This window comes from Mercenaria mercenaria, chromosome 3, assembly GCF_021730395.1.
Source record: "Mercenaria mercenaria strain notata chromosome 3, MADL_Memer_1, whole genome shotgun sequence".
Lineage (NCBI taxonomy): Eukaryota > Metazoa > Mollusca > Bivalvia > Venerida > Veneridae > Mercenaria > Mercenaria mercenaria.
Window position 1 is genome coordinate 61,492,189 of NC_069363.1, and position 72,089 is coordinate 61,564,277.

The window sequence follows — 72,089 nt, forward strand, 5'->3', positions numbered from 1 at the left end:
ATGGCCATCTTGTTTAAAAACTTAAGACAACGCATTTAATCGCAAGTTTTGGTCAAATTTAAATCAGTGAGTTCAAGACTGTAGTATTTGTAAAGAAACACGTGTAGTGTTTTAAACATGTAGAAAAACGCATGTTTCGTCATAGAAATCAGTGTTAAACAGATCGTATAAACCAATATTGAAAATCATGATTATTACTTTCACACGCTTATGACATGCACATATTTTTCATACCCAAACCAATACTTTTTCAGCTCATTCGATATTAACTTTAATATAATATCTAAAAACTGATACTATTATTTTAAGATTTTATTTTTCTGTAAAAATAGGTACAATCGGCTGAGGATCCGAACAATATAAATGGAAGTTTTCTCGTTTTATGTTTTAAGATACAGACTATGAAGACGAGATATTTACAGATTCGGAACAAAAGGAAAATTATGAATTGGGCAGCGAGCAATTTGTAGATTTACCAAAGAAAGGTAGGTGGTATATTTTGTCTTGTTGAAAGAAAAATGACGGTCAGTAAAATCCACAAGAAGATCTTTGTGAAGCTTAGAAAAGAACCAGTAAATGTTATAGCAGACTTGGTTTGAATGAGAGTTAACGGAAGTGTGACGTAGTCAGTTGAAAATGATAAAAGAGTGTACCACTTGCATACTTGTATAGCACTGTAAGTTATTTATTTCTCAGGTCCCTAAACATAATCGAAATACTGGAGACTCTTAAGTCAGTTCTAACGGCAACTAGTAGTGCTGATATCAGTTCTGTGCATTTCATAATTCATACGTAGTTGCAATGTAACTGCGTAAGAGCATTTTCTGGTCATACTATTTATTTATTTATTTATTATGCCCCTCTTAGAAGAAGGAGGGGTATATTGTTTTGCAGATTTTGGTCGGTCTATCTGTCTGTCGGTCAGTCGGTTGGTAGGTCGGTATGTAGACCAATCCGTTTCCGGATGATAACTGAAGAACGCTTATACCTAGGATCATGAAAGATGATAGGGAGGTTGGTCATAACTAGCAAATAATCCCTATTGATTTTGAGATCAGTAGGTCAAAGGTCAAGGTTACAGTACCCAGAACAGTTAAACGGTTTCCAGACGATAACTCAAGAACGCTTGGGCCTAGGATCATGAACATTGATAGTAAGGTTGGTCATGACCAGCAGATGACCTCTATTGATCTTGAGAATGCTTGGGCCTAGGATCGTGAACGTTGATAGGGAGGATAATCAAGACCAGCAGATACCCCTATTGATTTTGAGGTCAGTAGGTCAAAGGTCAAGGTCACATTGACCCAGAACAATAGAACTTTTATGTACTGTGACCAAATAATTTCTGTTCCTCGTGCAATTAATGAATGCATCAAGGGGGCATTTCGTGTTCTACAAGCTCTTGTTTTGTTGGGTTTAACGTTGCATCGGCACGATTATAGGTCATATGGCAACTTTTCAGCTTTAATGGTGGTGGAATACCCCAAATACCCCTCCGTGCATTATTTCATCTCGAACGGGCACCTGGGTAGAACCACCGACCTTCCGTAATTCTGGTTATACTAAGCTATGAATCAAGTTGTATCATGTCATACAGCTTGTGCCTGACATAATACTTGGAGATGCACCTGGCGTCTTCCTCCATCATCAAGAGCTTGAAAGTCGCAAAATGAACTATTTATAAATGTATCGGTGTGACTTTAAACCAAATAATACAGAAACAAACAAAAAATCAGTCAATGACAAATGTTATTTATAATTACATGCTTAGATCTACATTATCAAGCAAGGATCTTATATAAATACATGTTCAGTCACGACCTATATAATGTGTCAAAAGTGCCATGATATTGCAAATTCCTACGTACTTCTAAGAAAATCTAAAAAAATCGTATTCAGAAGTCATTATATTATGAAATGTGCAAAACTTTTTCATGCCCACAGACGCTGTCTTTGGCTGTCTCCACTTATATACATATATATTTTAAAGAATGCATTCCTCTGTAAGATCTAGTTCTTGTAAAGGAAGCTAAAATAAAGCGATTCAGTGAGTTAAATATGGTAGTTTAAAAGTCATGTAGTATAATAAGAAATAGATTTATATGTAGAAAAATGTAAGTAACGTCGTATTAGAAATTGATTGCAAAAATTTATCTAATATAATTTATTCAAAAAAAGAAAGTGGAAAAGTGTGTCACTGATATTCCTAAAGGAAATGCAGCGAATAGTAAATGACGTCACCATGACATTCACTTCCAAACGGAAACGGTCGTGCATCCATCTAGATTCAACTCAAAGGGGCGGTCTCCATAATGCTGTTTTCCTGGTACAAACAGATTTTGAAATATTTTTGCTAACAGTTAGCCTTATGAATGGCCCTTACATCCCATAAATAGTTAGCCAATCGGAGCTTTAGTTTTGAGAGAATTATGTCTTAAGTGTGGGTGGGGTAATTCCATACTTGTCCTGCCTTACATAACAAATAGGTGAATTTCAATGTTTTATATCAGCTGAACTAAAAGTAAAGGGGTATAATGTGTACACTATAAACACATACTGACATGTTGTAGGACATTTGATTCTGCAGCATACCTTTACAAAAATATGCCACTTCATTTGCACTTTGTAGAATCTTACACATTTTGCATCTATCATCTTTGCGGATATTATATTATCTATTCCATTCGAAAACCTGTGGAATTTGTCACCCACCAATCAAAATCTACAGTTTTAATCAGTTGTTAAATGACCTTCACCCCAGATATAAACAGGAAGTAAAGATTAAATCAATACCGGACTGCGGCCGGAAAAATATCGACAACTTTAGCCATAAAACTCCACGATACTTATCAAACCTATGTTTTCTGTACAAAACCTTAGATAAATACTATTGTTGTTTATACAAAGAAAATCCATGCCCTACAACTAAAAGATCCTGACACAGGTATTTGATTGAGACTTCAACCAAATCAGAAATTTAAAAAAAAATGCTACAGGAACTTTTAAACTCTTTGACATTAGTCATTTGTTCACATCGTAAGTTAAGAGTCTAGGAATTTTGGAATGTTTACTTTAAAATCGTGCACGTAACGGCATGATTAAGTAAACCGAACATTGAAAATTGTGGAAGACCAGGTTTTTGCTAAAATAGTAGAATTTTTTTTTGCTAGACAGTTCCTGAAAATATTTTTGAGGTATATACAGTACAACCTGTCCAGAGTGGCCATCTCTTAAGCAAAAATCTCTATAACCCATCATCAAAATTTCCCTAAGCGGAAATATACTTTCAAATTTACCTCTACGGAACAACAACCTCCACATAACAGTCAATATTTGTATCTCCCAAAGGGTGTTTTGCAACAGAGGTTGTACTGTATGTCTATATTATTGTTTTCTTTCATAAAGCCTCCTTTATGCTGTCTGTGAGAGACTTTGATCTAAAGACAAATGATGCATGTGTCAAACATTATAGAATACAAAGGTTAGAAACTGGAGGATCAGTCAAAACAGAACTTTTGACAACATGCTTGATCTGATCTTTCATTACAGAAGTAAGCCCTACCTTTATTGATCTAAATATGATCTTTGTAGAATTACCAAGAGTTTCTGTTGTTATCTCACTGGAGCGCAACATACTCTGTATAAGCTATAGTGATGACCCGTTGTCTGTCTCTCGTCCATCATCAGTGAGTCTTTTGATTTTTTGTTATTCAAGACAGCCTGTGGCTATCTGTTGTGGAAAAATACAGCGCTGTATGACCTTCTATACGGAAAAATATAATGATTTTAGGGGAAAGTATAGATTTTTGGCTAGGGGAAATGGCCTATATTTGGCTATAAAAATAGGAAAAAAAAATCACCGATCAATTTGTTCAAATTACATCTCTAAAACACATATCAGAAGTCAATGAAACTTGATCTGAAGGGTTTTTTATCATCCTCTTCCAAACTTATTCAAATGTTTTTGTTTGGTTGCACATAGGAGCTGTTAGAACTGAAAATAGATAATTCTTCAGATTACGTATAATCCTAAAATTACATTGTTTTATATAAAAGTAATGTCATACAAATGATCGTATTCTCTTCGAAGATTTACAAAATTATTCTGATTTGTTAAAAACATAGCTGTCCAAGATCTTTTATCACTTTTCTTATACACATATAGTGGTAACTTGTCAGATACTGCTGTCCTAATTTAAATAGAAATTGTAATACGTAATGTTTGGGTGCCCTCTTCCAGCTTGTTCAACAGGAAATTTGACAAAATGGACCTTTCATGATTTTTCCTAATATGTATATGGTTGAAACAGTAAAAATGTTTCCATGTCTTGATGTGCTATAGCCCAATATTAAAATAATTAAACACAAATAATTCTTGGGTGTCCTTGTTCCGGCTTTATTTGATTATTCTATTATTATTATACCAGATTTATATAGCGCCCTTTTCATGATAAATATGTTCAAAGGCGCTTTACATATAGCAAACGCAGCCACACAGGGCGCTAAATTCATCCGCTACTAGTACAGACACAGAGCGATCGGACCAGAGGGACAGATTGAGATAAAGCCCCCAGAACAGAGAGAGAGAAAATCCCTTTTAGATACAGACTTGTCCGGCTAACTTAGCCTGGCTCTTTGTGAATAGACAGTCTGGTTCTTTAACGTGCCCGGTGTATAGCACCGATACACGCGTAGCCGTCTTTCCTGGGTAGAACCAGTACATTAACACTAAGTTAGGCGTGTGTGTGTTCGGGTTTAACGTCTTTTTCAACAATTTTTCAGTCATATAATCGACGGTGTCTACTTGTAGCAGTGAGCACAATGTCCAACTTTATAGTGCTGCCTCACTGGAATATCACGCCGAAGGCGCGTGGCATGATACCCCACCCAGTCACATTATACTGGCACCGGGCTGACCAGTCCTAGCACTATCGTCTAAATGCTGAGCGCCAAGCGAGGAAGCTGCTAGTACCATTGTTAACGTCTTTGGTATGACGCGGCCGGGGATCGAACCCACGACCTCCCACACTCGAACTAAGTTAGGTGGGAAACACTCAAGAGCATCTCAGATTTTTCCAGTGCCTGGACCGGGATTCGAACCCTTGACCTCTGGATTGACAGTCAAGCGTGTTACCACTAGACCACCGGCCCACCTACAATTCAATAAAAGATAAAAATAAAATAGCCACCAGAAGGTGTTGAAACTTTAAAAAATCTTGCCAGAACTCTTTACCGGATCTTAGCATAATTTTCATAATTTTACAGATATTTTGGTAAACCCTGTAGGCAAATTGTTGAAATTATTCTGATGCGTCGATAAACATTGCCACCAGAGCTAAAACTAGACAAAAAAGAATAGCAATCGCCTAAACCAATTGTCTAAATTATTAAAAAATCATATTGATAAAAACACATAACTACTATGGAAGGTAGTGTAGATAGTGTACCTAATGCTGCTCTATGGATAAATTTGAAAACCTTAGGACTCAACTGGCCAGTGACAGACATGTTACGGAACAGTGACACTCTGGTGAGTGATAAAGGGTCTTGTTGGCTGTCTTGTTTGTAGAAATTGATTTAATGTTTTTATCACATGAAAACTTTTTCTGCTGAAACAACAAAATTACGCATTTCTTTACGTAGCATAGACTAAGAAAATTAGAAAACCTTCTCTAAACTTAAAACAACGTCAACGTCAAAGCTTTATTACACTAGCGTATTATCATATAAATGAAATAACTTTATTTTACTCCCGCGACATAATACATGTTATGAAATACAGTATTTAAAATGGAGAATGGGAACTCAAATGAGCACAGTCATGTTGATGTACATTATGACTAGCTGAATAATATTAATTAATTTTTCAAGTGAGTATGCCATCCAGCTAGCTTATCGATATTCAATGGTTCTATCCAGGCGCTGTCCGTGGTGATATAATTGTCAGAATAATTTGTATATTTAATATATTGATAACGTAACACATAAGCACAGATAGTGCTTGACTCTCTTTTCATGCTGCCATTGCTATAATTTTTGTTGAATTGTTGTTATTAATAGAATTTGGGTCATTTATGGTTGATTTGGGTTCATTATATGGATAACTGGGTCCCAGCTTCGCACATTATGTCATATACAAAAATTAAAGGGAACCAGATATTTGATTGAGCAGGTACTCGTTGTAAGACACTATGTATAAATTTTGACCAATCAGAAACAAGTTCTAAAAATAGCACGTCTGCTGGGGTATAAATAGGTAGATGGATGACAGAGAGCTCATTCGGTATCCAGCGGTCAAAGAAGACACATCGAGGATTCAACTAATAATTTATCCCAGTACCTTGAGAAGGAGACTATTGTAGTTACCCTGTCAGGGCGGATTAATTATTAAAAAGAAGACTTTGGAAGTTCTTAGACTAAAGAAGAGTAGCAGAATTTCGATAAGGTTTCGAGCTATAGGGCCAGCGCATAGGAGCTTTACCTTAAAGGTAATTGAATGCTATAGACGATAGAATATATAGGCTGAGCATCGGGAAGCTGAGACAGAGACCCAGAGTTTGGTAATCTACTGAGATAGTAGGAGAGTTCCAGCATATAGACGGTTCAGCGTTATTGGCGAAGTACAGCCAAGGCATCGGGGATAATACCTATATAGTAGTTGAATGCTACATATGATAGCATATAGGCGCTGAGCATCCAGGAGTCAGGGCAATCTTACAGAGTTTGAGAGGACAGAGGTCGAGCATCTATGCGATAGGACTCGTATGTTGTTGATTCAAAGACATTGTCTGACAGGAACTTCAACAAAAAGACCAGTCAAGTATAGAGTCTCCAGCCTATAGGAGTTTGAGCTAAATGGAAATTGTTAGTTTGAAATATTTATTGATTTGCCTGATCCCTGAAATTGACTAGCTCATAATTAAAATCATTTACGAATCATTGGTACACGAATCATTTAGGCAAGGTAGCCAGAGGAAAATTCTATATCTGAGATATTTGGTCTCACCAGCTTTACGTTTTAACAAAGGACATTCTACATAGTTTGTCAGCTAGTCTAAGACATAGTCACCTTAGCGATTGGACCCAAACCATTGTTCAAGATACTAAAGGCGTAGGCACTTCCCTGGCTCGTCCGGGATCTATATCCAAGGAGGTACAGAGACTAGTGGTTTTAACGTTTTATTGGTGTACCAGAAGGCGCTGTGACTGAAGGTAGTCTGAGTCACATATAGTTGAATTTTAGAGTTAGTTCCAGCCTAAAGCTTAAAGATGAACTACGATAAATGGGTTGAGATGGGTGAACGTATGGGTCTCTCAGGTTCAGAGCTCATAGAGTTTGTGGATAGGAAAGAGAAGGAGTATACTGAACGTGAGGAACGTATGTTGAGACGGGAAGACGAGAGACACAGACGAGATGAGGAAAGGCGGCGTCATGATGATGAACAACGGTGGTTTGAGGCTCAAGAAGCAGAAAAGAAACGGATGTTTGAGCTTGAGCAAGCTGTGAAAAAAAGGTTATTTGAGTTGGAGCGTTTAGAAAAGGAAAGAGCTTTAAAAGAGGAAGAACGATCTTTAAGAGAGGAAGAACGAGTTTTGAAACAACAGGAGTTGGAAATGCTTAAAATAAAGGCTGAAGCCGGGGCTTTAGGAACTGATAAAAGTGCTGAGCACTTGAGCAGTAAAACATTGCGGCCAAGGCTGCCGAAGTTTGAGGAAAGTAAAGATGATATGGATGCATACCCCGAGCGATTTGAGCGGTTTGCAAAGAGCCAGGGATGGAAAGAAGAGACATGGGCTGTGAGCCTCAGCTCATTACTTACAGGAAAAGGCCTGGACGTATATACAAGCATGCCTCAAGACCAAGCCAATGACTACCCTGCATTAAAGAAAGCAGTGCTGAAACGTTATCAGTTGACAGAAGAAGGTTTTAGATTGAAGTTCAGGGAATGCAAGACAGAGCGTGGAGAAACTGTTTTTCAGTTTATGGCAAGGCTGGACAGGTATTTCAGTCGATGGACAGAAATGGCAGAAGTTGATAATACGTTTGAAATGCAGAACAATATATTGAAGCTCATGGCGGCTCTATCACATCTAACAGGATGAATCGAAGTAATGTGTCATGCAGCATGGAGCTACAGCCTTCGACCGAGTTTCAGCCAGTGTCTCAGACTATACAAAGAGAAAAACCAGCTTTTAAGAAGCCAATATGTTTCATATGTAATAAGGAAGGTCATATAGCACGAGAATGCAGAAACCTATCCAAGAGAAAGGTAAGCGGTGCAGCTTTAGCTAGTAGGGGATCCTATGAGGAAAGACAAAGAAATAGGCATGGAACGCAAGAGTCTACACCTAAAGATTGGAGAAAGGAAGGTCAAGCGCAGAAAGACAGACAGTCAGATGACAGAAAAGTTGCAGCCTCAGTTATAGCAATATCATTAGATGACGAACGGTTAAAAGATTGCATAGAAGATGGACGACTTATGTTAGCACATGGAAAATCCATTTCGGTTATAGCAAGCACCTGTACCATTGATTCAACAAACGGTGAAAGGAACTTGATATTGAAGAAAGGATATGTTGGTGATAAAGAAGTTCAAGTTTTGAGAGATACAGGGTGTGAATTGGCAGCTGTCATGAAAGATCACGTATCAGAGAATCAAATGTTGGATAAGACGTATCTTATGGTTGCGATTGATGGACGTTCAAGAACTGTCCCTGCAGCAAAGATACAGGTTGATACACCATATTTTACAGGTGAAATTGAGGCAATGGTTGTGCCGAACATGATATGCGATTTGATAATTGGTAATATAAAAGGAGTTTTAGAAAGGCCAGATATAAATTGGAAAACCCGAGATGAAAGTCAATTTTCATCCGGCGAAGATATTGCTGCAACTGGGATGATGGAAACCCAGCATGCAATAAAGGTGGGTATTATGGAACCCTCTGAGGTTTGCGAAGTCAAAGAGCAAACGTTTGATGTTGAGCAAATGAAAATTGCTCAGAAAGATGATGAGACATTAAAGAAACTTTGGATTTATGCTAAGGATAAGGCGAAACTGAAAACAAAAAGAGGTTTCAGGTTTCATTATGAAGTGAGAGAAAATGTTTTATATAGAATCTTCGAGAAGAAGAAAGGCAGAAGTGTTAAACAGATAGTAGTCCCAACACAGTTCAGGAGAAATGTTATGGCATTAGCTCATAAGTCAAAAGTCAAGGAACATTTATCAGCTAAAGAGACAGTGAATGAAATACGCACAAGTTTTCACTGGCCTGATATAACAAATGAAGTAACAAGGTTTTGTGATGTATGCCAGAATATAAAGACTGATCTGGCATCAAAAAGCAGTTACGGTAGACATGGTTTGCAAGAATATAAGCATCATGATAGAACAGAAAGAAACTGGAGACAATCTGATGACAGACCAGAGTCATACAATTTTGATGATCAAGGATTCAGCCTGTATCATGAGAGGTCATCTATTAAGTACGTGAACAGAGGATCACGTTGGCATAACAAAAAGGGTATATATGATAGAGATATTAACCTACGAGATGATAGGGGTTATAAAGACCATGACCCAAATATTTCTAACCATGAGAAGTCATGGAGACAAAATGACATGAGAGATGATCTCGGTAAAGAGTTTATACGTAGGTCTGACGGGAGTTATTATGTAAAAGGAGGTTTTGGTGAAAACAATTATTATGTCAACAGAAAAGATGACAAGTACTCTCACAATCAGAGAAACACATGAATATCATTCATGAAGAATGATGATAGTAAATTAAAAGGTCAGGAGATTAACGCTGTATGATATTCTTGAGATCATATACTTTATGTTGAGTCTTTTAGAGATGTTTGATCTTTGATACTGATTTAATCAGTATATTAGTGAATGTATGTTAATAATAGCAGTGATACATGATTTGTAAAAATCGAGAAATAGTAAAAAGAAAAGGAGATTTTGTTTTGTACACAAATTATTCCTTATTATAATAAGTGTTTGAAAAACTGAAAGTATTTTCTTGAGAAGGGGGCTATTGTCAGAATAATTTGTATATTTAATATATTGATAACGTAACACATAAGCACAGATAGTGCTTGACTGCCTTTTCATGTTGCCATTGCTATAATTTTTGTTGAATTGTTGTTATTAATAGAATTTGGGTCATTTATGGTTGATTTTGGTTCATTATATGGATAACTGGGTCCCAGCTTCGCACATTATGTCATATACAAAAATTAAAGGGAACCAGATATTTGATTGAGCAGGTACTCGTTGTAAGACACTATGTATAAATTTGGACCAATCAGAAACAAGTTCTAAAAATAGCACGTCTGCTGGGGTATAAATAGGTAGATGGATGACAGAGAGTTTCTTCGGTATCCAGCGGTTGAAGAAGTCACATCGAGGATTCAACTAATAATTTATCCCAGTACCTTGAGAAGGAGACTATTGCAGTTATCCTGTCAGGGCGGATAAATTATTAAAAAGAAGACTTTGCAAGTTCTTAGACTAAAGAAGAGTAGCAGAATTTCGATAAGGTTTCGAGCTATAGGGCCAGCGCATAGTAGCTTTACCTTAAAGGTAATAGAAAGCTATAGACGATAGCATATATAGGCTGAGCATCGGGAAGCTGAGACAGAGACCCTGAGTTTGGTAATCTACTGAGATAGTAGAAGAGTTCCAGCATATAGACGGTTCAGCGTTGTTGGCGAAGTACAGCCAAGGCATCGGGGATAATACCTATATAGTAGTTGAATGCTACATATGATAGCATATAGGCGCTGAGCATCCAGGAGTCAGGGCAATCTTATAGTGTTTGAGAGGACAGAGGTCGAGCATCTATGCGATAGGACTCGTATGTTGTTGATTCAAAGACATTGTCTGACAGGAACTTCAACAAAAAGACCAGTCAAGTATAGAGTCTCCAGCCTATAGGAGTTTGAGCTAAATGGAAATTGTTAGTTTGAAATATTTATTGATTTGCCTGATCCCTGAAATTGACTAGCTCATAATTAAAATCATTTACGAATCATTGGTACACGAATCATTTAGGCAAGGTAGCCAGAGGAAGATTCTATATCTGAGATATTTGGTCTCACCAGCTTTACGTTTTAACAAAGGACATTCTACATAGTTTGTCAGCTAGTCTAAGACATAGTCACCTTAGCGATTGGACCCAAACCATTGTTCAAAATACTAAAGGCGTAGGCACTTCCCTGGGTCATATAACCAGTATCCTGACAATAATGCACTGAGGGAAACCTGAGATTTTCTTCCACTTTTAAAAGCTGGAAAGTAGCAAATGATCTGTAATTGTGTAAGACAGTGTGATGTTAAATCTATCAAAAAAAAAAAAAAGGAAAAAGAAAATCAGTGAAACATTAAATAAAAATAGAACCCCAGAAAGAGGTAAATCTGAATGGTTAAGCAAATGATTAACTTGTAAGACATTCTGCTTTTTTAAGTAAAGACCTACACTTATGGTTGATCTTGTATGTGAAGTCTTAGTTTCAAAGTATCGTAACATATCGCACTATCAATATATAGAAGATTTTGTTTTACACCTGAACCAAATGTAACACTTCAGTTTTGAGTTGTTAAGTGTGCTAACAGTTATATGTATTTGTTTGATATTCCCAAGTTGTTCAAAAGGGAGGTATTATTTAGCGTTTGCTTATCAGGCACTATAAAAAAGATTCATAAAGTAAGAACACTGAAACAGATCATCTTATTATCAAGTCTGTCACTGGGTAGATGAACTGGACCTTGACATTGATGTCACATGATTGACAGTTTAAGGAGATAAGATAACAATTACAGACAAACCTGTATTAAGCAGCCGGCTAAGAAATATATACAATCTGGGCTGGCTGCTTATGGCAAGTGGCTCCTTAAGACGAGTTGAAATTAGAACAGAAAGTCAACTGGAAATGTTAGCCGACTGGCTGCTTGAGTGCAAGTGGGACTTAAAAACTTGTATACTCTTCTTAATGGGGTTTTACAAGGTCAGAGTGGGCTGTAATATGTTTTTTTCAATCAATTACTATTGCTTGAACTTGAAATTTAAGACAGTTCCAGACATCAGTAGGTTACTTCCACTGTTTCTTGATCATTGTGTTATAGACCGAGTTCACCGCATGCTAGAGACTGGTAATTACATACCAAATTAACTAAGACGATCCACCATTTGGGTCTTACGTGTTTTGTTTTTCTCACTAGAATTCTTATACAATAGATGCAGCCGATGGACTATGCTGTAAGTTGGAGATTCCATACCCAACAGTTCGACGTCTTGTACAATTCGGGGAGCTAGAAGTATCAAGGGAATCGGTGAAACTTCTCAAGAAACTTGGAAGTGGTTGCTTTGGAGAGGTTTACGCTGGTAAGAACCTTCATGTATAACGATACGAAAATATGCATAGAAATCTCTAATTTTCTGAAGCTCATAAAAGAAGATATTGCTCACAGATTTTGAGATATTTTATGTTTTAAGGTTGTGGCGCCAAATGAAAATCTGCAAATAATATATAACATGTATCTGATTCGGCATTCTGGATTTTACGGAAACTCATGTGCGCCATTAGCTGCTATTACGTCAGAAGAATGCGGAGTTGCCTCAGGTTTAAAATTAGTTCATATGGGGTATCAGGTTGAATTTTATGCATTTTCATATATCAATAATTTCACAGTACAACATCATTGTAACCATAGTTATATATTACTTTCTTATGTGAGGAAGACAACCAGCTGGCTTACGGAAGTTCGGTGGTTCTACCCAGGTGCCCGCTCGTGATGAAATAATGCACGGAGGGGCAACTGGAGTCTTCCTCCACCATTAAAGCTAGAAAGTCGCCATATGACCTATCATGTGTCGGTGCGACGTTAAATCCAAAAGAAAAAACAATACTTTCTTCTACACGACAGAGCCCGCCCGCTTAACTCAATAGAGCATAGGTCTACGGATAACGAGGTCTTGATTTTGATCCTTGGGCGGGGCATATGTTCTCCGTCACGATTTGATAAAAGACATTGTGTCTAAAATCATTCATCCTATACCTCTGATTCATGTGGGGAAGTTGGCAGTTACTTGCGGAGAACAGGTTTGTACTGGTACAGAATTCAGGAACACTGGTTAGGTTAACTGCCCGCCGTTACATAACTAAAATACCGTTAAAAACGGTGTTAAACCCAAAACAAACAAAAGCAAGATCTACACGACAGGTAAATGGCATAATACAGTTGATGTGGCTGTTAAAACTTTGAAGCAAAGCCAGAAAACGGCAGACGATTTCCTGGCTGAGGCGAAGCTGATGCATCATTTAAGACATAATAAACTGGTACAGTTGATGGCAGTGTGTACAAAATCGGAACCTATCTGGATCATAACAGAGCTCATGATTAATGGGACCCTGCTAGATTACTTACGCAAAGATATAGGCAAAACCCTCGGCTTCAATTCATTAGCTGACATGGCTGGCCAGGTAAGATAGTAATTGTAATTATGTGATAATCATTTGTTTAGACACATATTTATATTAGCCATCAGTTTCTTTAAACTGTTTTAACTATGAACTGTAGTCTGTATTAAAGTCGTAGAATTCCTTTATATGAGATGGGCGAAAGTTTTCCCAATAATGGAATTTCTTTAAACTTTTTACAGTCATCTTAGAAACAAAAATATGCAATAAAAGTCATAGGTCACCGGAATTAAAAAATGAGTTATATGCCCTTGAAAACGGCATTTCCCAAAAATATTGAACATTTACTCTTTTCAATTTTATGTTTTTATCTCATCTGCAAAGTGTGCTGCTCTTCTCACACTATTTATTAGTATTATCAGAAGATTCGAGATACGAGATACCCAGTTCCAACTGTTTAAGGTTATTCAGAAGTGGTACATTTGTGTATTCAGATAGCAGATGGTATGGCCTATCTAGAGACAGTGAACTGTGTACATAGAGATCTGAGAGCTGCTAATATTTTGGTAGGTGATCACATCGAAGTAAAGGTGGCAGGTTTTGGTCTAGCTAGATTGATTCATGGAAGTTTTGAAGACGCAGATGAAAGTGTGTATGTTTTATTTTCCCTTCTCCTTTCCTTCACTTCAATAACCTGAATTACTGGCAACGGACCAGAAAGAAACTGCCACTCTACATGTTATACCATACACCTAGATATAAGAACCAGATGTATTAACCCATTTCAATCGCGCATTTCACACCTAAAAAGTCTGTAAATGGCTATCATGCATAATGAACAAGTGGTAATTTATTTTCCATATGGGTTAGTATATTTTCCCGTTCATGACCATAGTTCCTATAGTATTCCTAAGTGTGGGAGATAACGCGTAAAGTGGTTTTGTCTTTCTGGTCTGGTGCCAGTGAACTGCTTCACTAAATCTGTCCCTTGACTTTTCCTGAATTTTGGCTTTATTTTACAAGATACAGATATAAAAACAAACTAAATAAGAAAATTTTATGTCTGAATTTCTGTTAATATTTTATCCTGATGAAGGCTGTAGTAAATAACCGAAATTGGTAGATTAAATTTAGTTAAACTTGACTCGGTGTTTGACGTGTTGTTCCTCACTTTTATTATTTCCCACTTTGTATTAAATAAAAAATGCAGAAGCACAAAAATTACCTCTCTATTATATGTACAACAGCCCTTGCACCTTCTAGCACAGATTCTTGGTAACTTATATTATACAGATACATTGAATTGACTACTTAAATGATAAGATATTGCCACCTTTTCCGATGCTTTACAATAACCAATAGACCCCACAAAAACATTTGAGGAGTATAAATGACAGGAAGTTATAATGGAAACCTCCTGTTAAAATCTTTCATGTACATATAATGTGACATTGTCTAAAGTCTCGTTCTAAAATATAATCAAGTTCTGTGAAAACGCACCAAAATGTTTGGCGTGGTATTTCCAGTTTTGCTTTTTATTGCTTAACATAGTTACAAACTTGCTGACCGCTTTTCAATGTTAACACGGGATAACTTTAGAAGGATATTCGCTGCCTTGTATCCACTTTAGTTTATTCCATGCAAATCGTTATTTTGCTGTTAATCGCGTTCATTATAAACCAGATAAATGTTCAGTAGTATTTTATAATTTAGCGTTTCAAAAAGCCAAAGAATGAATTCAACTTCATTTACTTTATGGAACGTAAATGAGACGTCAGATGGGTAACCGGTTGCGCGGTGGTCATATCATATGGTGTAGCATGAAGCATGCATTGTTCTTACTCCACGATACGTTGTCGAAAACTTGGAATAGTAAGTTGTGCCCTTTCTTCGAGATCACCATGACGTCACGTTTCAGTAGGACAAAGCTAGGCCATATTCATTCAGAATAACGTCCTTGGTCAAAATAACGTTCAAGTTCTATCCTGGTCAGCGTTTTCGGCAGACCTGAGTTGTACTGAACATTTACGGGATAAGCTCAGGAAGCGAGTTTATAACGGACGTTCGTCATAAACACAGGATTCAGTGTCTCATCCGAAGTTAGTTGCGTAAATGCCTGTCTGTTGTTGACACAAACGGCATCCACATTCGTTATTGAGTTTAGTGAACATTCATTTTCACCCTCATCCATATAAGCATTTAAATTAAGCTCAAATGCTCTTTTACAAGACATTTGTTGTAACTTCTATGACATTATTTTATTTCAGTTTTGAATTCCAAAATGTAGAAGAGTCTAAAAATATAATACAGGCAAATACCGTTACCTCGATATTCAAGGGACTGCAAAAATTTCATCGACGTATCCGAAGTTCGACGTAATGATATCGTCTAGCTGGGACTATATTTTGTATCTGTGTAGGACGTCTATATTGTCAGTATATCCCATGCTTCTTTTAGAGGGTTTAAAAGGGGAAAGAAATAATATAAATCGTAAATACATCATTTTAATGTGTTTTAATAACGAAAATTTGTCATTCAAATACGCATATTGTTACTCAATCGAAATACTGTTATATTGGAAAACAGATCGCCCACTTGCACGCTGTTTTAGACTAATTATTGAGAATTAAATGCAAACTTGCTAACATTCAAACTCGATTAAACCTTAGATAAAAAAAAAACACGCACAAACTAACCTGGTTATGATTAATATATCGCCGGACAACAAAAGGTTGATTTTCACACCTTAGAAACAACATCGATATTTTTGACACGCTGTGATATCGACGAAACCAGGTGTAAAATCGTGATTTAAGAACAAAGTTTTTTAAACCTTATTACTGTCACTGGCCCACATTGAATAAATTTGAATCTATGATGTCTGCAACATCAAAAAAGTTATTTGCAACCTGGCTAAATTCATATATTTTGCTAACGAACTTCGTATTTCTTAGGGTTTTCGAAGATAGGTCTTATATAGATTTTGTTGTCTTGTTAAACATTGAAACCTATTGCTATTGTATTACTGGTAATGTTTCACTGAATATATCTCTCCTGAAAATTCTTTTTGTACCATCTATTGTTGTAGATCTATGTTTACACTGTACACATTTTTGTATAGGCTATAAACATTGTAATGAATGTTTTATGCTTGAATAAATTATTCGTATTCGTTCGTATTCGTAAAACAGATCCCATCGAGCTAAGCAAAATATCGAGCTAATGATATCGAGCTAATGATAATAATACCATTAAATTATATGGAGGAGAGTCGGACAGACTAAAACACATCGTGCTAACCGGAATATCGAACTAACTAATATCGAGATAACGATATTCAACTGTAAGTATTTCATGGTGTGTTTAATTGTCCGTCATTATATAAAAAAGAATACAGGTTGATAGTAAAAATTAATCATTTAATGTAATATTGGTAATCTGATTTACAGATACGAACTTCCCTATAAAATGGACAGCACCAGAGGTAGCATTTGACAGAAAATTCAGCATAAAATCAGATGTATGGTCATATGGTGTGTTGTTGTATGAACTGATTACTCATGGATGCGAACCCTATCCTGGTAAGAACCCAAAGTATTGATTAATGATTAATGATTGATTGAAATAGTTGAAAAAAGTTTACTTCAGTTGCAGGTTATGCAGTTTATGCTTTCAGTATATATCGCAATTTATTGCTGTTAAACTGTTTGTAAATAAATTAGATCATTTCTGGAAGAATGACAAACTGTTTTGTGTAGAAACAGTGAATAACTAATTACTTTTGTTGTTATGAAATATTTGTTTACGCCCAAAACAGCTACTACATAGGGACAAGAATTCGTATATTTCAGATTTTTCATGATGAGATACATGAAAACATAAGGACTTTATTTTGTTGATCAACGTGGCGGCGACATCACTCTGACCTAGTCAGTTAATCACAAAATTACAATAAATTGTGTTCTCACTATCTACCTTCGATTACCTTTCCACTCCTCTTTTGGGTATCGTTAATAGACGCGCAGTCAGTGAAAGAGAAAGATTTATTCAAAAGTATTGACAGTGAGAGTTCAAAGTGAGAAAGTGAGACTGAAAACATTTCAAAGCATTACATATACAGACAAAGTAGTAAAATCAGGTTTAAAGCACACGTTGCTGCAATTGATAGCATGTTTGTTGGCATATATACAAATGTTGGCAGGATAGTAATTTCGGGCGGGTGTTGTTCCAAAAGATAAGGGAAAATTTATAATAACTGGAAATTGTATGGATTTCTTAATAGGTTGGTAGGTAGGGGGAATGTGATGAGTCAGTCTTCGGGGCTGAAACAGGAATTACTACTAGTTATTGGATAAGTTTTTGAAACGTTGCTAAATTTGAATCGGTCACAGTTTTCTCTGTTAAAAGTCCAAATATAAATGTTTAGACAAAAACTGATATTTTGTTTAAAGTAGATCTAACTTCTTGCAAGAGTCGGCCAGAAATTAAATCGAAAAATGGTGAACTCAAAATATTGTTGCAATTGCCTTCTTTGTAAAACAGTAAGTTTCTGCCTCTTTTAATGTTACAAAAGTGTTTACAACAGCAAAGGTTTCCTTTCGCGAAGGCCCTGCTCGGCTAAAGGGCTTTGCGGAAACTTGAGAATAATTGCACACATAGTGATGGATTTAGCCACTTTTGCTAGAAGTTAACAAAGCACTCATTTCTTCGCTTGATTTGTCGATACAGGTAATGTTCAAAGGGTAATCAACTCTTTCCTTACACTACAGTCACACATACGGCGCGGATAGCTACGTCTAGCCACGGATAGAAACGTAGTAATCCGTATCGAGCCGTACCGCAAAGTAGTACTCCGTATCAATCCGTACCAACACTTGGTTAAAACGTATTGAAGACTTATACCAAACTTACAAGTTTCTCCAACTTTTGAAAATGCACAAAAGTTTGAGCGATCCGTAGCCATTTGAGCTGAGCCACTTGGTTGAAACTTATTCATCCGTAATTAAACCTGTTAAACGTAGTTATCCGTACTGAAACGTACCTTGCCATACTTAAAAATGATGGCAAAGATAATCGTAATGAAAACGCTGTCTACACGTGGCCTATTTATATGAAACTTACCGACCCGTTACTAAACCTTAATGCGAACGTAGTGATTTGTATTGATCCATAGCTGAACGAAGTTACCTGAGGCTGCCCGTACTTAAGCGTAGTTCAACGTTAATCACCGCAGACCCGTCATCACGCCGGGTAAGTTGCCAGGCGCAGTAAAACGTAGTTCAATGTAGAACGCCGTACCGATCATTATTTATCCGCGCCCTGTATCTTTTTGTTCTCCGTTTCTCATTTTCTTCCCGTACTAAGACGTACTGCTCCGTACTTATCCGTGTCCGCTTATACACAGACCAATCCCACCCGCACCGTACCTCAACGCACGGACATATCCGTATGTGTGACTGTAGCTTTAGGGCTACATTGTAATGTTTTGTGTTATGGCCCTTTACTAACATTTAAACTTTTGATTCTGCCTAACTAGGATGTATGAACTATCTAAGACCAAGAAATATACCTGTTGACCATCACTTTTTGACATTTTTTCACCGGAAACAGGTAACTAACAGTCCGGCAGTGATTATTCATGAAAAAAGCCCCATTGATAACCATGCATATTTCCCACTCAAAATGAATCTTTCAAATTTATTTTGGCCATTAACGATTGTTATAACTTCAATTCATGAAATAGAACAGTTTTCAAAAACATCCAACAGATATTTCTTCAATAGGAGATGACTTTACATTGTAAATATAATCTCTGTATTCCCTATACATTTTCAACCAATCAGAAGCCATGTGAGTTTATTCACTGACTGTATGGAGCCACACAGAAGTTTTGTTTCATATCATAAAAGTATTAGATGCAGAATCGTTTATACCAACACGAACTGTTCAGACCCTGTAAGTCGCCTCATATGGGACAGTACGTGGTTTCAATTGAAAATTCCAATCCGAAAATATGATCAAATCCATATCACTGCTGTATTTCACATATTTTAGGAGTGCTTCAGGATGCATTGAAGCATGTGTTTATGTTGCTGCTATATACGTCCAAATAATAGTACATTTTGCATTGCCGACGGATTATCAGGATGCCGACGGCATACGTCAAAATAAGGCCTCATTACGAAATTTTAACATGTTTTAGTGCTTACTTAATGCTGTTTTCTGCACTGAAACGATGCACTTGAGCCTAGATTTGGTCACGTAAAGTCATTGTTGAAGTCTTTATGAGATACAAAATGAAATTGGTTTTAGCAATTCATGCATTATGTGCCGACGAAAAACGGTAAAATGTGTTAGAAATCGTAATTTTAAGCATTTTTCAGATGTCCGAAAATGGGATAGAATCCTTGTTATTGCTGTATTTCACAGATTTAAGGAGGTCTTGAGGATGTGTTGAAGTATGTGTTTATGTTGCTGTTTATATGTCCAAATTATAGTACATTTTGCATTGCCGACGAAATATCAGGATGTCGACGGCATACTCCAAAAAAGATCTCATTACGAAATTTTAACATGTTTTGGTTCTTAGCTACTGCTGTATTCTGCGTGGAAATGATGCACTTTAGTCAATATCTAGCAACCTAAGGACATTGTTGGAATCTTAATGAGATAAAAATTGAAATAAGTTTTATCAGTTTATTCATTATGTGTCGACGAAGAACGGTGAAATGTGTTGAAAATAGTAATTTTAAGCATTTTTCAGATGTCCGAAAATGAGTTTAAATCCTTGTTACAACTGTATTACACAGGTTTTAGGAAGCATGTTTTATGTTGCTGCTATATATGTCTAAATCATTATCATAGTACATAATTTTATTGCTGGTGGATTATCTTTAGTCAATATCTAGCAACCTAAGGACATTGTTGGAGTCTTAATGAGATACAAATTGAAATTAGTCTTATCAGTTTGTGCATTTTGTGCCGACGAAGAAGGGTGAAATGTGTTGAAAATCGTAATTTTAAGTGTTTTTCAGATGTCCGAAAATGGGTTCAAATCCTTGTTACAACTGTATTTCACTGGTTTAAGGAAGCGTGTTTTATGTTGCTGCTATATATGTCCAAATCATAGTACATTTTTTATTGCCGACGGATTATAAGTATGTCGAAGACATACGTCAAAAGAAGGTCTCATTATGAAATTTTAACATGTTTTGATGCTTAGTTACTGCTGTATTCTGCACCGAAACGATGCATTTGATCCACGATTTGGTCACCTAAATTCATGGTTGAAGTCTTTATGTAATAGCAATGAAATCAGATTTGGTAATTTAAGCATAAGTTGCCGAAGAAGAATGGTTAAATGTGATGAAATCCGTAATTTTAAGCATCTTTCAAATGTCCATAATCTGGACTCGAATCCTTATCACAGCTGGCAGTGTTTCACAGGTTTTAGGAGGGCTTGAGGATGCAATGAAGCATGCGCTTATGTTGATGCTATATATATTCATATATAAGTATATATGACATTGCCTTCGGATATTAGGATGCCGACGGCATATGTCAAAAAAGGCCTCATTATGAAATTTTAACATGTTTTGGCGCTAAGTAACCGCTGTATTCGACGCAGAAACGATGCACTTCAGCCAAAATCTAACAAACTAAGGTCATTGTTGGAATCTTAATAAGAAACAAAATGGAATAAGTTTTTAGCAATTCATGCATTATGTGCCGACAAAGAACAGTGAAATGTGTTGAAAATCATAATTTTAAGCATTTTTTTAGATGTCCGAAAATGGGATCGATTCCTTCTTACTGCTGTATTTCACAGGTTTTTAGAAAGGCTTAAGGATGCATTGAACATTGGAATCTTTATGCGATATGAAATGAAATTAGTTTTAACAGTTAATTCATTATGTGCCGACGAGGAACGGTAAAATGTGTTGAAAATCGTAATTTTAAACATTTTTTCAGATGTCCGGAAATGGGCTTTTATCCTTGTTACTGCTGCATTTCACAGGTTTTATTAGGGCTTGAGTATAAATTGAAGCATGTGTATATGTTGCTGGTATATATGTTGAAATAATAGTTCATTTTGCATTGCCGACGAATTCTCAGGATGCCGACGGCATACGTCAAAATAAGGCTTCATTACGAAATTTTAACATGTTTTAGTGCTTAAATTAGTTTTAGCAAATGTTTGCATTCTGTGCCGACGAAGAACGGTGAAATGTATGTAAAATCGTAATTTTAAGCATTTTTCTGAAACTCGTCTCGAATCCTTGTTACTGCTGTATTTCACAGGTTTTAGTGGGGTTTAAGGATACATTGAAGCATATGTTTATGTTGCTGGTATATATGTCCAAATATTAGTGCGTATTACATTGCCAAGGGATTATCAGGATGTCTACGGCATACGTCAAAAGAAGGTCTCATTATGAAATTTTAACATATTTTGATGCTTAGTTACTGCTGTATTCTGCACCGAAATGATGCACTGTTGTATGTAACATGTTTTAATAGGGCTCGAGGATGCATTGAAGCATGTGTTTATGTTGTTGGTATATTATTTCCAGATAATAGTATGTTTTGCACTGTCGGCGGATTTTAAGGTGCCGATGGCATACGTGCAAAGAAGACCCCTTTAAGAAATTGGAACATGAATGGTGCTACGATACTGTTTTCCTCTCCGAAACGATGCACTTGATCCACGATTTGGTCGCCTAATATCATTGTTGGAGCCTTTGTGGTTTACAAAATAAAATTAGTTTTAGCAGTTTATGTGTTATTTGTCAACAAAGAAAGGTTAAATCTGATGGAAATCGTATTTTTTTTGGTCATTTTTCAGGTACAAATGTATTTTAAAATGGGTTCGAATCCTTCTTACTGCTATAATTCACAGTACCCAGGAGGACTTTAGGATTAATTTAACCATGTGGAAATATTGCTGGTATATCTGTCCAAATTATAATAATAATGGGGTCGGGAATTATTGATTTTGCTGGTATGTTTGTTGTTACAGTACATATTACATTGCTGACGAATTTTCAAGATGCCGGTGGCATACGTCAAAATAAGCCCTTATTACAAATATTTTAAATGTTTTGGTCCTCAGTCCTTCACCGACGAAGGACTCTAGACAAGATTTGGTCCGTTTAGGTCATCGCCGAGTACTTTAAGCAACTAATACATTATGCACCAACGAAGGAGTTTGCCAGTAGAATGAGTTTTGAGAGGGTATGTTTATTTGAAAGTTGAGATTGATATTTGCGCTTTCGCCGACTAGTTGAGCCCCCATGCAGAAAATATTTTGTTTGAGAAATTATTTAGAATATACTTAAAACTGTGTATGAAATACATGACCAGGAACTGTCCTGAATCACGATTTTTAAATGAGTGTACAGTTTCCGGAAAGTGCGCTTGAATACTTGTTTTTAAAAAGCATACAGCTGAGTTCCTTACAGGGGTTTGTAAAAATTGAAGAATACTTTTGACGTTATTGGATTTTTCTGTAAGCGTCTGGTGCCAGCAGAGAAATTTTATTTTGTCCTACATACGACTCCCATGTATCACTTAAACTATGTACAATTAAGCGACTCATCCGTATGACTTACTAATTCACACATAAAAAACTAAGTATCTCATAGGTATGTCTTAATATATCTTATTTATGACTAAGTATCTCATGTGAATAACTTACTAACTTATACGTACATGTAGTATCTCATACGTATGGCTTTCACTTATATCTATCAATGAAAAGATTCGTTTTTTTCTATGTTTAAAATACATTTCAAGTGACCAGAAACAAAATTATTTTATAATCCATTCATCACGAAGAAAACACCACGATCGCGAATTTAATTAATTAATAATAGTAATTAGCTTCTGTACGTAAATTATCTTTTATCATCTGTGTGTTTTTCACGGGATTGAAGGATTAAAATAATAAACTCATGCTTTTCTTTAGTATTTTAGACTGAATTGTGCTCATAAAATGTTGAATTCGTTTTACTGCTAAAGTAACAGAAACTTACGGAAAACGCCAAATTATTATAAAATTTCATATCCAATATATCTCCAACCCGAGTGAGAGCTGTTCATAAAATATTAAAAAAAAAACAACTTAATAAAGACAACTTTCTTGCAACAAATTATATCTTTACCCCGGCAATTATCATATACATTGGTAACACAGTACATAACAGAACAAGCACCTCCGGGTCCGGTTACCGGACATATGACGGCGTGTTAAGTGGTTTTCGTCCAATACATCTTTTTTATGGTGGCATATTTCTGCATTCAGTTAAGAAGATAGTTTTAGCGAAAATTCGTACAGTTTTCGTGAAAATTTACAAACTTTTCACGAAAAGAATCTCTTGTTCTAAGTGGAAAAAAATCACGATAGTGCCAACTACTGCATACGATAACAAATACGGAATGAACAAAAATAATAAAGGGAGTTAAAAAAATACGTTGATTTTGAAACCCGTCTGAATGTTATAATTAAATATCTGTAAGTTCAAGACACTCTTAGGGGTGGTGGTAGGGGATTGAGTGGATATAACACACTTCATTCCGTAGCGGAATCTTTATGCAATTCAGGGCACTACTTTGACATATTGTCTCGTTAACCAGAAAAAATTTTCACGAAAACTTTCTCCTACTTTCACGAAAGTTTGTTCAGTTTTTCGCGAAAAGTATTGTTTTTTCGCGAAAGTTCATAAACTTTTCATGAAAACTTTATGATTATCGTATGCAAAAATATGCCACCATATTTTTTAGAAAATATTTTTGCTTTTGTTTCCTTCTTTTGAGAAGGAACACTTATGGTTGACATTTCACACTTGACTGAGCAGGTAACGGATAAAGGATACTGTCACAGGCATTGGATTACCAGCAGGGTGCCACCATCTTGGACTCATGCGTATTCATTATGAATAGCCTCTATGTCAGTATGTGTCTTTATGTCAATCTATTGTGAAATGCAAGCTATTAACAGCAGGCCGACAAGGAACAATAATTCGTATGGTGTATTAACCCGTGCATTGAATATTTGATAATGTAGAGTTGAGATAAATATAAACAATATGCATAATCTTAAAATAGATTCCCGCTAAATAATTTGCAAATGCTTTCTTACATTTATTTTTTATTTGCCAAGTTCTTTTTCCTACGTTTCATAAATGCATGTGTAATTTTTTGTGCCTATAAAATATATGCAGGTGCTTGCGTGTGTTAATCACGTGACAAAAGATCCGCTACTTTAATATTGCGGTCTAAACATACCTGCAGCATGATACTAAAGTAAGATTTTTTTAAAGACAGAATATTGCATATCCGCTAGAAGGAACGTTTGTTAAGCCACATCTTGTAAGATTATTTTGATATAATCGTATCACTCAATCCTACTGAGTACAATTCACAGAAAATTCGAGCATTTAACGTGAAAATCAATCATATTTCAATTTATTTTTAAACTCGTAAAAAGAACGGAACGGCGGATAACAGTAAAATCCGTTTCCTGCTATTTTTTTTCTGGTACCATTTCGTTTTAGCTGATTAGTGGAATAAACATCTAAATTTATTGATGGAATTCTATTGATTTGAAATTGATTAAAAAAGAAGGTATTGTGTGAGGTACTGTTGACATGTTTTCAAGGATGAAAACACTAAAAAGCCAGCTTTCTTTATTTCACGTACATGAAATTGGCAAAATTTAAGTTCACACCAGAACACTTTTTAAATGTCAGTGCTTTACAGATTCTTGAAGAACATATGTCAGAGCTAAATAAAAATCAAAGAAAAGCAGAGATCGTGTTTTTTTTTTTATTTCCATGAAAATATTTTTAACCACACAAACACATTTATGTTAAATCAATCAAAAATGAGACATCACATTATAATGGTGGTATATGTCCCAAGTTTCAATTACAAATTCTATATATCAATTAAATATTCTATAAACAAGAGTGTTTAATCAGATATCGATTTTATATTAAATGAACGAACAAGTTACCTTGCATGGTAAAACATTTATGGCATTTTCAGTAATATATTTCAACGCGTATATTTTCTTCTAAAATTGGTTTTGACCCTGCATATTAACGTTACAATTTAAAAAAAACAAAACATCTCGATTTTTTATGTCTTAGAAGATGTCTTCATCAAAGCTGCAATATATATATATCGTAATGAAAATAGTGGATTTTCCCAACATTGGGCCAAATTTCAAATTTACCAATGCTTCCTAACTATGATGATAATTTTTCTATGATATTGTGAATCATCATCATCATCATTATCATCATCATCATCATCATTTATAGTGATGTCAAACGTTCAACACTGATACATTATGGGCGTGCATGTGGGGTTAGAAAAAGTAAAAGACTGTCAGATTTCCTAGGCTACTCAATTCACCTAGTACTTCCTAACAGTTGTGATAAACTTTAATTCCCTTAACTGCAAAGTATGTATACAAAAAAAAAAAACTGTTGTGCAGAAAGGAAGACTGTAGTCGGGTTAAAAACAGGATAAAAGCAAAAATCATTTATACTGAAATTATGGTGTAAACATTTGTAGGGAAGAACGAATTTTTATAATAATCAGCTGTAGCAGATGGTATCTGAAATGCCAGATGATTGTAGTGTCTGGACTGTCTTGTGTAAGGTGTAACATATTGTTTAGGATCAACATCTACATGGTAATACACCATTTTGATGAATAAAACTAGTCTACTATATTGTCATCTAGATTGTAAAGTATTCCGATTTAAGTCTTTTATGATATTTGAGACTGTGCCCGGGGTCCTGCTATTATTGTTTGTTACAAATGTTGCAGTCTGTCTTTGAATGTTTTCTAATTTATCTATATCCTCCTGATAGTAAAAATCCCATACACTAGAACAGTATTCTAAAGTCGGTCTGCTATAAGCAGCTGCCTTGGTGGAACTTTGGGAAGAATAAATGTTCCGTGTTAAGAAGCCTTTAGAAACTCTGACTAGCGTTTTTTGAAATTTTTTTTACATGAGGAGACCAGGATAAATTTGATGTTACATCCACGCCTAAATAGGTGGCTTGACTGACAACAGACAGAGCTAATTGTGCAAGGTGTAGACTGTATTTAAAGGCTTTCTAGACCTAGAGACATGCAATATGTGACATTTGTTTACATTGAAAGACATATTCCACTTCTGCTCCCACAATGCTAATTATCAAGGTCCCTTGCAGCTGAGCTGGTTCGGTCTGTGAATTTATAGTCCTATAGATTACACAGTCATCTGCAAAAAGACGTACAACGGAGGACACAGACGCAGGTAGATCATTTATATAAAGCGGAAACAGGAGAGGCCCTAGGACTGACCCTTGAGGGACGCCTGAAAAAACAGGAGCCGAGCTAGATGTTGCCTCATCGAACACGCCTTTTTTGTTCAATTTCCTAGAATTGTTTGAGTAGAACTTCTGATGCCATAATGGGCTAATTTTAAGAGCAGTCTGTCATGATAAACTACATCAAAGGCTTTGGAAATAGACATGATGGCAACATCCTTCGCTATATTGACTGAGCTAAATCATGAATAAAACCCACTAGCTTGGTTTCGCAAGACTGCCGGGCTCAAAAACCATGCTGGTTGTCCACCAGGATATTGAACTTGTCTAAGTGATCTGGAACATTTAATTAATTTACTTACTACTACGTGCTCTAAGTTTTTACAAGCTATACATGTGAAAGACACTGGCCTATAATATTAAGCTTGATATTTTTCACCTTTTTTAAAATGCCATATTAAATGTTCAAATTACCATTAGGAAACCAAATAAACCATTTTAAGCTTCATACCAACAGTTTTCAAGAGTTTATAGCATTCCCGGTAATACATTTGAACGTTTATTTCTTAATATTGTAATTGCTATCGCGGCATAATTTTCAAACGGTTTTCCTATATTGTGTTTGATTTATTTAAATTTATTTCATTTTTAACTTCCTTCGAGTTTGCAAAAAAAACAACAAAAAAAACAAACAAAAACTGGCTCGTAAATGAGCAATTTGAAGTTCCGCCGACAATGTAAAATGAGCTATTTATTGAACAAACATCCAAGCAATATATCAACGTGGTTCAATGCATTTATTCCATTTTCAGTAACAAGAAAATGTGCAGAATTAAGCTTTTGTTTTGCTTAGAGACTGATTTCTGTCGGCATATAATATGCCTAATTTGCTAAAACTGACTTCACATTGGGTCCCGAATACATTTACGATTACATAAGGTGACAAAATCTTAGCTCGAGTCCATAGTTCAGGTGAACAATAGAAAACTAATTAGGCATTGAATACGTATGCCGTCGGTATCCTGAAAATCTGTCGGCAACGTAACATGTATTACTGTTTGGACATATTTACCAGTATTATATCTATATGATTCAGTGCATCCTCAGGCCCTCCAAAAACCTATTAAATACAGCAGTAACAAGGATTCCAGCCCTTTTACGAACATCTGTAAAATGCTTAAAATTACGATTTTCAACACATTTCATCGTTCTTCGTCGGCACATAATACATATATTGCTAAAACTAGTTTCATTTTGTATATTATTTAGATTCCAACAATGACCTTAGGTGGCTATAGGTATCGTTCGCGCGCAGACTACAACAGTAACTAAGCACCAAAACATGTTTAATTTCGTAATGAGACCTTCTTTTCACGTACGCCGTCGGTATCCTGGTAATCCGCCGGCAATGCAAAATGTACTATTTTTTGGACGTATATAGCAGCAACATAAACACATGCTTCAATGCATCCTGAAACACTCCTAAAATATGTAAAATACAGCAGTAATATGGATTCGATCCTATTTTCGGACAACTGTAAAATGCTTAAAGTTACGTTTTTCAACACATTTTACCGTTCTTCGTCGGTACATATGCATAAATTGCTAAACCTAATTTCAATTCGTATCGCATAAAACCTCCAACAATGACCTTAGATGACCAAATTGTGGCTCAAGAGGAGAGGAGGAGCCAGCACTGTAGATATGACACTAAGAACCAGAGTGAGAGCAAATGCACAGTTAACTTCAGGAACTTGAGTGATTTTAATTTATCAGCAAATTTACTGTTTACCTTAAATTGTACTGGGAGGTATTTGCAGTTCTTTTCCATATTGTATCATGTCTCACCACCACCGTTAGTTGTATATACATGTATTTTAATGAAAGAGGAATTTCCAGTTCGGCAACAAATTGAATGGCCAACAAATTTAAAATAAACGTAGCAGGGTAAAGTAAGTGGCAATCGAAATGATTACAAATTATATTTAATTTTGAAATTACTCTTTCTTTTAAAATATTTTGTTGAGTGTTTGAGGAAGGTTATTTGAAAAGTCTTTTTGATGGACTTGTAAATCGCCTAGTTTGTGCAAAGAAATATGGAAATAGATGGCTAAAGTCAAAATAATTCTTTCACATGTTCTAACGATAATAAAATCTGTAAAACGATGATTTTGGAAGCAAAGAATGCAACCAAGAAGAATAATATTAGACTCGGTTTGATTGAGTCTGTTGATGACAAGAAATGAAATGTGCAACACCTCTCACGCCCCCTAGCACCGGCTTAAGCGGAACTCTATTACACATATGTTGAATGGACTCCATGATCCCAAAGGACCAGAAAACATAACCACACTGAATATAACAAACAAACTGAAAATTTTCGAGATATTTATTTCTTGTTAAAGTCGGAGGGATATAGTTGTGTCAATGTCCGTGTTTGTCTGTCAGTCGCTCTGCAGACATAGCTATGTATACAAATGTCTTATTGAATTAATATTTAGTACGTCTGTGCATAGAATCATGGCTGCTACCCTGCTAATTTGTTTTAACAACTCATTAGAATTAGAGTTATTGGCCTTCGTTAAAAATGGTAATTTTTATTGCCATTGTTATTAAAATCAACTTTGTTTTATCAGTATATGAGTGTAAGGTTCGTACTATATACAACTATTGACAGAAGTGTGCATTCGTCTTATCTAATCATTTATAAAGGTTTTAACACAATAGTAATTGTCCTGAATTAATCATAAATTACAAGTTTTGTCACGGCCCATGAATTTTTGTGTGAAATATCAATTCATTTAACACTCTTCTAATGATTTGCAATTATGAGTCAATACAAATATTACTAAATTTCAACTTAATATGACACTTGTATACACAGCTGTGGCTGCAGAACTACTAACAACACACATATACGGACAATGACAACTATATCTCTCAGATTTTGATAAGGAATATATATATATCCAAAGTATGATATTTTCAATATGATTATTATCTTTAAAACATATAGGATAATTATTATAGCCATCTATTTCTATATTTTGTTTTACTCAATGGAGGAACTTTACATTAAAATCTATGAAAAAGGTTTACGTAATTTAGGCGCAAAGAACGCAACCAAGCAACATATTAGCAGACTTGGTTTGATCGAGTTTGTTCAAGAGAGGTTATGAAATGTGCAACACCTCCCACGCTCCGTAGCACCGGCTTAAGCGGAGTTCTATTATAGTAAGAAGTGAATGTACTCCATGATCCAAAAGGATAAGAAAATATAACAACACTGAGTTTAGGTAAGTGGAGACAATCGCCAAACGACACTGAGGTAGCTAATAAGATCTATAAAAAGAAGTCCATCAATAAGACTTATAGTAAAACTTAAGCCTGACATAATACCCAACAACGCAACAAAGCAATTATTGAGAACAGATTACTTTCAAAAATAGATAAAACGTGTAATGATCTCGATTGCAACATGGTTAACACTGCTCAATCTAATTCCCAATTTTGTTCGGCATCAAAACTGTTCTCGATTGAGAACTTCCCCTTACATTGAAATATCATACACAACTAATGGCTTTATGTTCGAGCGACATTAGAAATGTTATAAAAGCAAATATCTGTAGAAAATTAATACAGTTTAGGAAAAGGGGATATTTTATTGACAACTTTTTGGCAGCGTTAAACACCCTGAAATTAATTTTGCACTGGCTGCCTTTATGGTTCTTAGCGACACCTCTGCAGCGCTGGCTCCTCCACTTGGACACAAATGCTCACAGAAGGATGAAACCCGTTTACAAATCACAAATGCCATATAATATTTAGATATTTTATTCATCATGATCTGCATAATGTCTAAAATCTTTAAATTGTGTAATTTAATTTAATTTAGGGCGAAATGTGTAGACAGATGTCCACTTTTGGTTTGAGTCGGTCCTGTTTCACACTTTTAAAAAGCCCTCACGTCGAGATAGGATTTCACTCAAAAATGTACTGCATGCATAAAAATTATGACCATTTCTGAGTGGAACTTCGTCGCCCGTTTGTTAAAATAAGGTCTTAAATTTGTTACAGAATTTAAAAAATACAAACTCATCCTTTGTTTACAGTTCTCTTACGAGGATCATTCATTTAATTTTGCAACTCTATCTATAAAACAGATTAACCGCACGATTTTCACATACAATTTAGGATATGTGATGATTCATTTCATTATCTTTCATACAACACCATATTCGTGAAAATGTGTCCAGTACTCTTGATTTAATAGCGATTAAAAGAAGATACATTCATATACACTGAGTATAATTATGCCAAGTGAAATTAAGTTACATTAGAACCCGTGTTACACCAGGATGGCCAGCCCGTATGATATTTAATGAACTTTGTGATGCCTATGGAAGTACTTGTGTATCATATTCTACTGTTACACGATGGGTGAAAAAATATTCAAAAGTGGAATAATTTCGCTAGAAGACAAACCTCGTCCAGGTCATCCCAACATTTCTGTGAACCCTAAAAGCATCAAGTTAGTAATGGCTTTACTTGAAAAAGATGCCTGACTGACAACTCCTCAGTTAGCCAGGAGGTTAGGGATATAGTCGGTTTTCTAGATATTAAAGAATGACTTACATCTTCGACGTATATCTGCCAGATGGATACCTTATTAGTTGAACGATGTTCAAAAGAGGACACATGTTCAAATTACCCGGAAACTATTGTAAAAATATCCAGATTTTACTGAACGGGCCTTTTCCAATTTATTTACTGGTGATGAGACTTGGGTTTACTATTTTGAACGCACTAGAAAGTGTAGCAATAAGATATGGGCCAGGAAAAATACTAGAAGACCAACGTTTGCAAAACGGACACTTAAGTGTTAAAAAGCCATGTACGCCAAATTCTTTAATTGCCGCGGAGAATCCGTTCAAATCGCGATACAATGAGGCAGATATGTTACTTGGAAACTGTATAGGGACCACGCGTTGAAAAAAAATGTGTAAGACTGCGTCGCTCTGTCCTCGGATTAAGAAGGCACTCTATTTTACATGATAACGCCCCGGCACATACGTCATCACTTATAACCTCGTTTCTTCAGAAAAAATGTGTCTCGGTGCACCAGATTTGGCACCTTGTGATTTCTGGTTGTTCCCAGGACTAAAACAGCACTTAGAAGGTCGTCGTGTTCGGACTCGAACTGCTATAGGATCCGCCATAATTTAGTATCTGAACGGTGTGTCCAAATGTGATTATGCTGACGCTTCCTGGAAGTGGATTGAAAGGTTGAAATTGTGTATAACCATGAAGGGAGAGTATTTTGAGGGAATGCAATATTTTGTTAATTATATTGTTTTTCTATATTTTATAGATAGAGTTGCAAAATTAAATGAATGGCCCTCGTATAGTTCCAGTCATTAGCGCCGCCTCGGAAGTATCATTATCACCTCCAAAGAAGAGAAAGAGCCAGTGTAGTTTTAAGGCCGATATTTCACACATGATCATTTCAGGAGGTGTTTTGTAATAATCGTCTAAATATCATTATCCGGTTAGCCCACTTTCCTTTAGCTTGTGACAAAATAAAATGATGTTATTTGTGTGCATTTTCAGTATATATGCGGCACAGTTGTACTAATGGTCTGATATATTTAATCTTTCAGAACATTATCCGTTTCTTTTAAATTTCAGATCATAAACAATTTTGTATTTATATTTCAAATTGTTTCAGTAGGTTCAAATACAATATTATTAAATACATTTTGAATGGCTCAGTCAATAGTCAAAAGTGTTTGTCATCAGTCTTCTGGGCGTTTACCATTTTTTATGTTTCTTATCATGTTATTAAATATCCGTGTATGAATCCGTTGTAAGTTAAAAGTCATAGAAAGGTGTTTTCATTAGCAATGCTGACAAAACTACAAAATCCTTTATATAGTGGTGTTATTTGTTATTTAAAACAAGCTCAAACTCTGAGGAGATACCCGTCCCCTTACTTCGTTGAGAAATAAGTTCATGTAATTCGAATATTATGAATATTCACCCGAGATAGCGCTGTGATGATCTTTAAAAAGTAACTTTTCGTTTTAAACAAGATAATTAATGCCTCGGGCGTGTATCTCTCGATAAACAAGGCGATTACAGACAACTATAAAAATGTTTGAAGACGAGATTATTGATTTCATGGCATGGAGTTTCAAGGTAGCCGGACGGGCACGCTCTGAAAAAATTTAGTAGCCCGAAAGAATTTTCTGGTAGCCTCCGGGCTCCAGACATGGGATTTTTTGAAATCCTGTCTTATATGATATACAACTGGATAAAACTGCATAAGTAGCAAAGTATCAGGATTTTTCCAGGTGGGTTATATTAAACGTCAGTTGCAAGTTTGTCTAATTATATATCCATACATTAAATGCGACATTTACTACAGAACTGTCTAGTATAATGGTTTTGGTGAAGCACCATTTCATTTTATGGCGTCTTATGTGAGTAAACTATATTCAGTGACGAAATCAACAAAAATAGTCCTCGAATAACAATAATGACATACAGTATCTTTGAACACAAAATTTATTAATACATTTTTATCAATTCTTTGCTTTGAATCACTGCATTCCTCATATCTTAATTGATATATTCAGGTATGGATAAATTCGTAGTGCTGAAACGTGTAGAAAAAGGATTCAGAATGAACAAACCGTATTCTTGTCCTTGTCCTTGTCCTGACCCTTATTATGAAATAATGCGGAAATGTTGGAACTTGACTGCAATCAATAGACCAACATTTGCTTTTCTCCAAGATTTCTTCAACAACTATAATGAGTATGCTGAAGGTGAGTAAAAGGCCATTCATGACTGTCATTTACTTTTTTGTTCACACTAAGGGAATGAATATAGACTAGCATCAGCTGTAAGGGTCATTCTAAAATAGACATATCTATCATAAATCCTCTTTAATAGAACGTTCGGACAAATGCAATCAGAAATCATTTGATACTTCTTACCATATCCTACAGGATCTTTACAAATGTGTTCGAGGTACCACTTAAGTAGCTCTGTAATTTTATGCAGCACAGAGATAATTTTATACATGTCTGTATATTATGACCTCTTATAGACTATCCTATTGAGGTATCTATTACATGATTTGGATCATATAAAAGTATTATGAGTTTGGTATCATAACCTTCTGAACACACCTCTTAAACGTATCAACTGTCTTAATTGCTTCTTTACTTTCTGTAATACCCAAGACATTTTTGTCCCGGTCGAAGAAGATTGGACATTTTGTTATTCTCAGTTTGGTCGGTCCGTCCGTCCGTTTGTCCGTAGACAATAACTTTCGGTCAATTAACCTGAGAAATATTTTGTCTACGGTTATTAGACCTAGTAGGATGGTCACCTGTGCCCAGTACATAGAGTACGTAGGTCCGAGGACACAATGATATTAGGACTTGAGCATATAGCCGTCAAACTTTATATGCTGATTGCTTGTGGTCAGTGAGTGACCCTTATTGTTTCTGTAAAGTCACATGACCTAGAGACTGAAAACGGTGCCCTTTCAAGAATACATGGGCGTGGTGCATTCATTCTTACAGATTTATCTTAATAACAAAGATAATCCATATTGGTTTTGGTGTTAGTACGTCAGAGGAAAAAGACATCAGTGACCAGTAACTAGAAGTTTCGGATCTATTATTCTTGTCAAGGGTCACTGGGTCGGGCCTGAGTATATCAAAGGTTATATTGATCTTATAACTGAAGAAAGTTACCCATAAATATGTGAAACATTCTTGGGCCTGCAAAATGCAAACAAAGGGTGATTGCCTATGTTCAGTAGATGACATTATTTTGAGATCAGGTATATCGAGGTCACAGTCAACAAGGTCTGACAACCGTTACATTTACAGATTATATACTTTGTATGTGGATATATGCACGAGTTCTGCAGCGGTAATATTGCGCGACTTTAATATTACCCGCGAAAGAACGAGTGCATATATCCTCATACAAAGTTGATAACCTTTTTATTACATACCCACTGTCAAATAATTAATTCATGCATAAATTATCGTTCTGTACCGAAAGACAGGAAAATACGATTTAAATTTCTCCGAAAATGCGATAAACATATCAAACTGACGCGCATTAATATTTTCCCGCGAAAAATGACGTCAACTTGTTGTCACAACGTGCGCGTGGACGCCATGGACGTCACGCGATTCTTTCCATTACAACGTTAATAAAACATTCCACGTCCGATATGAAAACGTTCCACGTCATGATATGGAAAAATATTGCACGATCGCGGTCCATTGAAACCCAATGGAAAATAATTTTAGGTATGTAATAAAAGTGAATATTATATACACCCAGTAATCCAGATGGTAGTATTATGTATTTTACAAACAGCTCTTGTTGTCTTCTATGACAAAGTTTCTCTTTAGTTTGATGAGGTTGATAATATGTTATGAACTCAAAACAATGACAAACATGTCATAAGAATTTTGTCAAATCTGTTCGGGAATCGCCTGGCGGGTATAACTTTAATAAACATTCTCATGTAGCTTCGGAGCATGATGAGACTTAATTTTTATGTTTTATGCTCGACATTAACCGGGTAAAGTTCCCCGATAATGCTTTTTAGCTACTGAATATGCCAAGGCGGTGCCCCGCTGTGTTTGTTCGTTTTGGTTTAAATGTCTAATAGTTTTACTCTGTGTTTTCGCATTTACACATCCATGCATACTTTGCTGTAGGGTTTCATTTCGGGTGAAGCTTTGTGATTTCTATTTGATCTTTAATCTTGTTTTATAAATATATAATAAATCGATACTTTCAGAAACACATCATTCAATAGAACAAACTCCTCGTAGAGACGACATTAGAAAGCTTAGCGCAACTAGTGGAAGTAGTGTAAAAGCCTTGGGCGATAATGAAACAGGTATCTTTTACACAAAAATACTGTTCCTGTTTATTAATTTGAAAAATAAATCACAATTAAAACGTATATATACAAAAACCTTCTTTCATTATGTGAATGCAACATCTTATTGGATATATATGTTTCTAAATAAGATTTCCTAGAACGTTTAGCCATTGTACGTTAAACATATGTTTCAAATACTCTACCAAGGAGGAGGGCTATCGATATTAAATGTAAAAATCAATCTTAACAAACTCCTGCATAAATGTAACATCGTAAAGTTCTATGTCAAAACATTTCTTAATGTTTATTACATAAACATTTAACCCGTTTTATTAATCCCCCGCCGTGGCGGAGGGATTATAGAAATGGTCTGCGTCTGTCCTTCCGTCCGTAACAAAATCGTGTCCGGTCCATATCTCCTAAACCCCTTGAAGGATTTTCATGAAACTTGGATCAAATGATCACCTCATCAAGACGATGTGCAAAACCCATGAGTCAGCCTTGTCGGTTCAAGGTCAAGGTCACAACTCAAGGTCAAAGGTTTGAGCCTGCCATTTTGTGTCCGCTCTATATCTCCTAAACCCCTTGAAGGAATTTTATAAAACTTGGGTCAAATGATCACCTCTTCAAGACAATGTGCAGAACCTATGAGTCAGCCATGCCGGCTCAAGGTTAAGATCACAACTCAAGGTCAAAGGTTTGAGCCTTCCATTTTGTGTCCGCTCTATGTCTCTTAAACCCCTTGAAGGAATTTTATAAAACTTGGGTCAAATGATCACCTCATCAAGACGATGTGCAGAACCCATGAGTCAGTCATGCTGGCTCAAGGTCAAGGTCACAACTTAGGGTCAAAGGTTTGAGCCTTCCATTTTGTGTCCGCTCTATATCTCCTAAACCCCTTTAAGGATTTTCATCAAACTTGGGTCAAACGATCACCTCATCAAGGCGATGTGCAGAATTCATGAGTCAGCCATGTCGGCTCAAGGTCAAGGTCACAACTGAAGGTCAAAGGTTTGAGCCTTCCATTTCATGTCCGCTCTATATCTCCTAAACCCCTTGAAGGAATTCTATAAATATTGGGTCAAATGATTACCTCATCAGAACGATGTGCAGAAATTATGAGTCAGCCATGCCAGTTCAAGGTCAAGGTCACAACTAAGGGTCGAAGGTTTGAGCCTTCCATTTGGTGTCCACTCTGTAGATCTCCTAAACCCCTTGAAGGATTTTCATCAAACTTGGGTCAACTGATCACCTCATCAAGAACTCATGAGTCAGCCATGTCAACTCAAGGTCAAGGTCACAACTGAAGGTCAAAGGTTTCAGCTCTGTATCTCTTAACCCCTTGAAGGATTTTCATGAAACTTGGGTCAAATGATCACCTCATCAAGACGTTGTGCAGAATTCATGAGTCAGCCATGTCAGTTCAAGGTCAAGGTCACAGCTAAAATCAAAGGTTTACCCTTTCACTATCCATAGCAGTGGCAGGGGATTTAGCTGTCTTCAGACTGCCTTGTTACAATAGGGATGTGGTCGGTCGTTGATAAAACCCCGTTAGCTTGCATACGCTCTAGAAGTTTGGCCAAATCTTTATAAAACCTGGCAAGAACTCACCCAAATACAGTCTCTGAAGATTTGTTTGATACTGGATTATTTGGTTCACTAGGTCAAATTACCTAGAAACACCGTTAAATGACTAGTTTTTTATTACTTGACTGACATAGAATCAGATAAGAATATTGTCTTTATAAAGTATACGTCACGTTCAAATCTAGCTTGGTTAAAAAAACTTGATCACTAGCTCAAAAATTAGAGAAACATTTTAACACTCAAGAAGTCGTATTTTCTACCTGATCTACATAAAAATACATGTAGGCTGAATTGTTGTTTCTAGTTTGCCTTAGCACGAAGTTTGTCCATACGTCCGTCGTCCGTCCGTTCAGACTTCTTTACATGACATCTCCTCTTAGCTTCTTTCAGGGAACACCTGAGCTACAATTAGAAAAAGAACTGTAAAAATGACTTCTTCTCATGAAGCGCTTGATGGATCTTCATCAAACTTGGACCGTAGCATTATTGTAAAGTCGTCTCCTAAGTTTATTCAAATGTCTGCCCCATTAAGGATTCGCTAGTGCTTAAAATAGAAATACATTTAAACGACATCTTTTAATGAACCGCTTGGTGGGTATTAATCAAACTTGAGCCGTAGCGTCATTGTAAATTCCTCTGTTTGTCATTTGAATGAAAGTGTTTGGCCCTTTTAGGAGCCGCTAAATCTAAAAATAGAAATCTCTTTCAACAACTGTTTCTCATAACCCGCGTAATCGATTTTCATCAAATTCGATCTATAGCAGTAATGTAACTTTTCTCTCAAAATGTTCATATCGAAGAGCTTGGTCCCTATTATGTGTCATTAGAGCTATAAATAGAAATACCTTGAAACGACGTTTTCTCGTGAACCGTTTGATGGATCTTCATCAAACTAGGTCTGTATCATCATTGTTAGGTCCGCTTCTAAATTATTACAATTGAGGGCACCAGGACCCTTTTAGGGTCGCTTGAAATAAGGCAGAAATACGTTTAGATAATTTCTTATCATGAACCGCTGCATGCATCATCATCAAACTTGGACAGTGACATCATTCTAAGATCCCCTCCCAATTTTGTTCAAAGGAGTCACTTAGCTCCTTTTTGGGGCAATTGGTGCTAAAATAGAAATACGCTTATACTACCTCCTTTCAAGAATCGCTTGATGGATCTTCATCAAACTTGATCTGTAGCACTATAATAAGGTCATCTTCCAAACTTCTTCAAATCTCGGGAATTAGCTCCTTTTATGGGCTTATATAATAATATAACTCGTGCGGAGCCAAACGGAATTATTTTTCCGAGGCCATTATCAATCTTTTTATACTCAAGTGTATATGTACAGTTTTCAAAAGTTCAAACACTACTACACATGCCCTCTAAGAACAATCAATTTGTTCTTCACCTCTTTATACGGTGTCCTGTTAGTGTCATTGTGCTATCGCTGTCGCCTCATGTACGCGCGATGCCTTTACAATACGATGACAAAGACACGACAGTACAATACCACGATGATGATGGAGCGAAGGCACGATGACGAAGACACACAAGTAAGATGAAGAAGACAAGATACTTCGATTGTACGATGGTGATGGAGGGATGCTAAAGCACGATGAGAAAGACACGATATTACTTCGCGTATTTGTCATCGTGTATTTACCCCATCACCATCGTGCTATTGTACTGTCTTGTCATCACCATCCTGTTATCGCCTTCGTGTCATCGGTGTCGTGTTTTTGCTTTCATGACGAAGACGCGATACTACGATGCTACGGTGGTGATGGAGCGATGCTACGACAGCATGATGACAAAAAACGCGATATTACTTCGCGTTTTTGCCATCATGCCTTCGCTGCGTCATCATCGTGCTAATGTACTGTCGTGTCATCACCAGGATTTTTACTGTATCTAAGTAACCATCGGTCCTCACAAAACAAAATAATCCATTGATGGATCTTGATAACTTGTTATACAAATATAAATAACTGTTGGGCAGTTTTGCAAGTGAAAATTTTGTCAGAACATCTTAACTCACTTTAGCGTTATTGACCTTTATTTGTTTAAACATTTTTACATTCCAACATAAACCTGGCTGAAATGAACAGAATTTCATTACTTAAGGTTAACAAGGATGAAACCTTTATCACGTTATTCACTGACTTATCTTGTTTTATCTGTATAGGTTTATTTGCTTTGTTACTAATTAAGTATAATAAGTACAGCCATTGACGAGTTTAGCAAATAAGATCGCATAAACACTATGTGTCACCTTAATCAATTGATATCCCTGTAACAGAGAATTCAAATGTATATTTTAACCACATGTATCCAAAAATTGGTTACATACAAAAATGCCAAGGTTTATTCATACATTCAATAGATTAGTAAATTGTTTATATTGTATATCAGATAAAGTTTTCCAAACCAGAAATAAAACTGTCTCATCCTAGGGGTTTGCACCAACTTCGGTGTGATATGACAAAACATATACGCAAACTAAAGATGGTTTTATAAACTGAAAACTTTACCCTTCGTAAAGTTTAACGACTTTTTACAGCTAGGCAAAATATCCCAATAAATTGCAAATTCATATTTCCAACGGCAGTCTTCCATGGTAAATTCTTATCGCCATTGGAGTTTGTTCTTTGAATTAGCAGTATCACATGAAATTATGCTTGAATTTTATCGGGAACGGCTCAAAACTTATTTTTTTTACATACGAGTGTATTCAAATTTCTCGTGTTTTCATGAACCACATAACGCGAGTTAAATAACAGAAAATAACTTGATAAAGGTATATTGATATTCACCTTTCGAGGCTGTAATCCCTCAAAAAATATTCTAGATCTTGAGTAGAATATATATCCGTAAATCCTTAATGAGTAAGTAGACAGGCCTTTGTTCCATCAATGACAATCATCTTCAAAACACCACTGAGGATGTTAAAAGTATGGATAGAATCGGATGAAGTTACATGTACTTTCTTTCATTTACTAAGTTGAATAAATTAATGTCAGATACACAGATAAAACATAAATGTCCGAGGTTCAAGTGAGAGAATGACTGTTGGGATAGAAAAGGAATACCACCTTAGTTTGTAAATATTCAGGGAGTTGATATGGACTCTGATCGAATAAACGAAGTACATTTAAACAAAGACTTATCTCTGTATTTTTGCGTATAACTTTCAGAAACACGACTCGATCTTCAACAGTCTGTGCAAATGTCTACTCCTCATACATATGAAAATGTTCAAAATGCAGTAACAGCAAAACAAGCTCAACCGGAAAGCAACACTGACAACCTTGCCATTACTCCTGGATTCAGTGTGGAAGCCTTGTACAGTAATAAAGCAGGTATTGTTAATGGTTGTTTACATACTGTGTTTCTTTCATTAAAACAACGTCTCTGACTATTCATGAACATGTAAAGGGCTATTTAGGAATTCTATCAAGCCGAAGGGTCGAAAAATGTAAATTACCAAAATAAATATGTATAGGTTTGCCAAGCTAGCATTACATAGAGACTGTACCAGAACTTTCAGCATACTTCAATTTTTCAAACTATAGTATTTTTTTCCAAGTGCACCGGATACGATTAAAATTGTAAACAACAGACTCTGTCTATGAAGCATTGGAATGAATGATCTTAGTCGATCTTAGTTATAATACTGATCGTCAATGAATGCGAATGACTTTGTGTGTTGAAAAAAGGTATTCAGTTTGTAACTGTAATTTTCTTTCAATTGAAATCTCTCGAAACTTGTAAAATGATTGCTTAAATTTGGACAAAGCTCACTGTCTTTGCCGTTCGCAATCTGCTAAAAGGGCAAATATAAAAGATTCAGTGTAAGTTATATTTAACTGGTACTACTAGTTATTAAGTTCATACTCTAAAGAACATGTCAGAGAAATTTTGGCAGAATTAGATTATATTTTTTCTTTACACGAAAATTTCCGTTAGGTAACAAAGCGAATACGTCGATAATCCGGAGTACACCGAAATTGTCACAAAATTGTTCCAGTTCACGTAATGTAGTCGGGAAAAGAATAGGAGTGCACTTAAACTGCTAAGCTATAGCTACTGCTGTTATAGAGAAGTGGTAGAGTGTCTGCCTTAGGTGTGAGAGGTCAAGGGTTCGAATCCCGGTCAGTGCGTTTAAATATTTGCATTCTGCTACAACATGATTTTGCTGTTATCAGACTGTTCCAGAAGTTCTATATTTTATCGAACAGTATCATGGATCATTATTTAGCGATTCAGATGACAGCTGAATGTTAAATCAAATGCACCCAAATGAAAAATATTTGAAAGAAATAGGAACAATCTCTACATTACACGATATGTTATGATATACGCCATTATTTATATATGGCTGCTTTTTCGAGAAACAAGAGAGGCTTGACTTTTTATGACATATGTGTCGACATTTACTACAGTTATATCGATACTAGGATGACTTTTAAAGTTTTAGGCGTCTTGAAATATTTGAAACCCATGTACCGATTTTTCAAGATTTTGCTAGAGTCTACGCCACTTGTCTCAAATTGATTTTATAGATCTCATATTTTTTTTTGTGAAAAGACCTATTAATGAAATAAGGTTTTGGCGGATTTATTGGGCACAGGAATAATTTCTTTCAAAATTCGCCGGACACTTCATAATTCTAATGTATGAAATATATGTTGGCGACAATGCTACGAAGAGAGTTAATTGTTCCCCAACTTCTAAAAGAAAAAAGGGAACAAAGAAATAGGCTGCGTCCTTCCGTCTGTCCTTCCATCCTTCCGTCCGGGCATAGAGGTTCCCCAGAATGAGACGCATGCGCATAACCCAGACCACTAGCTGCTAGGTCAAGGTCACAATTAGAGATCAAAAGCTAACTGGGTCTGTTTCGTATCCGGTCCGAAACTCATTCGTTAGGGATTTTCAGATTACTTTGCACAAATGTTCCCCATTATGAGACGACGTCTCATGCACAAGACCCAGTGCCCTAGCTCTAAGGTCAAGGCCACACTTATAAGTCAAATGTTCACATGATCTTTTTCTTGTCTGGCCCATAACTCTGCCGTTCATTAACTTGAAGGAATTTTAAAATTACACGGCACAAATGTTCCCTATAATTAGTTGATGTGTCATGCGCAACAACCAGACCCTTAGCTACAAAGTTCATGATCAAACTTAGAAGTCAAAGGTTAACATGGTCTGTTTATTGTCCGGCCCATGACTCTGCCATTAATCAACGGATTTTAAAATGACTTAGCTGTCTCATCCTAGGGGTTTGCACCAACTTCGATGTGATATGACAAAACATATACGCAAACTAAAGATGGTTTTATAAACTGAAAACTTTACCTTTCGTAAAGTTTAACGACTTTTTTCAGCTAGGCAAAATATCCAAATAAATGGCAAATTCATATTTCCAACGGCAGTCTTACATGGTAAATTCTTATCGCCATTGGAGTTTGTTCTTTGAATTAGCAGTATCACATGAAATTATGCTTGAATTTTATCGGGAACGGCTCTAAACTTATTTTTTTTTACATACGAGTGTATTCAAATTTCTCGTGTTTTCATGAACCACATAGATAACGCGAGTTAAATAACATAAAATAACTTAATAAAGGTATATTGATATTCACCTTTCGAAGATGTAATCCCTCCAAAATTATTCTAGATCTTAAGTAGAATATATATCCGTAAATCCTTAATGAATAGTAGACAGGCCTTTGTTCCTTCAATGACAATCATTGTCAAAACATCAATGAGGATGTTAAAAGTATAAATAGAATCGGATGAAGTTACATGTACTTTCTTTCATTTACAGTGCTAAGTTGAATGAATTAATGTCAGATACACAGATAAAACATACATGTCCGAGGTTTAAGTGAGAGAATGACTGTTGGGATAGAAAAGGAATACCGCCTTAGTTTGTGAACATTCAGGGAGTTGATATGGACTCTGATCGAATAAATGAAGTACATTTAAACAAAGACTTATCTCTGTATTTTTGCGTATAACTTTCAGAAACACGACTCGATCTTCAACAGTCTGTGCAAATGTCCACTCCTCATATATATGAAAATGTTCAAAATGCAGTAACAGCAAAACAAGCTCAACCGGAAAGCAACACTGACAACTTTGCCATTACTCCTGGATTCAGTGTGAAAGCCTTGTACAGTTATAAAGCAGGTACAGTTAATGGTTGTTTACATACTGTGTTTCTTTCATTAAAACAACATCTCTGACTATTCATGAACATGTAACGGACTATTTAGGAATTCTATCAAGCCGAAGAGTCGAAAAATGTAAATTACCAAAATAAATATGTATAGGTTTGCCAAGTTAGGCATTACATAGAGACCGTACCAGAGCTTTCCGCATACTTCGACTTTCAAAATATAATGTTTTTTTTCCAAGTGCACCGGATACGATTAAAAATGTAAACAACGGACTCTGTCTATGAAGCATTGGAATGAATGATCTTAGTCGATCTTAGTTATAATACTGATCGACAATGAATGCTAATGACTTCGTGTGTTGAAAAAAGGTGTTTAGTTTGTAACTGTAATTTTCTTTCAATTGAAATCTCTTGAAACTTGTAAAATGATTGCTTAAATTTGGACAAAGCTCACTGTCTTTGCCGTTCGCAATCTGCTTAAAGGACAAATATAAAAGATTCAGTGTAAGTTATATTTAACTGGTACTACTAGTTATTAAGTTCATACTCTAAAGAACATGTCAGAGAAATTTTGGCAGAATTAGATTATATTTTTTCTTTACACGAAAATTTCCGTTAGGTAACAAAGCGAATACGTCGATAATCCGGAGTACACCGAAATTGTCACAAAATTGTTCCAGTTCACGTAATGTAGTCGGGAAAAGAATATGAGTGCACTTAAACTGATTAGCTATAGCTACTGCTGTTACAGGGAAGTGGTAGAGTGTCTGCCTTAGGTATGAGAGGTCAATGGTTCGAATCCCGGTCAGAGCTTTTAAACATTTGCATTCTGCTACAACATGCTTTTGCTGTTACCAGACTGTTCCAGAAGTTCTATATTTTATCGAACAGTATCATGGAACATTATTTAGCGATCCAGATGACAGCTGAATGTTAAATCAAATGCACCCAAATGGAAAATATTTAATATATTATGTCCCTTTGATGTTTCTGTTCTCCATGTTCAAAAAGAGTTCCATTTCCTTGATCACAAGTCTTTTTTTATGAAAATATTGAATGCTCATAACTTTACCCTTCTGGCTAAAATACTATAAACATATCCACTCTTGAGAAATATATGGACATTTGCCTTTATTTCAACGCTTTTTAACTTCATACATGTATAATTTGAAAAAATTAGGAACAGTCTCTACATTACACGATATGTTATGATATACGTCGTTATTTATATTTGGTTTTTTTTTGATAAACAAGAGACGCTTGACTTTTTATGACATATGTGTCGACATTTACTACAGTTATATCGATACTAGGATGATTTTTAAAGTTTTAGGCATCTTGAAATATTTGAAACCCATGTACCGATTTTTCAGGATTTTGCTAGAGTCTACGCCACTTGTCTCAAGTTGATTTTATAGGTCTCATATTTTTTTTGTGAAAAGACCTATTAATGAAATAAGGTTTTGGCGGATTTATTGGGCACAGGAATAATTTCTTTCAAAATTCGCCGGATACTTCATAATTCTAATGTATGAAATATATGTTGGCGACAATGCTACGAAGAGAGTTAATTGTTCCCCGCCTTCTTAAAGAAAAAAGTGGGACATAGAAATAGGCTGCGTCCTTCTGTCTGTCCTTCCATCCTTCCGTCCTGGCATAGAGGGTCCCCATAATGAGACGCATGCGCATGACCCAGACCCCTAGCTGCAAGGTCTAGGTCACAGTTAGAGATCAATAGCTAACTGGGTCTGTTTCGTATCCGGTCCGAAACTCATTCGTTAGGGATTTTCAGATTACTTTGCACAAATGTTCCCCATTATGAGACGACGTCTCATGCATAAGACCCAGTCCCCTAGCTCTAAGGTCAGGGCCACACTTATAAGTCAAATGTTCACATGATCTTTTTCTTGTCTGGCCCATAACTCTGCCATTCATTAACTTGAAGGAATTTTAAAATTATATGGCACAAATGTTCCCTATAATTAGTTGATGTGTCATGCGCAACAACCAGACCCCTAGCTACAAAGGTCATGATCAAACTTGGAAGTCAAAGGTTAACATGGTCTGTTTAATGTGTGGCCCATGACCCTGCCATTCATCAGCGGATTTTAAAATGACTTGGCACAAATGTTTTACCCATAACGGGTTGATGTCTCATGTGCAAGACCCAGACCCCGGGCTACAAGGTCAGTGTCACCTTTGGTTAGCATCTGAAAGCATTCACCAGTTATAGATATCCAGATATTTTCAAAATTCATAATGTCTTCATGAGTTTTTGATATATAATTATGATTTATATACATTGTTAAAATGTTGTTCTATTACCTGGAATTTGATGTAATGGTATGCAATGCTTTGTGAAAAACATGGGCCTAGACGGGGGACGTTGGTAACTCTGTTACACATAAAAATGTAAAATTATAAACAAACATGTGTGAACATATATTAAAATAAATTTGATTATCATACCTCTTTTTCATTTCCAGTACAAAACTCCAATATTGTTAACGTTAGGCATTCTTACCATCTTGATAAAAAAATACAGTTTCATCAATACTAAACTGGTCTGTATTTACCCCAAAAAGCACCGTCAATGCTTTCATACGTTTTATCGTCAGAGATACAGGGTTTTGATTTTTCATGTTCTTGTCTTAAATAAACTGGGACTAAAGTCTGTCCTACATAATTTAAATTATAACTTTTTCAGGGTGGGCTATTAGTAAAGATGGATGGTCCAGCGTCCGTCGTCCTGCGTCAACATTTTTACTTCTGAAAGTATTGGTCTTAGTTCACCTAAATCTTAGAGAGGCATCCATGTATAGAATTATCTTCAGATGGTTCAGCTTGGTGTTTTTTGGGTCGCCAGTGCTAAACTATTAAAAACATCTTTGAACGCGTTCTTACGAAGCAACTGATGGATCATAACCAAACTTAGTCTATGCATCTTTGAATGTTCCTCTCTTACGTCTGTCCAAATGGTATAGTTTGGCCTCGTTAAGGGGCCTTTAAAGCTATGTTGATGGATTTTCATCAGTTGTAGTCTGTAATGTCATTAGAATAGTTTTTCTCAAATATATTCAAGTGGGAGCACTCACTTGCTTTTAGGGACCTCAAGAGATGAAAGTTAAAATGCTTTAAATCTAAACGACATTTTTGTCATAAACCACTTGATATATCATCGAGTTGGTCTGTAGCATCAAGTCATATCCAAAAGTTTTCAAATTTGGGAAGCTTAAAATAGAAAAAATGTATTTAAGTGTCTTCTCGTGAACCATTGCACGGATCTTTTTTAAACTTATTCCGTAGCATTTTTAAGACGTTTTCGCTTGGTATCATATAAGTACCGTTAAAGCTGAAAATAGAAAACATTCAAACAATTTAATTGATGATCATCACCAAATTCATGAAGTTTATATCGTCGTCGAAAATGAATATCTACGTGAATATCCATTTACACGTTACAAGATAAATGAATGGACCTGTTTTTCCAAAGATAAAAATTTAAATTGACTTGATTTAAAAAGTTTAAGATTTTAAATAGTTTTTAATAAAAGTCGAGAAATTTTGAAATTTTTTTTTGTTCTTGGGTATGTAATTTACTTCAGCATGTAATTACCTTTTGTTTTTGAAAGTGCGCTCAGTGAATTTTGTATTTCACGAACAACAAGTGCAGAGGTGACATCAGTCACCATTCAAGTATCGCAAAAAGGAAGCACCATGTTGAATCAGAAGTGAATATACAAGTTACAAAAATGAAATATTTGTCAAATATGGATGGGCGTTTTAAAAGTTATTGTGTCTGAGTAAACAAGGAGTATAAAATCTAACCGAAATACCTCAGTCACATGCTGGTTTCTTATCAAACTTGTTTTAAATGTTATTTAGAAGCAGACGACGAGATATCTCTGTACCCTGACGACATTTTAACTGATGTGGATCCAGTGAACAAAAGTTGGTGGATAGGAATAGCAGCAAATGGTACACGCGGCCTGTTTCCAGCAGGTCATGTAGAGATATTTGAAAACGTTTATGAAGAAATAGCAAAACACCAAAGAATTTAAAGATATTTGTTGAAAACTGCAAATACTTGAGACTTTGGCACACATACAGTCTCAAAGGTACATAGGTGTTATCTATTTTATATAACCAGTTAATTTATAATAATTGATTATTGTCTAGACTATTTTGTAGCGAAGCCCTGTTTTTCTGATGACAAAGAAATAATGTTAAGATCTGTTATAGGTTATCATTTGCCTTTTTTTTGTGAATTTTGAACAACAGTGACTTTCATCTTCGAATAAATTAAACTTATTGATATATTTGATATGACATATATAGCGCTTAGTTATAACTTAAAACTTAGAGCCATGTGCTCTCTGTTGTAATACTATTACATAACTGTTCATCTTATTGAGATGCTTTTGTTATTTCTTGTATATTTAATCTTTCTGGAGCAAAAGCCGCAGCCTTTTCTTTTAGTTTTACCGTGGATAATATATGGCATGATTACAGTCGTTGTCATACATATATGTACTAATTCATAGTTTACCGCCTGTTTTCACGTGTATCTGATAATTCATATTGTACTGTCTGTTGTCATGTAAACATGCTAATTCATAGTAATGTATATCTGCTAATTCATAGTCATGTATATCTGCTAACATGGTTTACCGCCTGTTTTCATATATATCTGTTAATTTACATTTTACCTCCTGTTTTCATTATATCTGTTAATTCATATTTTACCGCCTGTTGTCATGTATACATGCTAATTCATAGTCATGTGTATCTTCTAATTCATAGTTTACTGCCTGTTTTCATATATATCTGCTAATTCATTGTTAACCGCCTGTTTTCATGTATATCTGCTAAATTCATAGTTTACCACCTGTTGTCATGTGTATATACTAATGTATACTTACCTCCTGTTGTCATGTATATGCTACCTCCTGTTATCATGTATCTACGCCAGTTCATATTTACCTCCTGTTATCATGTATCTACGCCAGTTCATATTTACCTCCTGTTATCATGTATCTACGCCAGTTCATATTTACCTCCTGTTATCATGTATCTACGCCAGTTCATATTTACCTCCTGTTATCATGTACCTACGTCAGTTCATATGTACCTCCTGTTATCATGTAACTACGCCAGTTCATATTTACCTCCTGTTATCATGTACCTACGTCAGTTCATATGTACCTCCTGTTATCATGTATCTACGCCAGTTCATATTTACCTCCTGTTATCATGTATCTACGCCAGTTCATATGTACCGCCTGTTATCATGTATATAAACTAATTCATATTTTACCTCCAGTTGACATATACATATATATATATATACTAATTTGTAGTATGCTTCTTGCTGCCATGTGTGTGTTCTTATTAATATTTTATTAATTGTTGTCATGCAATGCGTGAAATCATGTTGTCAGTTATTGCTGATATACGACAGAATTTAATGCATATGGCATTTCGATACTACGTAAATAACATTTTATCGAAAAAGCGGTGTTAATCAACGTATTACTAACATTTTTACACTTTTACACTGTTGCCATGTTCAGCAAATAAAGTAGTGGAAAACGTTTCTTTTCCAATTCTTATATACAGACAATTTCTGCATGTTAGAGGGTGTAACACATGAGTAAGCTGTTGATAAATAAATGATACACTCACTTTCTTCGGATGGGGTTATTGCTAATAACTTAATAAATGAAATCCATTTATTATGTTTTTGCAATATGTGGCATAAAGGTTAGATCCCCACCTTTGATGATGAATATCAACTGTTAATATTTGTCTTTTCTTGATAAAATTAGTCACCTATCACATATTATGTATGATGCTGTAACAGAACCATTTATTGTTAATTGTGTTTTCAAATTCGTCATTTAGATATTAAATGACAGATTTCAATCAAAGATACGTGTTGGTTTTTGATTTGATTTACTACCAAATCAAACAGAGCTCATAAAGTGAGTGTAAGATTTATAACTTGGTTATATGGAGCTAATGCTACGGAGCGTGCATAAATACTATAAATGTTATCTCATAAAAAAGTGGATTTACTAGTTTATTTTATGTATTAATATATTATAGTGGCCAGGAGCCTTTTAAACAAAAGTTTAACTCAAGGGTGATCATTAGCTGTTGTCAAGCAGTGCTATTTACGGTTGTCATCTATAATACACTGTAAAATACGTTGCCTCATTTTTGCCTCCCCAAAAAAGAGAGCGAGGTGAAAAGAAAATGTTGTTTTAGAAGTCGTCGCTTGCGTCTTATAGTGAGCCAAGTGCCATTTTTGAAGATATTAAGATATATATACCGTTGGATTCGTCTCAGAGAGAGAGAGAGAGAGAGAGAGAGAGGGGGAGAGAGAGAGAGAGAGAGAGAGCTATCTCTTGGTGCCCTTTATTTTAAGATTGGAAGTCCCATTAAAACGTTCTTCAGTCACATCTTGCGCTATCTCCACATACGGAAAAATGTGTACCTATTATAATGAACTAAGTCCTGGAGTTAACGCAGTATAACAGTTAACCCACGTTTTATCCAATCACTGTACGATTTCCAGTCATGCGATAAGTTTTTGCTACTCCTTTGCACTTGTGCATTAAAATGAGCTATGTCCAGTTCATCCAATAAAATCACTGTTTGTAACAGCATGCTTCCGCCTTAGTTTTGCATGATGGATACGCATACTATTAAAACAGTTGTGTTTTTGCAGTATTATAAAGGGAAATGTGAGTATTTGACAATGGCTTTTTTTGCTCCGTATTCTACATATTCTTCATTGCATAAATATTCCAAAACCGTTTGCTAAATGACTTGAACATTTAATAATACATTATGAATATTTTAATTTTTAAAGCAGCATTTAAATAAAAAAAATTGTGTTATTTGGCGACTAAATATCGGTATGGTTGTCATGGTGTTTTGCGTTCAGTGTGTTAATAAAGTTTACTTTCAAACCATGCGCGTTTTATATGTTTAAAGCCCATTAAAGAATCTCAGGATTGCGGAAATTAATTACTTTCTGGTATTTTTTATTTTTAAGATGACTTTCCGCAAGCACAAAATACATCCGAAAATTATAGCAGTTTCAGTTAAATTTAGACTGCACATTGACAGTAATGGAGAGAGCAAGACTGACATTGCCCCTAGCCGTAGGTTTGCGTGGAAAATTGTGTACCAAGTAATGGTAAACTGAGTGACCTGCCCAAAACGGTATGTGTAGAACTGATCGCCTTGATATGACTGAAAGATTGTTTAAACATGTTGTTAAACTCCAAAAACAAACAAACAAACAAACAAAATGCTGGTAGTATGGTCTTCCGGAAGCACAAAGTATATCCGAATATGAACATCTGGAATACCTAGTTCTGGTAAACGGTTTAGGTCGGTTAAGTCTGCAATGGAACATTGTGAATTGGTTAAATGAGGTAAGCGTCGTGGGCCAGGGGTAGAGCGCCGGACTTCGTCTTCAAAGGTCGTTGGTTCGAATCCCGCCAGAAAGGAGTTTCTTCCACTGCCTCTCCAATCCCTAAATAGGCGCGAGTACTGGAAACCCAGGAAGCAGCGTCGAGCATGATTTATATAAACCTTGTTTCATGATCGATGTGAATAAATAAATTCAAGCTAAAACCGCCGTGATTAGCTGTTAGATTGCTGAAAATGGCGTTAAAATCAACACAACAACAACAACAACATTCGTAATCACCATTTGAAATAATTCACTGCTAAAATCTAAAGCACATCCAAAGGTTTATTATTCAGTATTTATTTATTTAGTATTATTTAGTAAACATCCACTGGGGACTTTTTTTAAAAAACAGAAAGCTTTGTAGCAATTATTGTAACTTCGTATTGCGCTATGATCACTTAGCGCACTATAATAGGTAGAATTGGTATCGATAGACATTTTTCATTTTTAGAAATTCAAATTGCCATTTTATCTTTTAAAATAATTTCCTTATATTTAATATGTCAAGACAGAATAATAAACACATTCTTCCTGCATTTTTAATTTTTCAAAAAAACTAACTTTAACGAAAATAAAGGATGTTGAAACTTTGAAGCCATTTTTCTCGAAATGGAAAAAAAGACATAGCTCACTATAAGAATCAAGCGATGAAGTGTTGACGTCTTGTATCTGTTTCTTGAGCTTTCAGCATACATTCACATAGCACATTACGTTACCGTAAATCAGCTGCTGCTTTATGAAATAAAAAAAATCAAATGTAGAGAACAAATAATTTAAAGCACTGGAGTAATCGTATTTCGTGTGGTGTTTTGTGATCATTTGAACTATCAACTTTCGCCAGGTCAGTTGGATGACTTACTGACATAAATAAAAAACAACAAGAAAATAAAATCTGTATTCGCAACTCTATGAGTAAATTTAAATTACATCAAGATATCATGGATTAAATTTGGTCCGACTGCAGTGTGAATTCTTTCTTGGCAATCGTGTACATTTTGAAACATTTTTTGTTTCTTTCTGGTAGTACCCATGTTTTGCATAGTTTCATAATTTAAAACACGCGACGGATGGCGGGGGTTTGTTTAGGGGTAGGTAAAAGATCATAAAATGCACAGAATAATATCGACCGCTCAGTGCAAGAAGTTGGTCAGTATTTCTTTGTTTCAATGAACCTAACTATCCACTTTTTGCGGAGATGACGATATGTGACCAAATATCATCCTCAAGTACACCAGTCGTTTTATCTCTTAATAAAATTAAACTTGACGAGTTCTATTTATATCAGTATTCCCAACACTTCATTTTTCCCCAAATCGGTTCGTATTGTTCTATAACACACACACACACACACACACACACACACACACACACACACACACACACACACACACACACACACATATATATATATATATATATATAAAAAGAAAAAATAATAATAAAAAAACAAGAGGGTCCCTAAAGCGCTCACCTCAAGAGTATAACGTAATGCTACAAGTATATAGATAGGTTTATATAGCTATCAAGACTCTAGCTGACAGTTATTGATTCGGAGAAGAAGATATTCAAAGTTTCTCTTATATCAGCTTTAATATTATATACATGTCACACACATGGACGTGGCCATTTTCGAACCTAGGGCAATGATTTGAACAATTAAGGTAGACAGTCAAACCCTACTATCACACGCCAAATATATATATAAAAACAACATTTGTGTAAAAACTGGGCCTGCTGTTCCTGACAAGAATATATACATATTGCCTTCTCCTAGCGACCATGTTTCATGACAAATAAAAATAGTTTCAACAATTTTGGTCACACAAGGACCGTTGGTGTGAAATTATTTTAAAATCGGACCAGCAGTTTCATACATTTTAAAATTTCTACATGTATTATATACATATAGGGAAAGATGCCCATGCCCTCGACAATGCCCTCTGTCAGCCATATTTTTGACGAATTAGAATGATTTGAATAATCTTTATAGAAGGTCACACAAGGACATTTTGTGTAAAATTATTTTAAAATCGGACCAGCAGTTTCATACATTTTAAAATTTCTACATGTATTATATACATATAGGGAAAGATGCCCATGCCCTCGACAATGCCCTCTGCCAGCCATATTTTTGACGAATTAGAATGATTTGAATAATCTTTATAGAAGGTCACACAAAGACATTTTGTGTAAAATTACTTTAACATCGGGCCCGTAGTTTCATACAAGCTTTTTTTGTACGTTTTAGCTATTTACACATATAGGGAAAAATAACCATGCCCTCTTGCGGCCATGTTTTCTGAGGAATAAAACCTGTTTGAACAATCTTGGTAGAAGGTCACACAAGGAACATTTGTGTGAAACTGTTTTAAAATCGGGCCACTAGTTTCACATAAGAAGGTTTTTATAGTTTCCACTTTATACATATAGGGAGGTTGACAACGCTTTCTGGCGGACATGTCCTTCGGTGATTTCAGATTTTTTACTCAATACTCAATCATTTTGATTCTACGGATACTAATTAATGGTACTCTACCTAGTTCTCCATATATTATAATGCAGACAGATTTGTTGATCGCTTTACATACTAGTATAGAATTCTTCGCATAAATTTGGTGTGCACTAATCCTAAGTCTGTACATGCATAGAAACACCAAAGTGTTAAATAGAAGAAACAAGGGCGTCAGAAAGTTTACATTTTTGTGAATTTGGCAATTCTATATTTCTAAAGATCGCAAAAAATTGTTTTAAGCAAATGATGCATGTTGAGCAATACTTTTCTGGATGCGATGCCAATTTCCATTTTTGTAAAGGTTTAAACCCAAGTATTTAAAGCTATTTACAACTTCAAAAGCTGAGTCATACAAAAGAAAAATGTGATTTGTTACAAACCTACCCTTTTCAAATATCATAGCCTTTTTTGCCATATTAACTTTCAGGCCCCAAAAAGTGTTGTTCAAAATTACAGTCATGATTATTTCAAAGTTACACCTGTATATTTTATATAACAACATTGATTTTACAGCTGTAGATTTCAATTTACAGATGTAAAGCGACTGTTACACAGGCCGAATTATGCAAATGAGATACAGCTGTAAAAATACTTACAGCTGTAAAAATGAAAAAAGTTATAGCTATAAATATGCCTAAAAGTTAAAGCTGTAGAAATATTACAGGTGTTGAAAAAGAGAGCATTATCTTAAGGGACGAAAGTAGAGGTGCAAAAAGTTTAGAATTAATTAAATTCTCTACAAAGGGTAGCAATTACTACCAAAAAAGGCAAAATAGTAAATAAATAAAATACCTAGTACGTAAAGAACAATACTAGTATGAAATATGTTTAAGTACAGCAAATGCAAAATTCAGGAGTATGATACAACGTAGAAACTATGCATCAGATCTTGTCTATAAAACTTTTTTTTGTCATGAAAACATATGATAATCTTGTCAAAGTTATCGGCTTCAAATATAGTGTAAATAGTTAACATATGTACTTAAACATGTCCTTTTACAACTATATTAGATAATTAAACATTTGCACTTACTCAATATTGCCTAAAATGCCAATATTTTAGATGATGTGATGTCTCTGTGAATTTCAGTTATATCCTGTTTAAACAATCACAATACTCATCTTTCCCTCCAAAACAGTTACAGCTGTAATTCTGAGACATGACTATTTTACAGCTGTAACTTTCAACTGTAATTTATACAGCTGTATTTTTGAGACTTGCGTGTTTTACACCTGTAGATTTCAACTGTATTTCTTGTCATAATTTCCGCTTACCGTTTTTTTACGGCTGTTTGACAGCTGTGAAACAGGTCCTACTCTCGTACAGGTTTAGTCTTCATTTGTCTTTCTTGTCAGTAAATGGCCAATACGCTAACTGATTGAATTGCTGTTTATTGTCGTATCAGCATGTGTAATTTTGCTGAAAACTTGCTTCTAAAACAACGCTACCTCATGCTTCCTGTAATGCGTCATCTAACTGTAAACAAACGCCGGATTCGGAACAAGTCGGGTTTCACCGTAGTTTTAGTTTCTGTACTGTACCCGTACCGTGCCTTTTTCAAACGTGTTTTCTATGTAAGTTTTAGTTGGTCTTCATGTGATAAATATTATAACAGCTGTATTCTTACTAGCACCGTATTTTCTCACTGACTCATATATATCCGTTCGTATTGTCATGGTAACAATGTGCCTGTTCAGTCAAACTCCTTAAAACCGATCTGTTAGATCAAAGTTAATGTTCAATTTGGAGACGTTTTCTTTTAAAGGGGTTTTATAATGGGAATAAATGACGTATAGCCAAACAGTTTATTTACTTACCTGGAAATCTGACATACTTAAAATCCTGATCTTAATTAATTTAGTTACTTCATGGAATAACAACATTTAACTTTTATGGGTAGAATTGATGCCAACTTCTAACTTGAATTTAGCTAATTATTTTAAAAGGCAAGTATAACAAGAAATATCTTTAAAAATGATGGTCGGCGAATTGTAATAAGGAAAGAAGTTTATGAATTTTTCATCTAACATTCATCTTTCATCTAACATTTTTCAAATTGCAAAACTAAACACCGCACTTTAACAATTTAAATGGTTCTCTTTTAATTTTTCGCAAAGGTTTCGTAGGGTTGCAATTTTGTTTCGTTTATCCTTAGACGAATAATCACAGCAGTAGTTTGATGAAGATTCATGAAGCGGTTCATGAGAAGAGGTCATTAAACGTGTTTATATTTTTAGCTAAATTGGTCCCTTTCCCCATGTGTAACAAAATAGCAGGAGACCTTACGATATTGTTACATATCGAGTTTGATAAAAATCCGTTACATATTAATGGTTAATGCGAAGAAAGGCATATCTACTTTTAGCTATAGTGGTCCCTAATAGGGCCCAAATTCCTATATAAAAAAATTTGGAAGAGGACCTTATAATGATGCTCCAGACCAAGTATGACAAAGATCCACCAAGCTGTTCATGAGACGCTGTATAAAGGCATTTCTAGTTTTAGCTCTAGCAGTCCCTAAAAGGGGATAAATGTCCCAGCTGAACAAAGTTGGCTGCGGGCCTAATAAAGATGCTACAAATCAAGTTTGATTAGAATACATGAGAAAAAATCAGTTAAAGGATTTATTATTTTTATCTATTTCTAAAATAGGCCAACTGATCCCGCTTTAACAAATGCATATTCGCTATTCATGAATCTTTGGACAATGACGTCACACCTATAAAAAAGTAAAGGTCAAGCAAAACATACAATTGTAATTATTTCAATATTTCTGTTTCATAAGCAAAGTTTGACCGTAGTCATATCACATAGATAAACTTTATTCAGCGTACCTTCATTTCAGAGTAATAAGATTCAGTCATTATATAGCATATACACATGTATAATAAAACATATTTCAACTGAGTTCAATATTTGCATACCATACTAAAGAAAAATATTCATATATAATAAATCAGTTAAATAATTTATAACAAATATATCAAAGCAAACAAGTACTTATTTTAACATGCAATCTGAATAAGTCACAAAAGCAATAACCCTTTTCATATACAGACGACAATTGTAACAAGGAAAATCTTTTAAAAAGCACTTCTCTACATAAAAGACTCTTATCACACTCTTATTCATGTGATACGCAGACCGTATTCAGCTCTTTCTTTAATTTGATATATGTTGGTATTTGAACAGGTTTTTATCATATTTATTCAACTTACTTATCATTTTGAGATATATCAATATTCTTGCTAAATATACTGAGCCAAAGCTAGCTTTAAAACTGTGAACAGCGTCGTTTAGGATAAACGCTTTGTCTACATTTCACTCAGCGTAGCACAATCAACAGAGTGAAAGAAATTGACACTCTCGTCCAATCAGGCAGAGTGTTGCATAAATCTTCCATTTTGATAAATTATCTATAATGCGTTATCAAGTAGTTTGATTTGCAAACTGAAAAAAAAACAAAAAAAAAAAAAACAAGTCACGTGGCATAGGTAACGAAAACGAATTTAGACGTCGTCGCCGAAAAAGTTAGATTGTCTTTAAAGGGAAAGGCAATGTGGTTGTTGTGTTAATTCTGTCTGCAAGAATTTCTTAAATGATTTCAAAGAAGTGAAACAAAATGGCGGATTTGTTTAATTTTTATATACATATCTGAATTGTTTTTTTTTTCACTTATTTTTATAAAATATTTTCTCTTCTTTTTCCAGCTATAATAAAAGAAATTACCAATGTAGTCTGCCAATATCTGTGGAAAATGTGACTTCTGATGGCATTTTTTGTTAATGGTCAGATATTATCATAAAATTGTTCCTTAGGATCAGTCATGAAATCTGTAAGGGACTGTCGCCTTCTAGGGTTCCTCATTACAATATAATGAGGTCAAAGGTCAAATGAGTGCATTTACAAATAAATTATGCCACTGTGCACTCGTTTAATTTTCATATAACCATCTAAATTGGTTTAAATATTGTGTCTCAACGCCCTTTAATATTTTGCTAATAAAACTGATGATAATATCAAAATATTTATTATACATATTATATTATATAGAATAATATATTTCTGTGAAAAGTGGCATACGATGGCAAAGTGTGCTATACTTGACATGTTTACTAATCTATATCATGTGGATCAACTGCAGAAGTATTTTTTAGTACTGTCATATCCAAGGGTCATTTTTAATGTAATGTTAAGGTCACAGACATGTCAAGGTCAAAACTAAACTTGAAAATGACTTCTAGGGTATTAAAGGAAGCGAAATGGTGCGTATATTAACCATATACTCAAAAACTTTTCTAACTTCTAACTTTCTTTTATCGCCAAATTTTGACAGATTTGAATGAATGATTTACACAATGTTAATGATTATTTTATTATAATAAAACATTATTTGACTTTTATTTTTGGGTTACTTTACACATGACTGAAATTACTAAAGCACACGCGTAAACCATTGGCATAGAGTTATAATTGACAGCATAGAGTATTTTAGATAATGCTTGAGAGAATTTGCACATTTCATACTATCTCACAAACAGACTTAATCAAACCGAGTTTGCTATTTTTACGTTCTTGAGTTCTATGCTTTTGAAGGAATCTTTAGATCTGTCAACAAATAGTAGAGTCAAACTATGTTCACTATAGCTCGATGGGACAAGCAAAATGTGTTCGAGGTATCAGTAGTACAAGCCAACGTGACGTATACATTATAATGACCTGACGATGAGTTCGAGCCAAGAGTAGTAAGCAAATAATCCGAATTCGAGCAAATGAAGTTTGACTCTACCAGTCTTTATAAAATACGCGCCATAGATTTAACTACCTGTACTGTTCACACAGACAGTCCTACAGGCAATCAACCAGCCTTTTTGGAAATTGTTAGCCTGAAAACGGAAGTTTCAGAAACATGAAAAAGATAGCCTTCATAAATGAACAAAGTATCAGAGCGTACGAAAAGTTTAATCGTTTTGATTTTTGCCAGTCCCAAATGCAATAAATGTACACGAAGTAATTTATTTTACTTCTCAAATTCATAATTATCACCGAAAAATTACAAGTTTATATTGAAAGGTAGCAAAAATGGCGAAAATTTGACGTTTGATCTTGATGCACTTATTGACCTTTGACCTTGTGTTGTGACGTTACTATGACCTCTAGAAGGCGACAGCACCCCCCCCCCCCCCCCCCCCACCCCCTGAAACTTCTCCAAATTTTGTAAAGTTAACAATGAACATGACTGTCGGGCATTACCAAAAATGCCATCAAAGGCAATTTCTAGGCCTCTTTTCTGGATATATAGGCAGACTAATGTGTTAGATCTTGCTCTCAAGAAATATATGAAATTAATCTATATAAAAGGTCATAAACACACTAAAATGACTGCCTCTAATTTCAAACTGTAATAACTTTTTCAGTTGTGGTCCGATTATTTCAGCGTTATGAAAGGTCTAAGGATAATAACTTATTGTTTCGGCGCCAAATACAGCAGTAACTGACCACCAAAACATGTTCCAGATTACGGATGAGGTCTTCTTTAGACGCATACCGTCGCCATTCTTCAAATCCGCCGGCAATTTTGCATATACTATCATTTGAACATATGCACAAGCAATATATCCACATGGTTTTATTTATCCTCAAGTCCTTCAGGACGCTGTAAATTACATCAGTAACAAGGATTCGAGCCCATTTTTGGACGTCTGAAAAATGCTTAAAATTACGATTTTCAACAGATTTTACCGTTCTTCGCAGTAATATAAAGCATAAACTGCTAAAACTAATTTTATTTTGTATATAACAGAGACTTCATCAATGAACTTAGGAGACCAAGTCGTGTCTCATATGGATCGTTTCGGCGGGGAATGCAGCAGCATCTAAGCATCAGATTATGTTTCAATTTTGTGATGTGGCGTTTTTTCGAAGTATGCCGTCGGCATCCTGAAAATCGGTCGGAAATGCAATATGTACTTTTATTTCGACATACATACCAGCAATATATCAACATATTTTGATCAAGTCCTCATGGACGCTGTGAATTACAGCAGTAACACGGATTTGAGCCCATTTTCATACACATAAATATTGCTTATAATCGATTTTTTTAAATACATTTCACTGTTCTTCGTCAGCACATTTTGCATAAATTGCTGTAACTAAATTCATTCATATATCTCATAAAGGTCCTAATGATGACTTAAGGTGACTAAATGTTGTCTTAAGGACATTGTTTCGAAGCAGAAAACAGCAGTAACTGACCACCAAAGCATGTTCCAATTTCGTGATGTGGTATTCGGTGGACCTATGTCGTTGGTATAATTAATATCCGTCGACAATGAAATATACACTTTTATTTGGACACACATACCAGCAATATATCCACCTTGATTGGTTCATCCTCAAGTCCTCTTGGACGCTGAGTGTAACAGCAGTAACAAGGAATCGAGCCCATTTCCGAACACGTATAAAATGCTTTAAATCAAGATTTTCCGGACATTTCACCATTGTTTGTCGAAACAATATGCATAAAGTGCTGAATCTGATTTCATTTCATATCTTATAAAGACCCCAACAATGACCTAAGATGACCAAACATTGGCTTAAGTGCATCGTTTTGGTGCAGAATAAAGCATTAACTGAGTATGAAAACATGTTCTTATTTCGCGATGAGGCCTTCTTTGGACGTATGCCGTCGGCATCCGGAATATCCGTCGGCTATGTTAAATGTACTATTACTTTAACATACATACCAGCCGTATATCAACATGTTTGATGTCATCCGTTTTCAGCCCGTTTCCTAAGACATGAAAAGACAAAAACGGTCGGCAGTGCAATATGTACTTTTATTTGGACATACATACCTGCAATATATCCACATAGTTTGATTCATCCACATGTCCTCCTGGACGTTGTGGATTACAGCAGTAACAAGTATTCGAGCCCATTTTCAGACATATGAAAAATGCTTGAAATTACGATTTTCCATACCTTTCATTGGTCTTCTTCGGCACATATTGCATAAACTGCTAAAACTAAAATCATATTATATCTCCTAAAGGCCTTAACAATGACATTAGATGACTAAATAATGGTTTGAGGGGATCGTTTCGGCGCAAAATACAGCAGTACCTGACCACCAAAACATGTTCCAGATTAGAGATGAGGTCTTCTTTAGAAGTATGCCGTTGTCATTCTTCAAATCTTTAAAGAAGACGAATGAAATGTATTGAAAATCGTAATTTCAAGCATTTTTCATATGTCTGAAAATGGGCGCGAATACTTGTTACTGCTGTAATCCACTGCGTCCAGGACTGACATGTGGATGAATTAAACTATGTGGATATATTGCAGGTATGTATGTCCAAATAAAAGTACATATTGCATTACCGACCGATTTTCAGGATGCCGACGGCATACGTCGAAAATACGTCTCCTCACAAAATTGAAACCTATTTTGGTGCTTAGATGCTGCTGTATTTTGCGCCGAAACGATGCACATGAGACACGGTTTGGTCTCCTGATATCATTAATGAAGTCTCTTTTATATACAAAATAAAATTAGTTTTAGCAGTTTATGCTTTATATTCCTGCGAAGAACGGTCAAATCAATTGAAAATCGTAATTTTAAGCATTTTTCAGATGTTCAAAAATGGGCTCGAATCCTTTTTACTGCTGTAATTCACAGCCTCTCTGAGGACTTAAGGATAAATCAAACTATGTGGATATATTGTTGGTATGTATGTCCAAATAAAAGTACATATTGCATTGCCGACGAATTTTCAGGATGCCGAAAACGCCCCATCACAAAATTGAAACATATTTTGGTGCTTAGATGCTGCTGTATTCTGCGCCGAAACAAAACACATGAGACACGATTTGGTCTCCTATGATCATTGAAGTCTCTGTTATATACAAAATAAAACTAGTTTTAGCAGTTTATGCTTTATATTCCTGCGAAGAACGGTCAAATCCGTTGAAAATCGTATTTTTAAGCATTTTTCAAATGTTCAAATATGGGCTCGAATCCTTGTTACTGCTGTAATTTACAGCGTTCTGAAGGTTTTGAGGATAAAGAAAACCATGTGGATATATTGCTTGTGCATATGTTGAAATGATAGTATATACAATATTGCCGGTGGATTTGAAGAATGCCGACGGCATACTTCTAAAAAGTCATCATCAGTAATCTGGAACACGTTTTGGTGGTCAGTTACTCCTGCATTTGGCGCCGAAACGATCCCCTCAAATCATTATTTAGTCATCTAATGTCATTGTTGAGGCCTTTATGAGATGTAATATGAATTCAGTTTTAGCAGTTTATGCAATATGTGCCGAAGAAGATAAATGAAATGTGTTGAAAATCGTCATTTCAAGCATTTTTCATGTGTCCGAAAATGGGCTCGAATCCCTGTTACTGCTGTAATCCTCAGCGTCCAGGAGGACATGAGGATGAATCAAACTATGTGGATATATTGCTTGTATGTATGTCCAAATAAAAGTGCATATTGCATTGCCGACCGATTTTCAAAATGCTGACGGCATACGTCGAAAGTACGCCTCACCACAAAATTGTAACATATTTTGGTGCTTAGATGCTGCTGTATTCTGCGCCGAAACGATGCACATGAGACATGATTTGGTCTCCTAATGACATTGATGAAGTCTCTGTTATATACAAAATAAAATTAGTTTTAGCCGTTTATGCTTTATATTCCTGCGAAAAACGGTAAAATCCGTTGAAAGTCGTAATTTTAAGCATTTTTCAGATGTTCAAAAATGGGCTCGAATCGTTGTTACTGCTGTGATTTACAGCGTCCTGAAAGACTTGGGGCTAAATAAAACCATGTGAATATATTGCTTGTGCATATGTTTAAAAGATAGTATATGCAACATTGCCGACATATTTGAAGAATGCCGACGGCATACGTCTAAAGAAGACATCATCAGTAATCTGGAACATGTTTTGGTTGCCAGTTACTGCTGTATTTTTCGCCGATACGATCCTCTCAAACCATTATTTTCATCTTATGTCATTGTTGAGGCCTTTGTTAGAAATAAAATGAATTAAGTTTTAGCAATTTATGGAATATGTGCCGACGAAGAACAATGAAATGTGTTGAAAATAGTAATTTCAAGCATTTTTCATGTGTCCGAAAATGGGTTCGACTCCTTGTTACTGCTGTAATCCACAGCGTCCAGGAGGACATGGAGATGACACAAACTATGTGGATATATTGCTTGTATGTATGTCCAAATAAAAGTACATATTGTATTGCCAACCGATTTTCAGGATGACGGCCGCATACGTCGAAAACACATCTCATCACATAATTGGAACATTGCAGTGGCGGCGGATTTTCAGGATACCGACGGTAGACGTCGAAACTACGCCTCATCACAAAATTGAAATATATTTTGGTGCTTAGATGCTGCTGTATTCTACGCCAAAACACACATGCACATGAGACACGATTTGCTCTCCTAAGGTCATTGATGAAGTTTCTATTATATACAAAATAAAATTAGTTTTAGCAGTTTATGCTTTATATTACTGCGAAGAACGGTAAAATCTGTTGAAAATCATAATTTTAAGCATTTTTCAGATGTTTAAAAATGGGCTCGAATCCTGCTGTAATTCACAGCGTTCTGAAGAACTTGAGGATAAATAAAACCATGCGGATATATTGCTTTTACTTATGTTGAAATAATAATACATTTCACATTGCCGACGGATCTGAAGAATGCCGACAGCATACGTCCAACGGAGACTTTATGTCTAATCTGGAATATGTTTTGGTGCTCAGTTACCTCTGTATTCTACCCCAAAACGATGCACTCAAACTAATATTTGGTCATCCTATTTTTGAGGCCTTGAGATATAAGATGAATTTAGTTTAAACAATTTATGCAATATGTGCCGACGAAGAACGATGAAACGTGTTGAAAACCGTAATTTTATGCATTTTTTAGGTGTCCGAAATGAGCTCGAATCTTTGTTACTGTTGTAATTCACAACTTCAAGGAGGAAATAATAATTATAAACAAGAAGCAAGATCCTACTTTTTTATATTTATTTAGCTCTGAAATGTTCTTCAAGAATCTATAAAGCACAGACATTTAAAACGTGTCTTGTTGTGCACTTCCAATGTTATCAAAGTCATGTAGAATGAATACTTTTTAGTCTATTCATCCCTTAAAAACATGTCAACAATACGTCACACACATTTGTCGCCTTTTTTTTATCAATTTTAAATTAATAGAATTTACTTAATTGATAAATTCGGATGTTTTAACCACACCCGAGTTTAAACGAAATGAAACCGGAAAATTACGGCATGGAACGGATTTTGCTGTTTTCCGCCGTTCTGTCCTTTTTACGCAATTAAATATAAATTGAAATATGAATGATTTTCAGGTTAAAGGCCTAGATTCACTACTATATAAGTGTCCCCCCCCAAATCCAATATACAACTCCCATCTTATCTGCTGCTTATCAGCGATTATGTAACCGTAACTGATTAGAGGGCAGTTAGCACAGCAGGGACCCCAACTAGACCATGAAGATGTGTGCAGTGGAGTTGAAAGAAATTTACTTTTCTTCAGTGAATGTGGAATGATAATACTAATTATTATTCTGATATTATATAGATGACAATAAGTATTACTTTAATGTTATAATAATGATGATAATAATAATAACAATTATTATTATTATTATTATTATTATTGTTATTATTATTATTATTACTATTATTATATTACATAAAGGATGATTAAAGATACAGTAATAATATTGAAAATAATAATGATAATAAAATACAAGTATAGTGAAAACTTCAGGAGTTCTTTGTGCTGACAAACAATATTTTTCTAATTGGAAACTGGGTTTCTTGTATTCATGTAATCAACATTATTTGAACTTAAAATCATCTATACTGAATTTTCATTTTCAGTATGTTGCCAAAAGTGACTTTTTTTCATTCTTTGCTTTGTGACTTTGAAATGCACATTCTAATTTCAATTTTTAGACAAATGTTATTTACAGTATTCTGCAAGCTTTAGATGAGTGAAAGTCACAATTTTCTGAAATATCACAATTCTCCGGACAGATTTTGAAAAAATAAAAACTTGAATATATTTCTTTAAGTAAGTTTATCATTATTTCATTATTGTGAAAATAAGTTTCTTATTATCTTATTATTGTGTTTGATCAACAAATATTTTTCTTTACATCTTTTCCAAAAAAAACCTAGTATAACTTTAAAAGTTATCAATTATATATCAATTTAAGATAAATTACATTGTTTCCCCTTCTCACTAATTGATACACTTGTATGGTAGACTGACTCTCCAATAAACATTGACCCTTGTTAATTGGAACCATACTGTGATGGTCATTAGCCCCCAACTGTGCTGGTGAAGACAGAAATCCCTTGGCCCACTGCCAAAATCTAGGCCTTTAAATGCTTGAATTTCATCTCTGTATTGTACTCAGTATGACTGACTGATACAAATTTTATAATCTTATACGCAAACACACTTTCTCAAAAAGATGCATTGAACGAGAATGCCTTTATAAAAAATATCGCACTAGACCGCCGTTATATAAAAGCAGTGGCTAGCGGTCCGGTAACCGGACCCGGAGTCTAGAGGTCTGATAACCGATATACTTATAGTGTTATGTACTGTGTTATGAATGTATAAGATCAGAGAAAGATATAATTTGTTGTCATGAAGTTGCCTTTAAGTACTTCTTGTAAATAGTTTTGTAAACAGCTCTCGCTCGGACATATATTGAATATTAAATTGATAAAATAATTTTTGCGATTTCCATATGTTAATTACTGTTACTTACTTTAGCAGTACAACGAATTCAGCAATTTATGAGCACAAAAACAGTCTAAGTATTAAAGTAAAAGCATAAGTTTATTATTTTAATCCTTTGATCATGTAAAAACACAAAATTGATAAAAGATTAGGCCTACATTACTACGCACAGTAGCTAATTGGTGTTAATAATCAATTAAATTAGCGATAGTGTTTTTACAGTCATGAACGGTTAATCATACTATTTTGTTTCTGGTCAATTGCAATGTACAGTTGTACTTAGAACAAGAAAAAAAGCGAAATCAGTTTTTGATGAATAAGCGAACTTTACAAATAACATTTTCAGAAGAATTCATTATTCATCCTAATTATTACTGGAGCTCTAGTTAGACGCTGTCAAACTTATTGGTTAGCAGTTCATAATGTGATATGAACTATCATTATATACATTATTATGATTTATCCTTCTTCAGGATGCTGTAAATTACAGCAATAACGAGGATTCGAACCTATTTTTGAAAATCTGAAAAATGCTTAAAATTACGATTTTCAACACATTTAACACTTCTTCGCCGGAATACAAAGCATAAACTGCTTCAATTAATTTTATTTTGTATATAATAAAGTCTTCAAAGATGACATAAGAAGACCAAATCGTGACTCATGTGCATCGTTTCGGTGCAGTTCTAAATACACCAAATCTAAGCACCAAAACATGTTTCAATTTTGTGATGAGGCGTTTTTTCGACGTATACCGTCGGCATCCTGAAAATCGGTCGGCAGTGCAATATGTACTTTTATTTGGACATACATACCAGCAATGTATCCACATAGTTTGATTTATCCTTATGTCTTCCTGGACGTTTTGAATTAAAGCAGTAACAAGGATTCGAGCCCATTTTCGGACACCTGAAAAATACTTGAAATTACGATTTTGACACATTTCATTGTTCTTCGTCGGCACATATTGCATAAATTGCTAAAACTAAATTCATTTTCTATCTTATAAAGGCCTCCACAATGACATTAGAAGACTCGTGGGGATCGTTTCGGCGCAAAATACAGTAGTAACTAACCACCTAAACATGTTCCAGATTACAGATGAGGTCTTCTTTAGAAGTATGCCGTCGGCATTCTTCAAATCCGCCAAAAATGTTGTATATACTATCATTTGAAAATATGCATAAGCAATATATCCACATTGCTTTATTCATCCTCAAGTCTTTCAGGACGCTGTGAATTACAGCAGTAGCAAGGATTCGAGCCCATTTTTGGACGTCTGAAAAATCCTTAAAATTACGATTTTCAACGGATTTTGCCGTTCTTCACAGTAACATAAAGCATAAACTGCTAAAACTAATTTTATTTTGTATATAACAAAGACTTCATCAATGACCTTAGGAGACTAAATCGTGTCTCATGTGTATCGTTTCGGCGCAGAATACAGCAGCATCTAAGCACCAAAATATGTTTCAATTTTGTGAGGAAGCATAGTTTCGACGTCTGCCGTCGGTATCCTGAAAATCCGCCGCCACTGCAATATGTACTTTTATTTGGACATACATACCAATCATATATCCACATAGGTTGATTCATCCTCAAGTCCTCATGGACGCTGTGAATTACAGCAGTAACAAGTATTCGAGCCCATTTTCGGACACCTAAAAATTGCTTTAAATCAAGATTTTCAATACAATTCACTGTTTTTCGTCGACACATTTTGCATAAATTGCTGTAACTAAATTCACTGCATATATTATGAAAGTCTCAACGATGACATAAGATGACTAAATAATGGTTCCTGGGGATCGGTTCGACGCAAAATACAGCAGTAACTGACACCCTAAACATGCTCCAGATTACAGATGAGTTCTTCCTTAGTCGTATGCCGTCGGCATTCTTTAAATCCGCCGGCAATGTAATATATACTATTATTTGAACATATGCAAAAGCAATATATCCACATTGTTTTATCTATCCTCAACTCCTACAGGACGCTGTGAGTTACAGCAGTAATAAGGATTCGAGCCCATTTTAAAATTGAACATCTGAAAAATGCTTAAAATTACGATTTTCAACAGATTTTGCCGTTCTTCGCAGGAATATAAAGCATAAACTGCTAAAAGTAATTTTATTTTGTATATAACAGAGATTTCATCAATGACCTTAGGAGACCAAATCGTGTCTCATATGCATCATTTCGGCGCAGAATGCAGCAGCATCTAAGCACCAAAATATATTTCAATTTTGTAGTGAGGCGTGTTTTCGACGTATGGCGTCGGCATACTGAGAATCGGTCGACAATGCAATATGTACTTTTATTTGGACATACATACAAGCAATATATCCACATAGTTTGATTCATCCTCATGTCCTCCTGGACGCTGTGGATTTCAGCAGTAACAAGGATTCGAGCCTATTTTCGGACACATGAAAAATGCAGGAAATTACGATTTTCAACACATTTCATTTTTTTTCGTCGGCACATATTGCAACAATTGCTAAAACTAAATTCATATTATATCTCATAAAGGCCTCAACAATGACAGATGACAGTAGATGACTAAATAATTGTTTTAGGGGACCGTTTCGGTACAAAATACAGATGTAACTGGCCACCAAAACATGTTCCAGATTACTGATGATGTCTTATTTAGACGTATGCCGTCGGTATTCTTCAAATCCGTCGGCAATGTTGTATATACTATCATTTGAACATATGCACAAGCAATATATCCACATGGATGTATTTATCCTCAAGTCCTTCGGGACGCTGTGAATTACAGCAGTAACAAGAATTCGAGCCCATTTTTGGACGTCTGAAAAATGCTTAAAATTACGATTTTCAACAGATTGCTCCGTTCTTCACAGTAATAAAAAGCATAAACTGCTAAAACTAATTTTATTTTGTATATAACAGAGACTTCATCAATGACCTTAAGAGACCAAATCGTGTCCTGTGTGCATCGTTTCGGCGCAGAATACAGCAGCATCTAAGCACCAAAACATGTTTCAATTTTGTGATGGGGCGTTTTTTTCGAAGGATGCCGTCGGCATACTGAAAATCGTTCGGCAATGCAAATATGTACTTTTAATTGGACATACAAGGTTTCGAGGCCATTTTCGGACACCTAAAAATTGCTTAAAATCAAGATTTTTAATACATGTACATGTACATTTCATTGTTCTTCGTCAGCACATATTGCATAAATTGCTGTAACTAAGTTCACTAGACTCAATGGTGACCTAAGTTGCTCAAATATTGGCTTAAGGGCATCGTTTCGACGCAGAATACTGCAGTAACTGAGCACCAAAACGTGTTTCGATTTCGTGATGAGGTCTTCTTTGGACGTATGACGTCGGCATCCTGAAACACCGTCGGCAATGTAATATATACTATCGTTCGGACATACATAGCAGTAATATATCCACATGTATTTATTTATCATCTAGTCCACCCTGGTGCTGTGATTTACGGCAGTAATAAGGATTCGAGTCCATTTTTGGACACCTTATAAATGCTTTAAATTACGATTTTCAACACATTACACTGTTCGATGTCGGCACATTATGCATAAATTGCTGAAACGAAAATCATTTTATATCTCATAAAGGCCCTAATGATGACTCAAGATGACCAAATATTATTTTAAGGGCATCGTTTCGGCGCAGAAAACAACAGTAACGGACCACCAAAACATGTTCCAATTTCGTGATTTGGTATTCTTTTTTGACGTATGCCGTCGGTATAATTAATATCCGTCGGCAATGAAATATATACTTTTATTTGGACATACATACCAGCAATATATCCACCTGGTTTGATTCATCCTCAACTCCTCTTTGATGCTGAGAATAACAGCAGTAACAAGGATTCGAGCCCATTTCCGTACACCTATAAAATGCTTTAAATTCAGATTTTCCGGACATTTCACTATTTTTTGTCGAAACATTATGCATAAAGTGCTGAAACTGATTTCATTTCGTATCTTATAAAGACCCCAACAATGACCTAAGATGACCAAACATTGGCTTAAGAGCACCGTTTCGGTGCAGAATAAAGCATTAACTGAGTATGAAAATATGTTCTAATTTCGCGATGAGGCCTTCTTTGGACTTATGCCGTCGGCATCCGGAATATCCGTCGGCTATGTTAAATGTACAGTTACTTTTACATACATACCAGCAGTATATCAACATGTTTTAGTTCATCCCAAAATCCCACTGGACGCTGTGAATTACAGCAGTAATAAAGATTTGAGCCCATTTCGAACATTAAAAAACTTAAAAAATTGATGCCATTGGTATCCTGAACATCTGCCGGCAATGTAATATGTAGGATTTTTTTAACAAACATACCAACAATATATCGATATCGTGAAATGCATCCTAAAGCCTGCATAAAAATTGTGAATAACAGCAGCAAGAGGGCTTTAAGCCTGTTTATTGAGACATTAAAAAGACAAAAACATAATAAAAAGAACAACTTTGAAAATTTTTCGATGGCCAATAATGCATATATTGATAACATTTATTTCATGTTGTACTTTGCACAACTTCCAACTACTGTTGTTACTGCTATAACTTCCAATAGTAGCATAAGTAATATTGTTGCTGTTACTAAAACTGCCAACAGTAACAGCAGTAATATTGTTTTTACTGCTATAACTTTACAACAGTAATAGCAGTAATACTGCTACTACTGCTATAACTTCCACCAGTAGTAGCTATTACTGCTACAATGCTAATAGCAGTAATACTGCTGTTACTGTTGCTACTGTTCTACTGCTAACTTCCCGCTGGTCCTACAACAGCCATTTGGCGATTTGGGTGGTAATGATACTTGGCTGAGATATTATGCCCGCAAGCATTGTCAGCAAGTTTGGTGAAGATCGGATGAAAACTGTTCGACTTAAAAGAGCGGACAAGGCTAAATTCCCCGTTTTTCGAGTAATTCAAGGATTATAATCAAGGAGTGTCTAGTACAATTTGGCTGGTTATTGAATTTGGCCGAGAAGTATCGCTCGCAGACATTGTCAGCAAATTTGGTGAAGATCCGACGAAAACTGAGTTATAGAGCAGACATGTTTGTTCCTTTGGCATTCATAATGTTCTCCATTTTGTCTCTTAACCGTTAAATAAAAACTGCTGAAGTAGCTATTCAGACAGTCAGGGCTGATACCAATTTCTAGGTTTCGTCCTGAACGGCTTCTTTAAGCGACTTTTCAAATTTTCAAACATCTGATGATTCTTTTTACTGTATTTTTTAAGTTTTTGATTATTAACGAACGTTTTAATATCTAAATCAAATAACATTGTTATCCCTTGAATCGTTTTTGTGTGTTATAAACAAAAAATATCTGAAATTATATCCAGATTTCAAGACGCATATCAAACTCTGTACATAGAGCGCCTACTTTATCCGATTTACATTCGGAACATTTTCACGCGTTTCGGGCTTTATCGTATGTTTAACATGGGACTGTTGAACCGTCCAAATACAGAAAATACAGGATTTTTGTACGCGCGTGCGTCCAAATAAAGAAAATACAGGATTTTTGTACGCACGTGCATCCAAATACCGTAATATATTGTACGGTCACGTGTTGCAAATGAACGTTCGCGACTGGACAGATAAAATAGGTATAGAATAATTAATTATAAAGGCTACGCCAGTGACCTTGCAATGTACAACTTCTATACATGAACATATCGTTTTATCTGACTAACACTCATCAAGTTTCAAGAAACCAATTTATATATTCATTTAGACTAGCTCCTAGACTATCAGATATTTTTGTTATTTTTTATTTTCAAAATTGTGAATATAGCAAGTCTATATCCCAGGTCCAATGTCATAATACTAGAATCAGTTCTTTGGGAAAATTTGTAAATTAGACTGACATTTGTCACTATAATATAGATAAAAATAATTTTTCTTTTAATTCTGTGACAAATTATTTATTATCAGTCTAGTTGCTAGTCTAACATTCATTGTATCGAATTAATTTGTACTGAACAAAAAAAAACCTGATTTAAAATTGACGAAACATGTGGATCTTTTAAAATGACTTATAATGTTTAAAGATACTGTTTTTTCAAAATCGCTGGTCAAAAATATGATATTAGTGTCAATATTACTAAATTATAAATATATTAGTGTAATATAGAACAATGATTATCGGAATTTGTCTTTTTAAGTCTTTCATTTTAACAGTCATTTTAGAACTTAACTACCAAACCCGATTATCTTAAATTATTTCATGACTCCAGTCGAATTATTTAAATCGCCAGCGCATATTTTCATTCACTAAATAAGCAAATAAACTCGAAATAAATGTAAAACTCTTACAATACTTCATGTTAGTTTCTCTAAAGACATTCATCACCTTTGAAAAGTGGAAAAATTTAGCCTCTCTTGACATTTTGAATATGCCACACTCCTGTAGTTCCTGATGTCAGTTTCTTTAAAAATGTTCATACCTTTAAAACTAGACAGGACCTCGCCGGACCAGTGATTAAATCATGCCCCGACCACGAATGGAATGAATGTAAAGATAACTTCTTAGTTATTAGCTAATACTGTCAAAAAAGAACGAAAACTTATCCTTCAAAATACAAAAATGTTACAATGGCATAAAACCGAACGAATCCTTCAGTAAACGATCAAAAATCAGTTTGCTTGAGTATGTGTATTTTTACAGATTACATGCATTATGACAGCATGAACTGAAAGGAAATAGTCTTAATTACAACTGCAAAGTATGAAATTCAGTAAATCAAACGAGTAACACATCATTGTTGTATTTTTTT

At 35.2% G+C, this 72,089-nt stretch overlaps 1 protein-coding gene across 1 annotated transcript; it reads left to right on the forward strand.

The window, feature by feature from the left end:
• The first annotated feature begins 7,293 nt into the window (after positions 1-7,293).
• Positions 7,294-49,437, forward strand: LOC128555913 (proto-oncogene tyrosine-protein kinase Src-like). The gene is made up of 13 exons (XM_053539732.1): positions 7,294-7,717; positions 8,071-8,270; positions 8,673-9,075; positions 9,454-9,654; positions 12,247-12,393; positions 13,233-13,492; positions 13,924-14,077; positions 16,879-17,010; positions 33,396-33,587; positions 35,597-35,698; positions 40,459-40,623; positions 43,295-43,459; positions 47,334-49,437. The coding sequence occupies exons 1-13, from the start codon at positions 7,294-7,296 to the stop codon at positions 47,507-47,509; spliced, it is 2,721 nt and encodes a 906-aa protein (XP_053395707.1). The 3' UTR covers positions 47,510-49,437.
• Positions 49,438-72,089: the final 22,652 nt, after the last annotated feature.

Excerpts from the sequence above, each read along its gene's own strand:
- LOC128555913 (XM_053539732.1), top strand. The coding sequence starts at position 7,294 with ATGGGTGAACGTATGGGTCTCTCAGGTTCAGAGCTCATAGAGTTTGTG. Across the intron at positions 40,624-43,294 it reads CTTGTACAGTAATAAAGCAG|AAACACGACTCGATCTTCAA; the intron begins GTATTGTTAATG and ends TATAACTTTCAG. Across the intron at positions 43,460-47,333 it reads CTTGTACAGTTATAAAGCAG|AAGCAGACGACGAGATATCT; the intron begins GTACAGTTAATG and ends AATGTTATTTAG.